Raw genomic sequence first — 62,262 nt, forward strand, 5'->3', positions numbered from 1 at the left:
AGATGTGTCTCTGCGCATTCAAGGTGGGCCTTGATTAGTTTTCTGGAGTCCATTAAAGGGGGAGACAATTTGGAGAAAACACAGTTGCTTCAGAAATGCAGACATTTGGGTATACTTGGAGTGCCTACAGAGAGAGTAGATGCCTTGACAGGGCTGTTTGGAGATGCAGAACCCAGCAGATGCTCCATGTGCCTTCCCATGACACACTAAGCAAGCTAGAATCCAGAGTTATGCCCTAGAGGAGTTAAACAAAGGCCCAAAGTTGCTTAGGGAGGAAAACACTGGCCTTAGAAGTTGAAAGCAACAGAATTGGGAACAAGGACCAGCAGATGCTAGCCACGTGCCTTTCCATGTGACAGACATTGGTCTTTCTTGAGTCAAGGTATCTTTCTCTGAATGCCTTAGTTTGGACATTTTTATGGCCTTATAACTGTAAGCATGTAACTTAATAAATTCCTTTTTAAAAAGCTATTCCATTTCTGGTATATTGCATTCCAGCAGCACTTAGCAAACTAATACAGATTTTGGTGCCAAGGGCAGGGTGCTACAATTTGCGAATACCAAAAATGTTGAAACAGCTTTTTACATGCATAAGGGGAAGATTCTGGAAGAACTGTGAGGAGGTGTATAGAAAAGGCTGGGATTGTTTCAAAAACACTGTTGGTAGAAATGTGGACTCTAAAGATATTTCTGTTGAGGCATTAGACAGAAATAATGAATGTGTCATTACAACCTGGAAGAAAGGCAACCCTTGTTTAAAATGGCAGAGAATTTGGCCAGAATTATGTGCTAGTATTGGATGGAAGGCAGAATTGGAGAGTGATGAACTTCTATACTTAGCAGAAGAGATTTCTAAACAAAATGTGCAGTATGTAGCCTGGCTACTCCTTGCAGCTTATAGTAAAATGTGACAGGAAAGAAATAAGATGAGAACTGAACTCTTGGGTACAAAGAAAGCAGAAATTGATGGTCTGGAAAATTCTGGGCCTCCAGAAAGTGAGACCCCAGTGAATAGGACCCCACATGAGAATTTAACCAAACAGGGACACAATCAGCCATTACAGGACAAGTGAGGATTCAAGATGGAGTTATCCAGATAGGATTTATAGAAAGTCCTGTTGTCTGATGGCTATAGTCCCTGTGTACTGCATGGAAAACCAAAAAATTTCTTGCAAGATCTGTGTGAAAGGAGTCACTGCCAGTCTGGACTAAAAAGGACAGAGAAGAGACAGATTGAAGGCAAAATGAATTCAAAGGCAGATTCGTGGAAGCTAAGGTCTGAAGCCAGGAAAACTCAGGCTAGGAGAACGGACCCACCCATACATATGGAGAGGATAAATTTGCCCTGGGAGCAGAGGACAAGTCTTCCACTTTGTTGCTTAGGAAGTTTTTCTGCCCCAGGCCTTGGAGAGGGTGGAGCACAGAAACTGAGGATCAGAGAGGCTGGTGATTGCCACATTGTTCTGAGGGAGTTGAGCATGTGTCCTGGAGATGGCAGAGAGATCAGGTGCTGCCCTGACACTTGGAGAGGGTGGAGCTGATAAAAAGGTGTTCTCCACAATGCGTAATACTGTAACCTACACCCCAGTGTTTGGAGAAAGAAGAGCTACTGTGTAGGCCCTTGGAAAGGGTGAGACTGCTGCTTTCTATAGTCCTGATAAGAAATTATTCTCAGACTTTGAAATCCAATGGAATTTGCTTGGCAGTTTTTCAGAATTGTTTGGGTCCAGTGACTCCTGTGTTATTTCCAATTTGTTCCTCTGGAAATGGGAACATGTATCCTATGACTGTTTCTCCTTTGTATGTTAACAAGGGATAACTTATTTTGAGTTTCACAGGACCACAACCAGAAGAGAATTTTGCCTTAGGACAGACCATGCCTGTAACTGACTTTGATGACATTTTCATTCTCAGGGAGACAGATTTGAGCCAGGGGATGGAAGGGCTCCTTGTCCAGTCAACCTTTTATCAAAGCTCTTTCTTTTTTCAAAATCTTGATGTCATGGCTTTGACCTCTGTGTGTGTCAGGCAATGAACCCTTGCTTGGAAATCACCAACAAGTGCAAAGCTCTGAGGGAATACTTGGAGTGTTTGAGTAACAGAAGGGAGGCTACTATGCTGAAGCTTGATGTGTGAGGGGAAAGGAATCCCAGGTTGACACTGACAAGGAGACAGAGGCATTGGATCAGGCAACACATGATCAGCCATAATGAGAAGGGTAAACTTACTCCTAGTACAATGGGAGAGCATTGGGAGGCTTTAAGCAGGGAAGTAACCTGATCTGATTCACATTTAAAAAAAAAAATTGCTCAGCCTTGAGAGAAGCTTGTAAGGGGACAAAAATAGCAATGATAGGATTCATTTTACCCCCTCCTCTGAACCTATCACTTGCTCTGTACCTGTCCTCCTCCTGCATTTTCTGACTACAAAGTTGCCATAAAGCAATACTTTAAAGTGATTTGCTGCCATTGTAGCAGACAGATCAGTATAGTGTCTGCCTCAATCCCAACTTGGAGGGAAATTTTCAAGCTCACAGTCTTTGCTTATAGAGCAGCTCAAATAATTCTTTATGTAGATGAATTCCATATTCTGCCTCACCTGCCTTACTTTTCTATTCCAGCTGATTGGACCTGGAGTGACACCTTGGAGGCCAGAATACAGGCTAGCTGGGGATTTATGAATTGGCCCTGAGCAGGGCTTTCCCAGAAAGGTTAATGATGGTGAACAAATTCCAAATGCACTGTTCTTTTCCTACAAGCATTCCTACAAAGCCTGATTGGACCACTCTTCCTGGGTTCTCTCCCTCAATAGGTCTCCTGCTGTTCCTGAAAATACCTCCCCACCCCCATTTCTCAGGGTAACCTGTGCTCTTTTCCAGAAAAGAAACCTGTGGCCACACCCCACTTACAATGTTCTTGTTTACAAGAATTCCTTTACGTCCTTCAGATATACCACTTGGGATAATTCAACACTGATTTATCATAGTTTTGGCCAGAATAAATAACTTCATTTTAGTTAAAACTTTAGTATAGATTTGCCTTTGGAGAAAGAAGAAAATATCTCCAGTACCAAAATATGACATAGCAACCATATGACTATAAATTTCTACTATAGTAGTTTGTTTTTCTGCATATAAAAAAAATCTAAAGTCATATCTAAACTATATTAGCATTTCCTCATGAGTGCAAAAAAAGATGAATGACCTTTCTTTTTAGAAACATAACCTTTAGAGAATAATCTCAAATCCTTAGAAGGGTATACAAGTCCTATCTCTTTTAACTTCTTCTCCTGGCCTGACCTTCTCCTTTTTATCTGCTCTGTATGTTGGAATCAAGGTTCTGTTCTATTTATTTGGAAACTACCTGCAATATCCCACCTGGGTTGTTGTTGTCTCATTCGTATACAATTATGGTGCATACCTGGCTCACTCCTGTTTTGGGAAACTTCCTACTGACTACCCTTCCCCTGTAGTTTGAGCCAGTCCCCTCTTCAGTGCCTTTACATATTATGAGCTCATTTCCTCCACATTGTGTTATATTCCACTGGAATCTTCTGCTTATTTGTCTATTATGGATTAGGCTCTTTGTTCCTAGAGGCCCACAATAAATGTTTATTGAATGAAGGAATGATTCTACAAATTCTTGAGTTACTTTCTCAAATAGAGGTTTGACTTGGGGTTGCCTCAAGAAGACAGATTCCGTACTCTCAATATTTTTAGTTTTGAAAATGCATAAGACACTTTTTCACAGATGATTCCTAAATAAAGTGGTGTGTGGGTGGCAAGCTTCATGAAGTTCCATGATTTCAAACAACCTCTCCTCATGAGTCCTATATAGAAAAGAAAAGTCCTCCATGTGGCATAGATGATGGGACCAAATACATCTTCTGTCTCAGAGAGCACAGTGTATTATTGGTCTCACTGAAGTCTGGCTTTGATCACTTTTTAATCCCTGCTTGGAGTAAAGGGATAGACCCTTCGGATCTATCCACTTGTCACGGCTGACACCCACTTTGCCTGTGAGACCTGAGCCATACATGTCACTTCCTTAGATGTTTTTTTTTTCATCTCTTAGGGCAGCTTGTCATTTCATTCAAAGACACAAGCACAAGCTGTATTTATATATTTATTTCTTTACTGTCTCTCTCTCCAATTGGAAAATGAGCTCCACAAGGGCAGAGACAGGGTCTGTTCTATTTACTGTACATGGCAGCCAATAGGTACCTGATGACCTTTGGTGGCACGTGTTTGGGATGAATTACTCTGAATCAGTGTCATGCTACCAACTGAAATGCTCAACTTTGAAAAAAGAATCACGGAATTTAATTCTCAAGAAACAAGCTGGGAGATAGGAATTACTATTACCATTTTACCAGAAAGGACAAAAGTTCAAAGAGAGATTCATTTGATCAAAATAAGAGTGGGTGATAGGGATAAAAGATGTTAGTCCAGGTTTTCTGACAGGAAGTAAGGTTTCCCTATCTATAATGATCAGGAATGTTGAAATTTGGATCCCTATTCAGGAGGTCACCCCAGTGGAGAGTCTGTCCCCCTGCTCTTATGGGTTCACACAGGAGAAGAGAAAGCTCATCAACAGGACCACACTCAAATGATTGTAGAAATGACTCAACCAGCCTATTGAACATGTTACTTATGTTTTTCTTCAAATGACTGTAGTAGCCTAATTTATTATGACACATTAAGGCAAATATATAGTTCACACAAAAGAAAACATCTCTGTAGTCTTATTATGTGCTGACTTGTCTTCAGGAAGCTTTTTGTTAGCTGGCTTGATAAGGGTCAATACTGAGGCCTTATCTGTAACAAGAATGAAGAAAACTCAAATGCAGAATTCAATTCAGTCAAATAAATGCTAAAGATGAGGAAAGAAAAATAAGAAAAAAGAATTCAATTCAGTCAAGACTTTATTATGGGGTGGGAGCCAATCAAAATGAGGCTCTGAGTTCAATATTCCAGTTTTTAGAGTAACTTGTCACAATATATGACAGAAAATATTTCACTTTCAAAACATAATGTTTTATACATATTAATGTAAAACACCATGACTCAGAAATTGTAGTTACAATATCTAAATATTATGGCAACAACTGCTATAGGAATGCTCGGAGCTACTACAAGTTTCCATGAATTATGATCAGCAAATGGCATTTCTTCTTGTCTCTGTGGATTAAGAACTTGAAAACCTCCACCCCATTCATTTATTTTTTATTGTGGTCACATATCCATACAACATAAAATTTGTCATTTTAACCTTTTTAAGTGTAAAACCAGTGGCATTAATTACATTCATAGTGTTGCGTAAACATCAACACCCTTCATTGCCAAAATTTCTTCATCACCCCAAATAGAAACTCTGTACCATTAAGCAATAACTCTCTATTTCTTCATGTCCCCAGCTCCTGGTAACCTCTAATCCACCTGTCTCTATTTTTTGCCTATTATAGATATTTCATGTAAGTGGAGTCACGCAATATTCGTCATCTTGTGTTTGGCTTATTTCATTCAACTTATTGTTTTCAAGCATTACATTAATCCTTGTTGTAGCATGTATCAGAGCTTCATGTCTTTCTGAGGCTAAACCATATTCCATTGTATGTGTATATCACATTTTGTTTATCCATTCATCTGTTATGGGTCCTTGGGTTGCTTCTACCTTTTGGCTACTATAAATAATGTTGCTATGAACGCTGGCATACATGTATCTGTTTGAATTCCTGTTTTCACTTCTTTTGGCAAAATATCTAGGAGTGGGAATGGTGGATATAAGCTTATCTTTTTGATGAACTGCTAAACTGTTCTCTACAGCTGCTGTATCATTTTCCTTTCCTACCAGCGTTCCTATTCCTCCACATCCCCACCAGCACTTGTTACTTTCTGTTTTTAAACAGCTACCATCCTAGCAAATGTGAAGTGGTATCTCATTGTGATTTTTATCTGGATTTCTCTACTGACTGATGATGCATCTTTTCTTGACCCTATTGATTATTGGCATAACCAATATTTGGAGAAATTTGGTTTCTATTTCTTTGGAGAAATTTCTGTTCAAGTCCTTTTCCTATGTTTTAATTGGATTGTTTGTCTTTTTTGTTTTTGAATTGTAAGAGTTCTATACATTCCAGATATTAAGCCCTTATCAGATATAGGGTTTCCAAATATTTTCTCCCATTCTGTAGGTTGCCTTCTCATTTTCTTAATAGTGTATTTTTATATACAAAAGTTTTTAATTTTGGTGAAGTCCAATTTATTTGTTTTCTTTTGTTGCTTGTGCTTTTGGTGTCATATGTAAGAATCCACTGCCAAATCCAAGATATGAAGATTTTCCCATTTTCCTGTAAGAATTTATAGTTTTAGCTGTTATATTTAAGTTACTTATTGATTTTGAATTGTTTTGTATATGGTGTTAGGTAGGGGTCCAGTTTCATTCTTTTGCATGTGGAAATTCAGTTTTTCCAGCACCATTTGCGCTTGAATGGACTTGGCACCTTTTTCTGAAATCAACTGGCCATTAGATGCATGGATTTATTTCTTCCAATTCCATTCCATTGCTCTCTATGTCTAAACTTATGCCAGAACCTCATTGTATTGATTAGTGTAGCTTTGTACTAAGTTATGGGTCAAGAATTTGGGTTGGTTTCAAGTAGAAAATTCTAATGTTCCATGTGGCATTAACAAGGTAACTTGGTGATTTTTTGCTGGATAATGCCTGCCCTGAGGAACACAAGATGGCGTCATGCATATGCTTGGTACCTTGGTGGAGATGGCTGGCAGGCTTGACTCCAGTGGGACTGTCAATAAGAGAGTATGTAGCTGCTCCAGCATGGCAGCCTTAGGGCAGTTGAACTTCTTACATGAAGGCATAGGGCTCCATCTTTTATAATCTGGTCTCGTAAGTCTCACTGTATTCCAATGTTCAAAGAAGTCACAGAGTCCATTCAGATTTAAGGAAAGAGGACATAGTTCCCAATTCTCAATGGAAGGAATGTCAAAGAGTTTGTAGCATACTTTTAAAACCTTACAAATAATTTCAATTACTGATTTTATGAATTAAGTGCTGGGGAAATATCTGTGGACCAACCCCCTTGATCTAAATTTATAAATGCTAATTTCTATTCTTATAATCAATTCAGATGTTTTAACACAGTATTTTTCAAATAACTTGGCCATAATCCACAGTGAGAAAGATATTTTGCATTGCGATTTATTATATTGTAATCTATGCATTTGGACATTTTGTGTAACAATACTAATACTGTGTACCTTATATTCTGATGGTTTCTCTTTTATTCTATTCTATTTTACAGGAAAACAATGCTGGCTACTTTGCAGTAAATGGATTTCACTCTCAATAAAGAATTGTGACCCAAAGTTTAAAAAGCACAATTTTAGTAGGTAATCTCTTTCTTCGATGTAAGCTCAAATTTTGCTTTCCTAGATATTGAGTTCCTAGAGCTCAGGATGAGTGGTTTATTGTTCTTTGTATCTGCTGCCATCATAGATGTTTAGCAAATGTTTCTTGAACTATTGAATTGAGTGAAGGAAAAAGATAAATGAAGTCTCATCTCTCTCACTCTGTACTCATTTTTACATTTATTTTATATTTCCTTTAAACCTCGTGGCACAATTCCAAGAAAGTAGTACAAAAGTTGTTCATAATAATATACATCAAAACGATTGGTGCCTGGATAGATTTTTTTCTTTTCTTCTATTCTTCCTTCCTTCCATAATCGAACAGGACACTCTAAGATAATGTCTTGACTGATAGAGTTGATATTCTGTCAAATGTGCATAGAGTAAGGAGTTATTACTTGTGCCTGAGGTAGGAATTGGTGAAGGACACTTAGAGGGACAGGCATCTGGACTGGCTCTTGGAGGATGAAGAAGCCTTTGCTGAGTGGATAAGGAGGAGTAACATAGCCTTTGCTCATAAAGACTCGGATGAGATGTGCTTGCAGGATGTGCTGAGAAAGCCTGTGGAATTGCTGTGAGAGTGGAGGACAAAGGGAGAAAAGAGGATGAGAAGGATGGGGAAATAAGACCAGGAAAGTAAGTTAAAGCCAACTCAAGAAGAGCCTTATCCTTATTAAGTCATTTTAGGCTTCCTCCTGAAAACAATAGGGAAGTATTTCATCATGTGAAATAGTGTATAAGAAATTAAACGCCAGGGTCAACATATAAAGATATAAGCCAGTGCGACCCTCACAGGGAAGTTCACAAGTAAGCATACAGCTCTTTATTCTTAGAATTCACATAGGCAGTTAGGAGCAGAGACAGACATTTTTGCATTATTAACATAAGGTAATGGTTTTAGAAGTAAGTCTGTGATCTGCAGCTGTAAGGAAGTTGCTAGGCTGTAAACCAGGAATGCACTGGAGCATGGCTTAAGAACTCAGGATGGGGGGGTCAGGATAACTGAATTCCTTTTAGCCACTCTTAGCAAAGCTACCTCTGTTCTGACATGAGGCTTCCCTGAGCCTTAGTTTCCTCAACTGCAATTAACTCAGTGAGACTAGATCAATGATTTATGCCAACTGTTGGAAATTTTTTCCTATAAACGGCCAAACGATAAATATTTAGGATCTGAAGTTGTACAGTTTCTGTCCTAACTTCTCAACTCTGTAGTTGCAGTGCAAGAACAGCCATAAATTATCCGTAGACAAACGGACACTAAAATTTGAATTTCATATTCTTTTCATGTGTCGTGAATATTACTCTTCTCAGAATTTCTTACCAACCATAAAAGGTAAAACCCATTCTTAGTTTGCAGGCCATACAAAATCCAAGGGCAGGCTGGATTTGGCCTGTGGGCTGTAGTTGGCTGACCCTAGGTCTCAATAGTTTCTTCAAAACGTAAGGCTTCTTCTATGTGCCTTCTTTTCCTTTAGGAAAAATATTGTTTATTTTTAAGTTCAACAATAGTATATTTTTAAAAAGTTTTTTTAACATTTAATAATATTTTAAAACAAGGTCAGCCTCTATTGACAAAACTATGCTGGCTGTGAAGGTGCTTATTTTATGATTATAGAGCTTTATTTAAAATGTCCTCTATAGGACCCAAATAAAATAACTTTCTTAATATTCCCCCCATGATCACAGATTAGTTAAAGAGGAATCACTGCATTAATCCTTATGCTGTCACTCAGATAGATAAGAAGAGACTTAAATATACAGCATTAATGATTTTTTTTTTTTTTTTGCATGGCCAAGCACCAGGAATCGAACCCAGTTCTCCAGCACGGCAGGTGAGAACTCTGCCACCGAGCCACCATCACTCCGCCCAGCGTTAATAACTTTTAAAAACTACTTTTAAAAAATCAGGAAGAGAACATTGAAAAGAATTGTTAATCTAGCATCATACAAGACAAAAGGAAGGGTCAAGCATGGATGGCAGGACTAGGTAGGACCTGAGTGTGGTACAGAACTCTTTGAACACAAAATGACCCTAGCAGCGTTTTTTTCTTTGGGGGGGGGGGGTTGTTTGTTTTTAGCCTTACTAAATGCCTGGCTCTGGCTAAGTACTTTGCACATTAATTCAAGATGCTTCTCAATTCGCATTTTACAGAGGGGGAAACGGAGGCTCAGAGAAGTTAAGCTTGTTAAGGGACGAACAGGTAGAAATGAAAAGCAAAACCTTAACTATGCCTCAAAATTTTAGTGCTAAACCACTGTGTGACACTACCTTCCTGAAAGTCTGAATTTCCTCATTTTAGAGTGTTGAAATCCCCTACTATTGAATACCAGGTTTTCAGTGTAGTTAACGTAGTCATCGCTACCTCTGAAGGAGAGACGTGTCAGACAACGGCATTTCCTGAAGGCTGGCTCCCTGCACACGTCCTGGAAGGATGCTGTTGCTTTACTCCAAGTCCAGACAGCTGCTCACTCATGCTGCTGTGTGTCCAGCTGATTCGTTTCTTCACTGTCGGTAGAATGACCAATAGAGCAATTTAGCTCACGAATTCCCACCTCAAATGTTTACGTGACGCCACTAAATAATAATACGTGCATGTCTTATTTTTCCCACTTGACTGTAAGATATGGGCAGGAGCTAAACCCATTAAATATTTATATCCTCCGTAGGTCACCTTGTGCAATGCTTTGCACCAAGTAGGCACTCAGCAAGTATTTGTTGAATGGATGTATAAATGAATGTTAAGTAATTCCCCCCTAGATTTTCCTTTTGTTTCCAATTTTCACATTTTGTCATACTACTGAAACAGACTGGGCCCCCAAATAGAAACCTCCTTGACAACCTCACAGAGGACTTGCATTCCTGATACCTACGGTAGCAATGCTGACCCTGCTACAGCAGGATGGGGGTTTCAGGACCTGTCACATACTTGACGTTGCCTTATTTTGTTGTTGTTGTTGTTTGGTTTGGATATTTATTGAATGATTAATAATGAAATAACTACAACAACAAAAAGAGTGCTAAACATTTAAAAAATATTATCACACATAAGCTTCAGAACAACCATATGAGTGGAAATGTCACTATCCCCATTTTCAGAGGGGTAAACTGAGGCTGAGAGGTATTAGGAAGCTTCCCAAAGTCACCCAGCTGGGAATGAGTGGTCCCAGGAGTCAAACCCAGAAGTGTCTGGAGCCAAAGCACAGGCTCTTTTTGTACATCACAATTGACTTTTTTTTTCTTTTTGTGAAAAATAAATAACTACAAAGAAATGATTTTGCCTGATTTTTAAATGAAATATAATTTTATCCCATATGATGATCAATACAAAGTGCAATTACCTTTGGATTTGGGAGTTCTGGACAAATAGAGGAATGCCATCAAAGAGAGGAATGTTTGGGTTGGTCTTAAAGATGCTGGACTCTTGGAAAGTATCCTTGTCCCTCTTGTTTCTCCCCCTCTTGATATTAATGGTTATGGCAGAATCAATGACTCATGTCTTTTCAAACTAGTATGTATTGTAAAGACACAAGACAAGAAAATACATAAATACAAACTTAGCCATAATGCTGATTCCTTTGGATTAAACTGAGGAAAACATGCAGCAAGAGGACACTGTCACATCGAGTATGATCTCCTTATTTGTGGTAGTTATGGTCTAAAAAAGTCACCACAGAAACAATGAATTAGTGAATACTGAACCATTGCCCCAGCGGAAATACAGGGTTAAGCTCCTGAGCCTCTGGTCGCCTTTCATGGATGAGCCAGACAATACCTAGTTTTATGAGTATTTCTGTTTAAAACTACCTCATATCTGTTGCTTCCCCCTTAAATCTAATTCCAGAGGAAATTCTTTGTTTCATCAGCCTTTAGAAACTGCCCTCATTTAATCCCTTCTAGAGCATGTTAAAGCAATATTTAAACACTCTTTACAGTGAAGGCTGAAGCAAGAAGGCAGAGTTCTCCTTATTGCACCTCAGCTGGAAATGCATCCACTGGCCAACTCCAATTTTTTGCTGCTCTGCATACTTCCACAGAGGACTGTAAATGATGACTAAAGAGCCACTAATACCAACTCTGTGAATTATAAGGATTGACTGTACAGTGGCACATATCTTCCCAGTGTTGTGCTATGAGGCATTATATAGGAGCTTGGCTCCTTTTCTTAGGAATACTCCACTATGGTAAGTTAGAAGATAGGACAGATACAGAGCTAATAATATGAGGGAACATCTCAGTGTTAAGTCGGTGTTCTAGTTTCGTAGCTGCCAGAATGCAATATACTGGAAACAGAATGGCTTTTAAAATGGGGAATTTAATGAGTTGCTAGTTTATAGTTCTAAGGCCGAGAAAATGTCCCAATTACAACAAGTCTATAGAAATGTCCAATCACAGGCATCAGGGAAAGATACCTTGGTTCAAGAAGGCCAATGAAGTTCAGGGTTTCTCTCTCAAGTGAGAAGGCATGTGGCAAACACATTCAGGGCTTCTCTCTCGGCTGGAAGGGCACATGGCGAACATGGCGTCATCTGCTAGCTTTCTCTCCTGGCTTCTGGTTTCATGAAGCTCCCCGGGAGGTGTTTTTCTTCTTCATCTCCAAAGGTCACTGGCTAGTGGACTCTGCTTGTCATGGCTATGTCCTTCTGCTCTGCTGTCACTGAATCTCTCATTCTCCAAAATGTTTCCTCTTTTATAGGACTCCAGTAAACCAATCAGGACCCACCCAAATGGGTGGAGACATGTCATCACCTAATCCAGTTTAACAACCACTCTTGACTAAATCACATCATCCAGGGAGATGATCTGATCACAGTTTCAAACATACAGTATTGAACAGGGACCATTCTACCCTTATGAAATGGGATTTTGACTAAAACATGGCTTTTTCTAGGGGCATACTTCCTTTCAAACCAGCACAGTTGGTGTCATGGTTGGGGACATGTGTCAACTTGGCCGGGTTGTGGTACCTGTTTATCTGATTGGGCAAGTACTGGCCTGTCTGTTGCAATGAGGACATTTCATAGGATTAGATCATGATCACATCAGCTGCATCCACAGCTGATTCCATTTGTAATAAGCCAAAGTGGAGTGTCTTCTGCAATTAGTGATGCTTAATCTAATCGCAGGAAGCCTTTTAAGGAGGACTCAGAGGAGACAGGCCCCATTCCTGCTTTGGCTGGTGAGCCTCTCCTGTGGAGTTCATCCAGACCATCCATCGGAGTCATTGGCTTCACAGCCTGCCCTGTGGATTTTGGACTCTGTGTTCCCGCGGTCACGTGAGACACTTTCATAAATTTTATATTTGCAAGTGTTCCCTGTTGATTCTGTTTCTCTAGAGAACCCTAACTAATACAGTTGGTAACAATGAAGTCTGAACAGATGCTTTCAAATAGAACAGGTTCCATTTGTGGATGTTTATCATGTGCTAGGCACTATCCTAAGGACTTCAGGTACTTATTTCTTCTCAATTCTAACTCACAACCTCAGGGAACAAGGATGGGGAGGCAGTAGAGTGCAGTGGTTACTGATTGGGCTTTGGCCCCAGACCCCGAAGTCCTGACCCCAGCTGTGGCCTGACTTTTCCCTCCTGCAGAGAGAGAACACTCCTTCCCATGCCGTCCATCAGTGTTCCCCACCTCCAGTACCGGCCATGTGCTCCTGTGAGCATTGCTGCCCCACCCTCTGCTCCCAACTCCTCATCTATAAAAGAAGGATAATAATGAAACTTACCTAACAGAGTTTATATTACATGAGGTAATGTAAGCATCACGCTTGAAACCTTCCCTGTGGAGAGTCAACAGTCTATAAATATTAGGTTTTATGCCCCAGGGCTCAAAGAGGTTAAGTAACTTGCCAGCCAGTGAAAACTCAATAAATTCATATCAGAACAAGAATTCAAACTCAAACCTGACTGATCCCAAGGTCCTAAGATTTTAGCTATTTCACCATTATGATAGTTCAGAGAGTAGTAAATCTATGGATTAGTGTAAAAAGGGGAAGATTTACAGAGAATGTGAGAGGGTTTGAGGGCTGGAGTACAATTTATTGAAGAAATGGGAACTCCAGGCTTCAATGCAGAAAGATTTCCTAGAGTTAACATAATGTCCCCTTTATCCAAATAATACTCTGGGTTCTTTTTTTAAATGCCAACCTGACTCATCCCTCCAGTTAAGATAACAGGCAGCTATCATAGCCATCCTTTAGGATGCTTATGTCAAGTTCTGGAGGTCAAAAAATTCTCCCTGCCCCTCTGTGAATCTCTAAATATGTTACTCTGGCTGCTAAAACAAATCCATCCAATGTGTTGGCCTAATAACAGAATTTATTGACAGAATGTTCCTCCCAAGTTCAGTATCTTCTGTGTGGCTGGCAATCTTTGGGAGTCTTTGGCTTTTCCATCACATGACAATGCTCATTGTGGCATCTTCCTGGTTCTGTTGACTTCCAATTTCTGGCTGCTCACCATGGCTTCTCCTTCCCTGTCTAATTTCTTTGCTTCAGCCATATTGGATTAAGGCCCAATGTCATTCGTTTGAATACTAACTAATAATATCTTCAGATGTTCCATTTATAAATGGGTACATTCCCACAAGACTTGGATTAGGGACCTGAGCATGCCTTTTATGGAGTGCAGGAGTTAATCCCCAATACTGTGGGTCTTGGTTTCTTCTACTCTATTTTAGGTTTGTTTGCTCAACTGTGTTGACTTTAAAAAGAAAAAATCTAATATTTTAGCACTTAATAATGTAAATATTTTATTTAAGTTAAAACAGTATTTTCAAATGTGGCAGGATGGGTGTACTACTCCTACCATTCCTGGGAGAACAAGGATCCTCTCAACATTAAGAAATACGGAACTAGGGGGTGCAGGAGTAGTTCGGTGGTAGAATTCTTGCCTGCCATGCAAGAGACCTTGATTCCTGGCCCATGCCAACAAACAAACAAACAAGTGAAACAATTCCCAACAAACAAACAAACAAAAAATTCAGCAAACGGTGCTGCAATAATGGGATACTCACATGGAAAAAGAATGAAATGTGACCTCTGCTATATAGCATACAAAAAAAATATGGAACTATACCTCTACCCATACCTATACCCACCTATTTCTCTATCTCTATTCTATATCTATCTCTCTGTCTCTATCTCTATCATATTTCTGTATCTACTTCTATCTCTTTATCTCTGTGTATCATCTCTATATCTCTGTCTCTGTATCTAGTAATGTAACAGAAGTTTGGGAAGCAAACAACTACTCTTTTAGAAGCTACAAGCTACAGAAGACTATGTAGCAGGAATTGAACCTTTGTAGTTCACATGGTGTCAAGTGTCTTTTATATTTTCTAACCTCATTGTGGGCCACAATGATGTTCTCTCCCTCTTTTTCCCTTCTCTCCCTCTAGGAGTCTTTAATAAACTGTGTAAAGAGAGGATGACCAGTAATCTGCAGAGGAGGTGTGACATTTGAGGGTCAGGGACCTTGGGGAAGGGGAGGAGAGGGAGGCAGGCACTAACAGAACCAAGGCTTGTGGGAGTGGGAGCAGAAGTGTGGGAGAGGGTCCTTGGCTACAAGTAGCCATTTAAAGCGGCCTGAGCAGGGACAAGGAAGGGTTCGGCTTTGTAGACACAAGAATGCCTTAAATAGACAGAGAGGTTACTATGCAAAGCACATCACCCTATGATTCTGTGTAGAGAACTTTACTTGTCTCCAAGGCAGAAAACTGACTTCCTGGGATTCCAAGTGTCTTTCAACCCCAACCTGTATTATCACATGTCAGTTGGAGTCCACGAATGGGGAAGACAGGGATGAGAAGACAGCCTTAAATGGATCGATTTAACCAGCTGACAGTGAGGCCATTTTTGTTACTAACCATATCACCACTCCTCCTATGGTAAGGGACTTGGAGTCTAAGTAAAACAAACAAGTAGTTTTACGTACTATTCACTTTTCTGTCTCCACCCAGCACAATCATATATCTCTAGAACATTTTCCTATCTTATAAAACTCCTTGAAGTGTATGTAGTATAACAATAGATAAGTATATTTAAAAATTTTATTATGGTTGCATTTTGTTTCTAATGACCTATGCCATGCCTTCATTCAAGTTTCCATCTCTTGGCTGAACCAGTACAATAAACTCCTTATTGGCCTCCATGCCTTCTACTCTACCTTCTAACTGCTGCTGGAGTTATCCTTCTAAATCACAAAACTGCAATTGTCACTTTCCTGCTTTTCATGGTGTTCTAGTTTGCTAGCTGCCGGAATGCAATATACCAGAAACGGAATGGCTTTTAAAAGGGGTGATTTAATGAGTTGCTAGTTTACAGATCTAAGGCCGAGAAAATGTCCCAATTAAAACAAGTCTATAGAAATGTCCAATCAAAGGCATCCGGGGAAAGATACCTTGGTTCAAGAAGGCCGATGAAGTTCAGGGTTTCTCTCTCATCTGGAAAGGCACATGGTGAACACGGTCAGGGCTCCTCTCTCAGCTGGAAGGGCACATGGCAAATACAGCATCATCTGCTAACTTTCTCTCCTGGCTTCCTATTTCATGAAGCTCCCCGGGAGGCACTTTCCTTCTTCAACTCCAAAGGTTGCTGGCTCGTGGACTCTGCATCGTGGTGCTGCAGCATTCTCTGCTCTGAGTCTCTCATTCTCCAAAATGTTTCCTCTTTTATAGGTTCAGAAACTAATCAAGACCCACTCAGATGGGTGGAGACATGTCATCCCCTAATCCAGTTTAACAACCGTTCTTAACTAAATCTCATCAACCAGGGAGATGATCCCATCACAGTCCCAAATACACAGCACTGAACAGAGACTATTCTACCTTTAAGAAATGGGATCCATATTAAAACATGGCTTTTCTTAGGGGGCATACTTCCCTTCAAACCAGCACACATGGTCACCCTGCATTTTTTTAAGCTTTTGCTTTCTTTTGTTGCCAAATGAAATATAATATGGAATCCCAATAGGTGAAACATATGAAGCAGCCCCATTCTATGGAAGTGGGGCTAGGGAAGGAAGAGTCCCAGCTCACTCAGCCTGTGTCACCACATCTTTTATGCTCCCAATGGCTTCCATAGGATCCCTTAGAACCTGTTTGAGAATGAGCACATAGCCCAGCTTCCCAGTCTCATCTTCAACACTGCATCCGTGAAGGTTAAAACGCCAGACTACTATTGTCCCCCTTCCATTCCACATTCTATCTCCTCTCCCTGGAATGCTTTTCTCTACCTGGTGATCTTCTACTCATCCTCTGAGAAGGAGCTCAGAAGTTGCCTCCTCTGCACAGCTGTCCTTTGTGCCCAAGGCTCTCCCTGCCTGACTCTAGCATGCAATTTACTGCACTGGCTTGTAATCATCTATCAGCATCTGTAGCATGCCTCCCAGGGCAACCAGCTCCTTGTGGGCAGAAAGACCATGTCTTAATCATCTTTGTGTTCTGTATTGTCCATATCTATCCCTTAGCCCACTGCTTGTCACTTTGTAGGTAGCAATTGACCATCACTCACTAAATGGAGGAAAATAATGTACTGAGTTCAAGTCAGAATCAAAGAATATCTTGAATCCATTCATAGTTTAGCAAATTTAGTGAAAATGAAGTCATTTTCTTCATTCATTGGGGAGTAAATGAACACCATGGCTCTGTCCTTTAAAGCACATCTTCAAGACAAAATGGGCTTTTTAGGCCATGTTTTTAGTCAAGATGTTTAAAGTCAAATGTCACTGAAGAAAACTGTCCCTTAGCATTCCTGGAAAATGATCCTACTGCTTTTTCAAGGGCCAGCTCACACGCGTCCCCCCAATCGGATCCCATGGCTCTTTGTACTCTTTCTCCTCAGTTAAGAAGCAAAGGACTTCAATTTCTTTGGGCTCTTTTTTTTTTTTCTCAAAGCTTTAGCCATAGAGGGGGAAAAAGAAAAAAAGGAAAAGAAAATTCAGGGTAAAGGCTTTGCTTAAACATATTCCTTTTGTCATTTTGACCCACGTGGATCTTATATGGGAGTGTTTTAGGAAGGGGATGATTACCATCCAAAAAAGAGAAGAAGAAAGAAAAGAAAAAGATGGGAAAAAGGAAGGAAAGAAAGTTACTTAAAATATGGGCCCTTTCCCACATTTTAAGGGCCAGGGGAAAAGAAGTCTTTGCTTGAAGAGTCCAATTCTGGATATCATCAGGTATGCAAAGAAGAGTAGTAGGTAAGCTGAGCTAAATATCAGAAGGTTGGAACAGAAATTTTTTCCTTTTTCTCTGGTAAGCAAGGGGTTCTGGGAGGTGGGAGGAAAGGGTATTTGGAAGAGGAGAACCTTGAGAGGGACAGTGTGTCCCAACAATATGGTGGCATGCCAAGACACAGGGCAAGGACATGCTAGTAAAATATTTTCCACAAGGGGATGACTGAAGAACTATAAATAGTGTCCCCTTGTATTCAATTTTCGGTTGTGTATTATTCCGTGAGTTGTTAGCCTCTTCTCATTATTTCCAAACCTTCAGAAAAGTCTGTAGTGCACAATCGCTTTTTGTTGGTGGTGAATTTCGGAAGAAATAAAGTGAAACAGTGGTGAACAAGAGTGGAAAGGGGAGACCAGCCACAGGAAGTGAGAGAGCAAGAGGAAATCAAGACTTGAGGGGAAGCAGGAAGTTTGGGCAAGAGGTAATCAAGATAAGATAGGCCTCCTGGGGGTAACACAGGAGATCTGGAGAAGCCTGCTGTACACCTCTCAGGATGCGGGTTAGGGACCGCGATGGTGAAGTTCACGTTTCAGCTTGGCTAGTTCATGGTGCCCAATTGTTTATTCAAGCAAGTTCTGGCTTAATTGTTACTCTGTGTGTGTTTCATGAATTTAAATCATTAATCAGTTGACTGCATCTATGGCTGATTACATCTACAACAAAGGAAATTGTCTTCAACAATGAGAGAAGTCTCATCCAGTCAGTTGAAGACCTTAAAGGTGGAACTGATGATTTCAGCAGTCAGAAAGAGCAATTTCCATCTCTACTTTCTTTCTCCTAAGAATTCTTTCTCCTAAGGAATTCATCGAAACCTTCATCAGAGTTCCTAATCTGTCGCCTTCTTTATGAAATTCAATTTACTAATCCCCGTGGATGCATGAGCCAATTCCTGTAATAAATCTCAAAAATTCACATATATAGCCTGTCCGTTCTGTTCCTCTGGGGAATCCTGACTAATAGAGGGACTCAAACCATTTTATTTGGGCATTAAAGGAAAGTGTGACCCTGGAAAGCACTGGTGGTGGGAGGCTTAGGGACATTTGTGCTGCAAAAGAATGTATAGAAGACTGTGTGTGCTCTCTCAGAAGGACACTTCTTCACACTAGCAGGGCTGTTTTAGGACCTCTGGAGTATCTGGGTATCTTAATTTTAGAGGGCCTATTAAATATAATACAGTATTTTGGTGTAAAAAAATGCAAAAATACTTTTGTAACTCTGTTTTCGATACTATTATATATTCTTGGTATTATTATTACTTTCCAGTTTAAAGTTTAGTGTTTTATTTTAAACTCAATATAGTTTTAAAAATAAGATCTAAATTGCTTTCATATACGTTTGCAAAAATTATGGGTCTTAAGCCCTGTGCACAATACGCCTAACGGATAAAATATTCATACGTAAAAGCTCTTTCATTCAGATTTCAAGTCAATTCCCAAAGAGACCTTATTTGGCTTCCCTCAACAAACACAGATATTTAACTCACTCTCACAAATGCTTGATTTAGACCCTCATTTTTCAAATGGAATTTCCATAGATTAATTAAAATAGCGTAGAAATAATACTTAGTGTATGCCTTTATCTATAAGCCTTTTGGTTACCATTTAGGGTCTTGTTTCTAATTTATTTATTTTAAAGCAACAGTGTGTCCAGTAATTAGTAAATTAAAACCTTTAAACTAAACTGCAAGGCCTGATAAGACCTTAATTTTTTTTTAAAGTGTTCTTATGTCAAGAGACTATTTAAAACAAAGGTTTGATGGATACTTTGTTTTTAAATAAAATTTAGTTAGCTAATCAGATGCCAAGTGACACTGCTGAGCTGCGTTGCCTTTAATTTTATCTGGCCAAGCTTCCTTCCATCTGTTTTCCCATAGTGCTCTCATTCTCTCCTCCAGATGTTTGGCACAGCATCTCAACGCAAGGTCTATTTCTTCTTGTTCTCCTTCACCTCGCATGAACCTTCCAAGTCATAATTCTTTGGAAATAGACACAAGGAGCTTTATTTCAAATTACTGTCCTTTACTTAGGGAGTTCCATCTCTAAGGTCAGTATAAGTCAAGGAAAGGCTTTGCTTGTAGAATTTCTTGGCCGTGTATATTTTTTAAAAAAGGAAACAAGAAATAAAAGCTAGTTAAGTAACATCCTCATGTTCACAAAAGCCAGAGATTAAATAAGAGGAATTAGATATCAAGAATTCCACTTTTGATTCATTTTTAGCATTTTGATTTACTGAAAACTGAAGCTATTCTATCAGTTATTCGACAGCTTGACTTTGATCAATGCCTCTATTCAATTGGGGGTCAAATACCTGAAGAGAAATAAAAGAACTCTCTCAAACACATGGCAGGAAAGGATCATCTGTGTGTACCTGCTGAAAAGACAAATGATTCACATTTTGTGCCCTCTCACTAAGTCAGTGATCTCTATCGCTCAGCTATCAGAGACAAGCTTTAGCTGTAGCTAATCTGCTGCTCTTCAAAGCAAACTAAATGGAAACAATGGTTGAAGTGCCTGAAAACTAAATCATGACTTTAAAAAAAAACCTAATGGCATGAAAAAATTTCCCTGGTAAAGGTGTAGTGCATGGTAGGAAAATTCTTTTCCAAGACCACCTACTGATACTCTATTTTATAACTGAAGGATGTTGCCTTCTCTCCAAAGCTTAGATAGAACTAACACTTTTTGACCAGGAAGAAAACTGAAACACCATAAACCTCATTGACAGCTTAGATAGTTTACATGGGTGCAAAGGAATCTGCGAATAGAAAAGCTGTTCTTATTATTCAAAAAATAGTTTATCCTTCCTGGTGTCTTATGCTCACTCTTTACTTTTCCATCCTTCCTGTCAACATGTTGAGTAAAGTCCCTATTGGCTCATGCTTACTTTAGGGCAATGGCCTCCGCCACCAATCCCCCTGCTTCCACGCACTCTCTCATCTAACCTATCTATCCTAGATCTCCTTCCAAGAAGATCCCTGCATTTGTTTAGAAAATAGAACTCAGGAAACTGGTTGGGAGAGGTCAAGCTTCAAAGATCCACCCACTAACAGCATGAACTTCTTGCCTGTACCAGAAGGGAAGAGAGTAGAAATTCTAAACGTTGGGGGAAAAGGGGATGAACGCAGATGATGGCAGAGGACATCTCAGTCCCTGACATATTCTTTCCCCATGACCCCCATTCATCTTCAGAAAAGTTACCAAACTCATAAAACATTTGAAGCTGGTGAATTTTTATGGAAACCTGGAATGGAGCTGTGCATTATACCTATTTAGATGTGCACAGCACAGGAGCTTGAAGCTGTTGGAAAATGAGAGGAAATAAATGTGAGAACGAATAGAAAATGTGGAAAGGGCTTTTAACAGTTACAGGGGTCCAGTTGAAGCTATCAGGGACAGGGGTACCCTAACTGACTTATGGGTTAGACTGTTGTGCTGGTTTGAAAGGATGTATGTCCCCTAGAAAAGCCAAGTTTTAATCCTAATCCCATTTTGTAAAGGCAGCTGTTCTTGTAAACCTTATTCAATACTGTATGTTTGAAACTTTAATTAGATTATCTCCCTGGAGATGTGACTCAATCAAGAGTGGTTGTTAAACTGGATTACGTGGAGATGTGTCTCCACCCATTCTAGGTGGGTCTTGATTACTTTGCTGGAATCCTATAAAAGGGAGATTCAGAGAGCACAGAGAAGAACAACACAACCACGAGAAGCAGAGTCCACCGGCAAGCGACCTTTGGAGATGAAGAAGGAAAACACCTCCCAGGAGCTTCATAAAACAGGAAGCCAGGAAAGAAACCTAGCAGGTGACACCGTGTTTGCCATGTGGCTTTCCAACCGAGAGAGAAACCCAGCTGTGTTCATCATGTGCCTTCTCATTTGAGAGAGAAACCCTGAACTTCATCGCCTTCTTGAACCAAGGTATCTTCCCCTGGATGCCTTTGATTGGACATTTCTATAGACTTGCTTTAATTGGGACATTATCTCGGCCTTAGAACTATAAACTAGTAATTCATTAAATTCCTTTTCTTAAAAGCTATTCCATTTCTGGTATATTGCATTCCTGCAGGTAGCAAGCTACAACTGTCAATGAGTCCCATGACCTGTGGAGCTGCATTTGAGCTCATCAGCCTGGCATTCCAGCCTTGCATCATCTTGCCTTGATGGACAACGTCCTAATCTTCTTTCCTGGACCTTACCATTTAGTGAAGCTATGATTGTCACTTCTCCGTGAACGTGAATATTAAATTCCTGTCTCCCTAGTTATTGCCTGTATGGCCTTAGAGAAATTACTTAGCATCTCTGAATTTCAGTCTCTTCATCTGTCAATTGGGAATCATCACACAAAGGTTTTTCAAGAGTTAAATGTGATAATATCTATAGAACAAGCTGTATCCTGCCTCTTAAACCGTGGCTTCTCAGTGAGTCTCACTTCGTATCTCCACTCTTCCCCATTGTTACTTATGAATTTTTACTTCTCCTGGCTCTTTCACCTAAATTACTCTCCCCTGCTAAGTTCAAAATCTGCCTCCTCTGACCTCTTTTCATACCTGATCACCTATTGCCTAGCATTCTGGTTATTAATGTTTTCATCATCTCCTCTAGTAGAGCATAATACCCCAAACATTCATCTTTATGTCCCTTATAGTGCCTCCCAAAAGAGTTTGCATAAAGTATATGTTTCATAAATATTTACAGAATAAATTCTCCATTTATTGTTTACTAAAACACCCCACATGATTTTCAATTACAAACATTTCAATTTAAAGTCACAAAATAAGGTAGACTTTCTATACCAAATATTTCACATTCAGTTTCCTAGGACCACATTTTAAATATCAAGCCACATTCCCTGGAAGATGTTTATCACTGCCTAGGTAATAACCAGTACAATGTTTTGACATAAATCAAGTCAATAATATGAAATTGAAGAAGAACTTATTTTGGGCTTCACACTAAGAAAGGAAGGAAAATAAAGTCATTTGAAAGAGAGCTGCCAAACATTGAACAGCCTGCTAATGTGAAACAAATGTGATGTATCTCTTCACCCTCTCTAAATTATTGGGATAGTATGGGTGCTTGTTTCTAGGTTGCTGCTTATGTTTTCAATTGAGGAGTAAACTTTGCTTGTAGCCAGTTAATCATCTGAGCCTTTTGGAAAACTCAACGGAGAGGTCGGTGTTTACTTTTCTTCCTTCTCCCCCCACATCTCCACAGTGTAGCAGCAGTCACACTGCAGCATACTCTACTGGTAACTCATACGGTGCATTCCAAGCCAAAGAGCATGTCTGTTAGTCCAGCCAGATGCTCCTAGTCTCTAACTGCAGTTAGGCTTTGATAACAACATTTAAAAGCGATCAAGAAACTGCAATTCTAGTTAAGAATATCAATAAATTTGCCCCTTGGAAAGCCAAAAATCCCATAATGTGTCAAAGTGGACAAAATCTTTTCCTTTAAGAATGAGGGGAAAAAATGCAATTTTAAAGAAGTCACCAGGTGTGCACTATGGAATGGTCTGAAGTTGAAATAAGAGGTAAGAGATTGAATGAACTATTTGTACTCCCAGCCAAATCTGTTTTAATGAGAATTTAAAGGGCTAAGCCAGGGGTTCCTAACATTATCATCTGATGATCTTAAAAATGAAAATCACTCTTGCCTGGGCCCGACCCTCAGGGCTAGTCTAGATCAAAATAAAGAAACAATATTGTTATTGGCATCCCCATATCCATACCTAAGGAGGTACCGCTGGACAGTTGCCATGGCAACCATGAGAGTGTTCTTCAGAGATTAAAAATGAGAACTCAAAGCGTCTTTGGTTGGCCTAGAAACAGGTGCCATGTGTGGTATGTTCCGAATAGGCTCAACCAACCAAATTAGGCAGGGCAAAGGGTTTCTGCTCTGCCTGCTCTAGGTTACCAGAAGTTCAGAAATCACGTGTTCAGAAAAAATACAGGAAATGGGCTTCATTGTGATGCTTGCCTAAAATGGTAGGTTCTCTCTTGGCGAACCCTTTTCTGAGTCCATTTTGATCTCTAGAGTTAGAACGCTAGACAAGTTGTGCATCACAGGATTATGAGTTGAGACCAGGTTTTGCTTATGTCTTTAGCTATGAGACTTGGGGCAAGTCACTAAACCTTTCTTGATAGCAATTTATTTAATGAAGGAAAGTTTTCAGGAGATAATTTTAGACATAATGAGGTAAGAGATATGTTTAACCGCATAGTAAACATTTGTTATTTCAGGGCTTCCAAAATCTATTTCCCTCTATTCTGTAACTAACTCTTAATTTCCCTTTGGAGCTCAGTCTTCCCTCACTCTTCTTCTCTGTTCTGATTCCATCTCGGGCTGCAGAGGAGGATGTATAACCTAGGTGTGATTAATCAAAATACTGCTTTCCCCACTCGTGCAATGTATGGTTTAGGGATGCGACCTGAGTCTGCCAAATCTAATGAAACTCAGTTCTGGGTCATTGCTGCATTATACAGTCAGGACCTCAATTTCTGATAAAAGGCAGGAGAAATGGAGATCTTAAAAAGGAAGAGAGTGACAATAGAGCTTAATACTTAACTAAACGATCAAATTTTTCTTTTTATGTAATTTGCGTTGGCTGTTTTCAATTGGGCCCTATGAACTAGCTTTCTCAATTAGCTAGTGAATTAAGAGCTATATTCAAATTTGTTCTAAATCTGCAAATGCAATTTAAGACCTTCGTTCTGCATAATCTGTGTTCTCCCATGATCCCTTGCCCATTCTCTAATACAGTTCTTATACTGAATAGGAGTTTCTCTTTGCATGTTTGTCTTTCCCATTAGACCTTGAGGCTTTCCCAGTCAGGGACTTTGTTTTAATCATCTCTGAGTCTTGTGAACACTCAAATCATTTTGCACTCTGTAGATAGATGAAGTAGATGTTAGAACACAAGGCTAGTCCCAATTTCTTACTTAAAGCATTGAAGCAAAATGCTTCCTTTTACTATCTCCATGGAATGGTTTCAGGTTTATTTGTTATTGGTATGTGTGAGAAGAGTTTTGAATACATTCAAACTAATTTAAGATTTTGAAGGTTTCCACGTAGACCATTTTTAATCAAGCAGAATCCCATGGGATTTTCGATCTTGAAGTGCCATATCTAGTTGTTCTATTTTCGTATTCATGTCTTCAGTAGTCATCTAGAAGTGATATGATGGACTGGCACTCAGAGGCAGTGTGAACTGTGAGAATCTGCATCCTAAAATCTGCTCAGATTTTTATGTGCTTCCCCTCCCATTTGTGTCACATCATCTGGGGTATGGAACATGTGAAACACTGAAGTGTTTCACTTGAAGAATTGAAACCAAACAGAGAGAGAATAGAGTAAGTAACATTATGGGAGTTCTGTATGTAAATGTGTAACATTCTACCCTGTTCGGAATAGAGAAGTAGTGAGCTCTTTTTAATCTAGAGAAGGCATGATATTAAATTTATCTGTACAGGACTAGTTTTTCTAAACAAAGAAAATCAGAGCAATGTTCATTTAAAAACTGAGAGAAGACATCCCAGCAGTTTTCACTGGCAATTTCAATTTTCCACTTGAAATGGAATGTTAATAAAAATTTGCATATTAATGGACAAGGAGGGCGAGGTCAGCCCTACATGTAATATCTTATTTACTCCTCACAACATCTCTAATCAAGTGTTTTTATCCATACTTTATAAACGAGAAGACTAGCTTTATGGGAGAGTTAAATGGAGTGCCCAGGGCCATTCAGATAGTAAACAACTGAACTGGACTGGAAGGAAGTGGGCCTGGCTCACAGTTTTTGTGCTGACTACTGTATGAAGAGCCTCTACTCTTACCCTGGGGCTGTAAGAAATCACTGGCTTCCTTTCCAATCTCCTGCCCCAAGCCCACACGTATCTCTCCTACTAGCATTCTGATGTCTACTCACCTGCCCACCCTCATTTTGTTTGTCTCCTTCTTCCTCCACCAGAACCCTCCAGTACAGGGTATATCCCATATGACTCCATTTCTACACTGTCCAGTTCTTCTTTAAGCTCCTGTAATTTGCCGTGACCCACACTCCAAAGACTGAAAGTTCATTGGTCACCAATGACCTCCGAGTTAGTAATACAATTATCTTTTCTTAGTTTCTTCCACCAATTTCCAATTACAGGATCAGTTTGAAGCCCTTTAGACTGATCTTTGCCTATTCTCTACAATCCGGCTTGGACTGAAGTTCTGTTCTCCTCCCCCATGACTGTTTGATGCAACCAGCCATGTTTCCCGAAGGTGTCTTTACACATGTTTGTGTGAGGTGGGCATAGCAGTTTACTTGTTAGGTAGATGAAGTATGGCTTAGAGTATCAGTAGAGGCCCCAAAGGTAGAGAAAAGTAAAGGATAAGTTAAATTATTCAAAATGTTTCTATTAGAAAATCTAGAAGGAAGTTGTTTTATTTTCAGCATACATGGATGTGTTGAATTGAGTGTGTGTGTGTGTGTGTGTGTGTGTGTGTATTTTTAATTACATGTGGGATGACGTTCAGGGCGAACTGTGATTTTTTTTCAGTATTTAGGGCTCCTAATGGTCTTAATCTGGCATGGGACCACAAAGGGACTGAATTTTTACACAATCTCGCAAACATTTATACATCTAACAATCCAAACACAAAGTATGCAACAACTCTTTTTAAAATCCCCTGTTCTCTTCTAGCCTCTAGTCTCTGCTGAAACTTTCTGAGATCATTAAACCTCATTTCATTGACCCCAAAGAATGGTCTCATTCGCGGTGTCCCACTGTGGTGAATGCACACTATCCTCTACTTTACCTTCTTCCCCCCAGAAGAGCTGGGGAGGCATAGAGTCTCTGTTGGGAGGTAGAAGGATGTGGGCATCTTGAAGGACTTGGAATTGATAGACACCATTTGGCAGGACCAGCTGGCTTTTACTTCTTGCCTCTTTACAGTGTCCACCAATCATGGTAATGCATTCATTCTCTCTGATGATAGATACAGAGTATCTTGAAATCAGATGTTTGGCAAACAGCCCACCTGGGTCCAGTCAAAATAAGATGAATAATTCCTCAACTGCTATGAGATTAAAAAGACAGTCTGTTTGTGTGCACAAATCCATTTTCTTTTGTAGAATCTCAGAGATCACAAAATATGCACCACAGCAGCTCCTGCACTTTTTATGGCAAAGGAGAAAATTCAAAATAAAGACCCACTACTGAACAGATTGCTCAGTCAAAGGAGAGCCATGGCATATTAAATTCAATAAACCACTCGAGCTTCTGATCGAATATTATGGGAGCACTATGGGCTACAATTTAAAAGACTCATCCAGGAAGAAACAATATACTAGTGTATTGGTTTTCTTCCAGGCAGTCTCAGCTTCAGGCAGAAGACGATGCTACCTGATAGTTGCCATGGTGACCAGGCAAGTGTTCGGCCAGAGCATTTTCCAACAGAAAAACAGTATAAGAAACATGAGTTTCTGTCTAAAGAGAATGAAGTTGGGCAGCAACTTGGAAAGCGGTGGAGTTGGACTCTGCCAGCACAAATTCTGAAGTCTGAGAGCTGTGAGTCTTCTGGTTTGTGTGAGCCTACTTGAGGCTGTGGTGCCACACCTACTTATGGGTGTCCTAAATGGGTAACAGCTTGAGTAAATTTCAGGGGAAATATGAGTCACAGCTGCATCTGCATCACTGTGGAGGTTGCAGAGGACGCTATCATGCTGAGACTTCCTTTGGCTGGCTGCTTTCCCTGGCTGTAGTTTTCTAATGACTTGCTGAGTGCACAGGTCCTAGTATTTATGGTGAACTATACATTCGCCGGCCTCAATGCACTTTGCCCTCATGCCCTGCACGCCAATTCCTTTTCGGTTGTAGGTTTTCAAAGATTGAGGGATTCATTAAGTTTTTGATGATCCTCTCAGCCAACCTGAATATGTCCTAGACTGCGAGTGCCTCCCCCACATTGACTACTCTCTCCCCAGGGTCTCTTGCTCTGTGCCATCTGTGCCCCTCATTTAGCAGGTTGGCTGCTTTATTTTCTATGAGCTGTCACCTTCCCAGGCTGAGGTTGCAAATGACTCACACAGGCCAGACCTCACCTTTTGTTTGACCTGCCCAGCATTGAAAAAACGGAATCAACCTTCAATTAGGAGTGTTCACATACCATGCAGATTCTGGCTATTCGAGACCCACGTTCCTGGCATGGAAGCAATTGGTTAGAACTGAGGAGTGACCATCTCTTTGGATCAGGGCTGTCCTCCCTTACCTGGCCACATCACCACTCATCTACCTGGCTCCTGTAGCATCCAAAAGGGCTGAAAGGTTTTCTGTCCTTGAGGACAGGGACAGCATCATATACTGTTCCCCACACTGTGCTCTGGAACTATTTGTTCCCTCTGCAGCCTAATTCCTTTCCTTGGAGAAACATATATATATCTGTTTATTTACTGATTGAAATCAAAGGTAAGGTCATCTATTTGATGAACATTTCCAGCTTACTCAGGCTCCTCTCTTCTAACTCTTTATCTGTGAATCTGAGTTGCCTGTATGCTTGGTGATATGTGTGACCTTATAACAAAAACTCTCATGATGGGAAAGAGTTTCTGGTAGTGAGATATCCATGAGAAGTGTGGCCACAGGTGAGGTATCCCTTTAAATAGAATGAAGGGAAGGCTGTGGGTAAATCTGGGGTGCTAAGCCAGTTCAGTTCCTGCAGGGCTGCTCTAGGAAACCATTTTTATGGTCCCTGTTCTAGTTTGCTAGCTGCCGGAATGCAATATACCAGAAATGGAATGGCTTTTGACAAAGGGAATTTAATGAGTTGCTAGTTTACAGTTCTAAGGACAAGAAAATGTCCCAATTAAAACAAGTCTATAGACATGTCCAATTTAAGGCATCCGGGGAAAGATACCTTGGATCAAGAAGGCCAACGATGTTCAACGTTTCTCTCTCAGCTGGAAGGGCACATGGTGAACATGGTGGTGTCTGCTGGCTTCACGTGGCTCTACCAAAAAAGGACTCTCTCCAAAATGTTTCCTTTTTTAAAGGATTCCAGCAAGCAACTCCACCTTCAATGGGTGGAGACACACCTCCATGGAAATCATCTAATCAAAAGTTACCACCCACAATTGGGTGAGTCATATCTTCATGGAAACAATCAAAATGCTCCCACCCAGCAATATTGAATGATCAAAGGGCATGGCTTTTCTGGGGTCCGCCACAGATTCAGACTAGCACAGTTCCCCACAGCTGACCCATCATTCATTCATTCATCAGTCATTAGACCAATGTTTACTGGGTTGAAATCACAGCCAGGCACTGTGGAGGGAGATAATCACAAAGAAAGCAAAGTCCCTGTCTTCTTGGTGATGATAGTCTAAAGGACTATTTTATTTTCTTGACCTAGAGGGATAAAGCAGCTGCTAACTGGACTTCGTTACCAGTTTCAGAGATGTGCAATTGTGCTTGATATAAGTCACACACATAAAAGAAAATTAAAAAGACCCATAGACAGCCAGAACATTAATTAGAACTGCTTAACTTCTCCAACACTCAAAGAAATACAAGTAAAACCAGTGACATATCTTTCCAGCCACTCAAATTGGCAACAATTGGAATGTGAGCTAATGCCCACTCTTGTTTCTTTGGAGAAAAAAGCAAGTGGCACCATCTTTTAGGATGGCGGCTTATTGGCGATAGCTGAAAATCATAAACATTTTTTGAGTTCGTAATACAATTTCTAAGACTTTCTTCTAAGGAAATAATTAGTGTTGTGCATGAGAATTTAGGTATAAAGACTTTTTTATGAAGAGTTATTAATAATGATATAAAACAGCATCAACAGCAACTAACATGTGTTGCGCCCTTGCTCGATGCCAGGCTCTGATTACTGTGTTCCTCCCTAAAAAGACACAAAAGGACCCCTGTGTGTCAGGGAGGCCAGAGGGCTGAGCAAGGAAATGGCCTGGGGAGATTCAGCAATTTGCTGAGGCTACACAGGTCTTAAGAGACACACCTGGAATGGGGGTTGAGCCCGTGCATTTGGCTGCCAAGCCATGTTGCTGTTGCTTATAGTAGGAAAAAATGTAAACCAATGTAGAAGACACACAATGGGGAACCAGCTTAATAAATTATGAACCATTCCCGTCATGGCATGCTAATCAGCTGCAGAAAAATACCCTGGATGAAGATATGTTTGCTTGGCAAGATGTTTGCTAAGTGACAAATGCTGGTTATAAAGCAGTGTTTATAGTGTGGTCCCATGTGAGACTCAATTAATAAAAATAGGAAAGCATGGAAACATCCAGAGGTGTGGACATGAAGGTTCAATCAGTGACTCTCTGGAGGTGGTAAGATGATTTTTTCTTTTCATTCATTCATTGTGCTTCTTAACTCTATTTTAAATTTCTTCGAAGATCAATCTGCGTCATTTATGCAATGACCTTTACACTTAATTTTTAAAAATATTATGGCATTATTCAAATCATTACATTACACTCTGACTCTTGCCTTCCTGAATTAACATTGCTTCCCCTGGGATGTTATAAAAATCGCCCCGGATTGAGAGCAGGCAGACCTGGGTTTGAGGCTGAGCTCATCCATTAACGTGTCTAGGATGTGACCCGAGGCAAGTCACTGCAGCTTTCCTGGCCTCAGCACGATGAGGTGGCTGGGCAAGCTGGTCTCCAAGGCCCCTTCCAGCTCTAACACGCTGTGCACTCTTGTGCATTCATTTTCTCTTGTGGAGATAGCCTGTAACCATTTCCAGTCTACAGGAGGATTCTAGAATGCAAAATCATTTTCACCTATAAAAAAGCATGTGTAAACACTTGCCTAACCCATTTTAAGAAATAATAACATGACATTTATAAACCACTTTGCACAGGGTTTATGAATTCCTTCCCTGGAGGCTCTGAATTTGATTCTAGTTACTCTAGTTATTTACATGCCTACATTTTGGTAAAGGATTCACAACTGTGAGAGAGGGGGAAAGCTGTCTCCTGAGATTATTGTGGATTCAGTGTCTCCTATTATGTTGCTGTCGCAAAATGTGTTAAGACCCATTTCTGTGACACGGAAACCAATCCAGAAAATAAGTATGACTTCATTTCAGGCCCATCTCTTTTCTGAGGATTATCTGTGGACAATACAGTCTTTCCGGAAGGCAGCTGAACTGGGCTGGAATTGCCCATCAAAGTTATAGCTTAGCTCTATTGGGACAGCTTAGAGCAGCAGGACCCTCTATTAAGAGGGATCTTTTCCTCTGCGAATGAAAAACTCTGCTGGCTTTTGATATTTCCTGTCCCCTGAAAAACATTTATATGCCTGCAGAGCTTAAGTTCCACATTTCAGTGTTTCATCTCTAAGTATGCAACAGAATACCTGTTTTGGTTTGTTGTACTTGACACATGTCTTAGTTTCCCAGGACTGCTGCAACAAAGTATCACAAACTGGAGGGCTTAAAACAACAGAATTGAAAGTCTCACAGTCTGCAGGCCAGCAGTCTGAAATCAAGGTATCGGCAGGGCCATGCTCCCTCTTCCAGCAGGGAAGAATCTGTCCCCTGCCTCCTCCTGGGTTCTGGCGATTACTTGCCGGTAATCTCTGACGTTTTGTGCCTCAATTGTATCTGTCTGTGCCCAAATTGCCTTTTCATATGAGGACACCATCATATTGGATGAAGGACCTACAATTTTCCAGTCTGATCTCATTTTAACTTGTCTGAATCCATCTGTAGTGACTGTTTCCAAATAAGGGCATGTTCACGGAACTAGGGGTTCATCTCCTAATAATGCATAAGCTGATATAATGGTAAGCTTTCTAATGCACACATAGGGGTTGTTTAGTTACTTCTAGAATTTGTGAATCGTGAGGTGGTCTTTCCATAGCACATGGGAAGGCAAGAATATAAGATAATATGTGTTACATCGATTTTGAGTGTTTCTGCCAAAAGATGCCTTTTGCGTCATTCAATCTAATGAACAGACACAAAGGATTGTCTGGACAATACCCAAAATATAACGGATGTGGGCCGGACTAAATATCACAGCCCATTGACGCTGAATTCTATATTCTAACGTCACCAGTGAGCCTTGTTCCTACCTTAATTCACATTTTCACTCTGCCTCCTATTACTACGGAGTTTGGGGCAGATTAGTTACCCTAGATCCCTGGAATCAAATCTATAAAATATGCATACTGAAAACCCACTTCATTAGGATTATTGTGAGTATTAAACGAGAGAGATTCTGCCTGACTTCTATTAGGGTGCCTGACCCATAGTACATACTCAATAAGCGAAAGCTGTTGACATTGCTATGAATTAAGAAAGGTGTTTACTCTTCTTTGTGAATCATTTTTAATATACAGTATCATAGGATGTGAAGCAGGATGATAGGAGATGAGTTGTTGGGAATGAATTGGGGATAAAAATAATTGTCTTGGTCTCTTCTGAAAAATTTGCAAACAGAGTTAACCCTGTTTACCTTGCCTGTGGCTTACTGTTGTAGAACACTGTGCAGAGTTTATGGAGTCTACAGGATCCTGAGATAGCTTTCTTTTCATCTGAAAAGATAATGTTTTATGAGTGCTTCTCTTTGATGTTTTAACTTTTTTTTTTGTTTTTGTGTTTTGCATAGGCAGGCAATGGGAATTGTACCTGGGTCTCCGGCATGGCATGCAAGAACTCTGCCTGCTGAGCCACCGTGGCCCATCCTTAAAACTTATTTTTAACATTCTTTTTATGTCAGCTGCAAGCCCCATTTGAAAATATCTTAGTTTAATTGGCCCTTAGTTCAACCAGTCTTGTTTCTTACTCAGTTAATATATTTCTCTCAACCATGAGAGTTCGTTACTTAATTAACTTGTTTATTCATTTAAAAATTCATTCTACAAGCATCCTTGAACCCTTACCATGCTTCAAGCACACTGCTAGGTCCTGGGTACAATGCATTTCCAATCCTCAAGTTGCTGACAGCCCAAATATAGGAAGAAAGATAACAGTTAACTCTGCAAATTTTTGTCTCCTCCAGTCTTTTAAAGAGGAGCAACTGCTGCATTCCTTTTGTTTAAAAAGCTGCAAGGTAGAGCCTATAGGAGTTATGGTAGAAGATGTCCCTGTTACAGTGAGAACCTAGAGTGGGGAAAAGTCAATTCTGAGAAGGGAGGAGCAGAAGAGATTTAATAGGGAGAAAAAGTATTACAGAGTCCTAAGCCATGCCTCACTATATTTGCATTTCATTTCTCAAGTCTCTGCTCTCTCCTTACATTCATCCTAATGTCTGTGGACTTAATTGAGTTCTCTCAGGTTCAGAGAGGAATCTTTTCTTTCAACTGAGCGTTACTCCCCTCTGGAAGGTCTATCTAATCAGATGAGACCAGGAGGAGCGGCCCCCAAATGGAAAACAAAAACGAAAAGTCAACCATCAAGATAATTCTTAAGGGATAACTACTAAAAAGTGAAATGGAAGTGAATTCAAGCACGATTTCTGGATTTGCCACTTAACAGTCGTGTGAACTTGAATGAATGACTTGATTCTCGGTTTATGTGCCTTTAAAATGAAGGCAGTGAAACCTAGGTCATAATAAGAGAAACAAAATCAGTTGGCAAAGTTTATGGCATTTAGAAGCTCATTAAATTTAGTTTCCTTCTATTCCTTCCAACAGACACCCCATAATACTTTTACCAAGCTCCCTCCTTCACCACTACTCCCCTCCGCCGGTGGACTAGCTGAAAAGGATCAGTTTGAAACGCTATCATTTAGAAATACAGATATTTAAGGCTTGACTAAGTTCTGTCTTAAAGCAGCAATGGCTTGACATTAATACGTTAATGATTGCTACTTATCAACTGGGATTTGATTTGGTTTAATTTCAGATCCAATGACAACTTTTAGGGTTGCTTTCAGCAAAATCTACCATCTGATTATCTATGAGTGACAAACCTTTTTCCAAGTAAGATGAGTAGTCAGTTTAAGACTAGGATACAGAGTCACTAAAAGTCACAGAAACTTTTAAATTTATACCAGCAATTAATTATCTGTGGCCATGTCGGACCTATTGGTGGATATACCAGATAAGGGAGAAGAGCAGTGACATGGTGACCCAGCATTCTCCAGGAATGAGCTGAGATGAGGCAAAGTGCACTCTGAAGGTGACAAGGGTGCAGAGGGAAAGGGGTTCTCCAGAAGTAACTGATCAAGCCTTCCTGAGAATCAATGAGAAAACTTTGAGTATATAAACTCACTTGGCTTCTTTCCAACGAGTTATTGTGATAGCTTTAATGCTATATACACCTTGAAATTATTATTTGTTCTATGTCAAAAATGGGAAATTGAAGTTTGACAAAGTCATTTGGACTAGCCCAGGATCTTGTGCAAAGCAATTGTTTCAGAGCTATTAGCACAGCAGATTTCTCGGTCCATTAGGAGTTTGATAAAGTAGGTGGACTCTCCTTGTAATTCTTTCTATCTAAAGCTCCAGATAAGCTGCCCTTTCTGTGTCTTTAGCCTGTTTCTCTTATTACTTTTTAAGTGTCTTATAGGGAAGTTTTTTTCTCAATTTGGTGCTCACTGGTCCAAGCCCTTTACTTCCATCCCTCGCTCCTTGCTCCCTGACGTATTATTTTTTTTTATTCACCACCTTTCAAAAACCTCCTCATATGGAGAACTCCTAAATTTACTGTTCTCCTCACTCTTTTTTTGGCTGTCTACTCAAATTCCTCTTTTATGTTCTTGCAGTAATATTTCATGTATTCGCTTTTTCCTCTAAATGGTTGCCAGAATATGCAGCTGCTTCCTCCTCAATATAATGTAGATCCAGCCTTCTTATCTATCAAAAGAAAAAAAAACAAACACTTTACTGCTTCCAAATCCCAAATTCCAGTTAACCATATAGGAAGTGGATGGAGTCCCTAGACATCTCTTATTTGGTCAAGCGGATTGTTTCCTCTTCATTTTTCTTTCTTTTTTTAAAAGAAAAATTTATTTATTTTTATTAGAAAAGTTATATAGAAAAATCATGCAGAAAAAACAGAGTTCCCATATACCCCTTCACACACTCAGTTTCCCCTATTAATAATACTTATCATTAGTATGGTACCTTTGTTACAATTCATGAAACAATATAATTATACTTTTATTATTATCTATAGCTCATAGTTTTTATTAGGGTTTACTGTTTGGGTTGCACAGACCAATAATTAAGGGCCTTTGGCTGAGAAAAGTTCATCAGGGACCTCAAGGAAACTCCCCTACATGAAGAAAATATGAGGTATAGCGAAGGCCCTGAACATTGAAGGAGATTCATGTTTCTGTGCATGTTTTGAAGGCTGGCATGAGAGGTCATTTGGACCAAGCCACTCTTAGCACAAGGTGTCTTTCCTGGGAGAAAATGGCCATATTGGAATGGGCAACGCTTCATCACTGTGCTATAATGCTCTGAGAGTCAACGCAGCCTATCAGTGGGACCTCCTCTTCTTTCACTAATTAAAAACAAAAGTAATGTGCTCTTTTTCAGTTCTTAAAATCAATAATGTGGATCCCTGACCTTAAAGAGAGGTGGCATTACTCCACTGAGTTCTTACTCCACTGACGTCCAGGCATGGCAGAGCTCCAGCTCCAGGAACGCTGCCGCACAGCAGTGATGGCCTCAGCAGCAGGGTCATAGCTCAGAGCAGAACACTGGAAAATGGTTGGGGCCTGAGCCCTTAGTCAGCCACAGCAATACCAACAGTTAGGATTGATTGATGAATGCATGTAAGCATCCTTGGACATTCTAGAAGCTTCTTGAAGAAGGGGATCGGCTTTTCTGTGGTCAAGAAAAAATGTAAGAGTTAATGTTGTTTAGAGAATCTCCCTCAGCTCCTTTCTTGCCCTTCCTTTGTTCAGCTCTTTATGACATGTGGTCTCCTGTAAACTACATTTCATCAGGCTTCTATATCCACTGGTTTCTGGCTGGTTTTGCCAGTGAGAGGCTCTGGCAGGAGATCAAAAGGTGGAAGGAAGGGGGAAACCAGGCTTCTTCTTCTCTTACTGTGCCTAGGGTGGGGACCCTGGCAGTGCCTGTGCATCTTTTCTGGTTTTAGCTTGCACCAGACAGGGCTGCCAAGATTCCACTTTCCACTGAGTGATCCCCACCTGCCGCCTTTGCCCCTCCAACCTTTTTGGAGAGGCAGTTTCATAATGTTATCTATCAGTCTCTGGGCTGTCCCAATGTCTTCTGGTTGACTTCTTAACCTTTTCTATCACCTGGGTAACCAATTCTCTGTATTACATTTCCCTTTCATTAAATAATCAGTGTTTTCTGTTTCTTAATTAGATTTACTGATAGATCAGTGAAGTCTAAGAAAATTAATGTATTAGTAAGCCATTGCCACAATATGTTGTACACCAAACTCCAAAACTCAAACATTTAATATAACAACTGTCATTTCTTCTTACATGTATAGATCCGTGGTTGAATCTAACTTGGTTGGGTTAGTCTGGACTCCAGGCTTCAACCTGAGTTCAGATTTGCTTGATGTATCTTTCATCTTCCTCGAACCAATGGTTAACCAGGTCATGTGAGATGATCCGTGAGTCTCATTCTGGGGCCAAGGCTGAAGGGGCAGCAACCACACTGAGACGTGTTATTCTCATGGAAGATCACTAGGGCTCAAAGACCAAGTCCAATCTTGTAAATTTATTTCTGCTCATGTAGCACCCCCTAATGCCTCAGTGACAAAAGCAAGTCACCTGTCCAAGCACAAAATCAACAGCTAGAAAAGTACATTCTGCCTTATCATGAACCCTTGGTAAGGGTATGGCTGCATAATTATACTGCAAGGGAGGAAATAATGGAGACTAGTAATTAAATCTACCTTATGTGGCTCAAAGCAAGCTTCACCATTTCTAATAAAATTGATCCATATTATCATTGATTGTGTCTCAAGCAAGTCATAGCTAATTCTTATAAAATCTGTTGTAGTGGATAAATTTTTTCTGTTTTCATACATTGATGTTGGTTTGAAATTCACAAGTTATAGCTCATTTCTACTAAAGGCCTCATTCTCTCAAAACAGGCTTGAGGGACAGAAGGGTTTCAGCTCTTCGCTCCTAATTTTAAAACCATACTTTTATATGTTCCTTTTTGATTCTGGCCTGGGACTCTGCAGAACACATTTTCCCTCTGTCAGCTGATGCTAGGTTCAGCTCTGCCAATAGAGAGTGCTAGAGGAGACTCAAGGCTGGAGCAAGCAAAATAGACTTTCTCCTTGCTTTTTGCTACCTGTGGGTTTCCTTTCTGCAGCCTGTTCCTGCGTGTCACCCCAGCAATGCTTCCTCGCCTCCACAATAGCAATTCATTCAAGTAATAGGTGGTTGAATCTAATTTGCAATATTTCCAACCCTCAGATCCAACCTCATTGTTCCCCTCAGACACACCAGCACTGGCCACCTATAACCCCATCCTCAGAGGTCTGAGTCCCAGCTGAGCTTAGAATCCAGCTCTAGCTAAGTAGCACCCCACCTCAGAAAAACCCCTCCTCCAAGCTTGTACATTTTAAAAATTCCAATGTCCTCTTTGTTCCTTGCCTTTGTTTGTAAGTGTGGTAGCTGCTTCTTGTCCTTATTACTTCATGTTATTTTAGAATTCTCTTTTTGTCGTTGTTGTTCTTTATATCTAATTAGCAATTGTTAACATTAAATTCCCTCCTTTAAAATAACTGATTAAGCAACCCTCATTTCATACAAGAGTATACACTTAGGTGAGATGTATACAGGACTGTGGGTGAGGCTTTTGCAGTAACTTAGCACTCACCAAACATCCAACGACACACTTGAGGAAGAAGTGTCATGGGTTCAGGGAGTGTTCGCCAGGCATTAGCCAAAGAACAAATGTGGTCAGATACAGACGGCTCACTCAGGGAGATGCTTTTGGTTTGCAGGGAGTGTTAGGCAAGGCTTTTGTGATAAAGCAGCCTTCTTCACACATCATGGAGAGACTCCTAATGTGGGGATGCTGTGGAGTTCTGACCGGACAACCTCTTCAGGGCCACCACCTCCGCTTCTGGAGATAACTGCTGAAGGCTTGCAGTCACCTCCACCCTAGCAATTGCTCTCAGCACTGTGCACTTTTGCAAGGACTGGCTCCTGGCCAATGACTGCTTGATATGGGGAGACAAAACCCTAACCCATGACTCAACTGGGAAAACGCCAACGGGAATTCCGAGGTTCAGAGCTCCCTATAGGACTGAAGGGTCTCTCAGAATTGCAGGCCAGCGTCTTCCTCCAACCGGTCCTGCCCTTACTCCCCAATAAACTATTCAACTATTCTATTCAAAACTAAACTACTCCCCAATAAACTATTCAATTTAGCCAGCAACTGGCTAAATTGCTGTCTAACTGGATGGCAACGGATACCAGGAAAAAGTTTCTTTTGTGGACTCTGCTTTTACCTAACAGAATGCTGGAAATGAGATGAAATGTAAGCAGGGAGAAACAGTCCATGGTTGAGGACAGGCTGATGGAACTTAGCTGGTTTTTATTGGAGTTCTCTTTAACTACAGATTAGCTTCCTTTTGAACAGCTGAAGACCTTTTAGAGACCCAGGGAGCTCGGAAAACAGTGTGGGTTAGGGAGCAAAGAGGTAACAGCTTCCGTTCACTAATTTCTTCTTTCAGATCTCAAAATTATAAGTAGATTTTTTTGAAAAATGGTTCTTCAAGTTCTAAATATCTCTCTGCACATATAGTAGCTATAATACGATTGAAGCATGGCCGATTCTTACCTAGATGTGTATACCTGTTGTTCCCTCTGCCTCAAACGAATATTCCCACTCTTCATCATAACCCTTTATAATCCTATTTGTCTTCCCTGACAGCCTTCCCTAGATTAGGTTAGGCGCCTAGCCTGTGTCCTCATATAGAGGCATTCTTGTTTGTTTTTTTTTAATAGATTCATTACAGAATATTGAAATTACTCTGTCCATGTCTGTCTCCAACACTGAACTATAAACTCTGGGGAGGGATGTGTGTGTGTGTGTGTGTGTGTGTGTGTGTGCTTAGAAACATTTAGTAATCAGTATATTAAGAAGACATTCATACAAGAATTCATTTCAAGAATCATGCATATTCTGATATCCAGATTTAAGCATGTGAACATAGGATGACTTTCAAACATATGATTAAAGCTATTCATAATTTGCTATACTACCAACATTAAATTACAGTTACTTTGGAGCATAAATTAAATGGTTTAAAATAAGCCTAAGCAACACCTTCCTATCTCATATAGCAAATTTCTCCTTCTTCATGTAAAGATGTCTTCACCTTAACTTCTAAGTTACTCAGAGCCTGCAATCCCTGCTCTGGGGCTTATCATGGTCCAAAGAGAAAAGGGAAAAATGTAACCAGGACTAATCAACATATTTATATATATTTTTTAAAGGCATAAAAGGGAATTCGATTGTAGAAGTACATGCCCTCAAGAATCAGCATATTATGATAAACCGCTTCTTTAGAAAGCTACCTTTTCTATTACTGATACCACACCCTAAAGAATTACTGTGCCATCTTCAAATAATGGTTAAGGCAAGAGAATAAATGCAGAAGCACACAACAAATCTCACTTTCTAAAATTGAGATATATATTCACATACCACATAATCATCCAAAGTGTACAAGGGTTCACAGTAAAATCATCACAATCAATTTTTGAATATTTTCATAACTCAAAAAAAGTAAAAATAAAAATAAAAACGAACACCCCAATCATCCCATACACCTTAACCCCCCCCCCTTTTGTTTAGTTTTTGTCTTTTTTTTCTTACTCTACTCGTCTGTGTATACACTGGATAAAGGAAGTGTCAGTCACAATATTTTCACTGTCAATGATCTTCAAGAATCAAGGCTATTAGATTTCAGTTGAACAGTTTCAGGTATTTCCCTCTAGCTACTCCAATACACCAAAAACAGAAAAGGGATAACTATATACTGCATAAGAATATCTTCCAGGATGACCTCTCAACTCTATTTGAAATATCTCAGCCACTGAAGCTTAATTTTGTTTCATTCCTCTCTTCCCCCTTTTGGTCAAGAAGGCTTTCTCAATCCTATGTTGTGGGGCAGGCTGGTCCCTAGGAGTCATATCCCATGTAAGGAGGAAACAACAAATCCGGCTTAGTACAAACAACTATACAGACCAACACTTTTTCTACAAGTTAAGGTTTGCTTTTTTTTCTGAATGCCAGTTAAATACAGTTCTAGTTTCATAGCTTAACAATGAAGGGTCATACATTGAAGTCAATACACATACCTATACTCAGGCATTCACTCAAAGCTAGTCGATGTATGCAGTGGACATCAATGACAAGGTATGACCTAACAAATATTAAAATGACTTTTCTTTTTCAGAACAAATCATTTTTTACAAATATTACACTTCATCTTGCACACTGAAGTCATCATACAGGGTGAAGAAGTGATAGCTTTTATATTTGAGTTTGTCATTTAACTTTTAAAACACTACTATAGTTGAATATTTAAACAAAAGCATATAGCATATTATGCTTACAGTCATTTATTCACTATTTATTCCCTATTCCATATAAAATGCCAATTGTGAGTGTTATTCGCTGACCCCAACCAAGAGGCTTTGACATTGAACCGACCTCTGGGGTGATGTTCCTCACCCTCCTATGCTCCTCTACTGTAATGGCGTCATCTTTCTTGATTGGGATCAAAGTCCACCAGTTCTACCTGATCCGTTTCATCAGTTTCTTCCACTTGTTTCCTCTCAGGTAGGAGTTTTCCCAGCAAAGACAGTTTATCAAGAAAGAGAAAGCCATTCTCAGGAAAGTTTACCTTAAATTCAACCATTAGGCAACCCTTTGGCCCATGATGAAGTGGCATGCCTTTCTGTAGCACACACTTGGTATCTCCATACTTGACACTTTGACCTGGATGAGAGGTGATGACCATGGTTCACTCGTGAAGAGTGGATATTGACTTTTTGGAGCCATGCAATACTTCAACCAGTTGTATGTTCATATGCACAAAAAGGTGTTTTTCTCATTGTGTGAAAATATCATTCTCCTTCCAATATAAAACAGTGATAATATCTCCTGGCTCCAGTCCTAGGTCTTGGTCTCCTTCACCATGGAATGCTATTTTTTGGCCATCTTTCATGCTTTTGTCGATGTGAACTTCTAGAATCTTCTTCTCTTGAACTCTCTTCCTTCCATTGCAACTTTTATATTTATCTTTGGGACTGATCCACTCTCCATGGCCCTGACACTCCATGCATACATAATGAATTTGTTGAACCATTCCAGGTCCAAATAAGAATGATGAATTCTTATTTGCATTCCAGTACCTCGGCAATTGGGACAGCACTCTACTGCTCCTTTCTTATCACCTCAGCCGTCATGTTTGTCACAAATCACATTCTTTTGCAGAACTGGTTTTCTTGTTGCACCATTATTTAAATCTTCTAAGGTTACTGAGAGCTGTTGTACAACATTTTTACCTCTCCTTTCTCTCTGCATCCTTCCACTACCTCAGAAAAACATATCAAAGATGTCTATCAGGGAGTCAAAACCCTCACATGCTCCACCCTCTTTGCTGACCTATTCTCTCTTTGATGACCTGTTCTCCTCTTTTTCTTTGCATCAGAGAGCACTTTCTAAGCTTGAGAAATATATTTAAACTCCTCATTTTTATTTGAATTCTTATCAGGGTAGTATTTAGGTTTCTGTAAGCCATTTTCTTCCTGGGTAGCATTGGATTTGACCCCTAATATGTAATAGGAAGTGGTTTCTGTCACCATTTCCTATAGCCTGTGAATGGGCCAAGACTTGTGTGTTTTATTCAGTACAGATCTTTAGTTCCTGGGATAGTGACCAGCACCCAATAGATATTCAATAAATATTTAATATAAGAGCCAACAAGTTTCTAAGTTTTATTGGGGTAGCAGTTAATCACACTTGATTTTCTTCTTATCTTACATATTTTTAACAGCTTTTTATAGATATAATTCACATACCATAAAGCAGCCACTTAAGGTGGGTGTATGGTTTTTAGTATATTCACAGATATGTGAAACCACCACAGTCAATTTTAGAACATTTTCATCATCTCAGAAAGAAGCCCCACCCTTTAGCTATCATCAACTCCCAAGTCCTAAGCAACCACTAATCTGCTTTCTGTCTCTATAGATTTCCCTATTCCAAACTTTCATGTGAATGAAATCATATAATATATCATCTTTTTTACCTGGCTTCTTTCACTTAGCACAATATTTTCAAAGTTCATCATGTTATGGCATGTAATAGTACTTCTTTCCTTTTCATGGGCAATTAATATTTTATTGTAAGGTGTAGTAGTTAGGGTTCTCTAGAGAAACAGAACCCACAGGAGTATCTGTAAATATGTGTCTCTATAAAGGTGTTCATGCAGCTATGGTATGCACAAGTCCAAACTCCACAAGGAAAGCTCTCCACTGAAGGCCTTCAATAAATTCCCCAGGATATGCTGCCAGCCAAAACAGAGAAAGAGATTCTCTCTTTCAGCCCCTCCTTTTAAGCTTCCAGCTGATTAAATTAGAACTTCACTCATCTCAGAAGACACTTCCCTTTGCTGACCCAGATGTAATCAAGCCATAGATGAAATCCACAAGCTGATGATTTAAGTCCACAGCAGTAGAACAAGTAGGCACCAACACTTGACCAAGTTGATACTTAAACCTGGCTATCACAAGTCCACCCCTTATCAACTTGGCAGCTATATACATAACTTTAAATCATACTTAATTTCTAAATAGAAAACAATAAGACATATTTTTCACCTAACAATTCTCATCTGTCCTGCATATAAATCTTTCCAGAATAGGATGCAAGTCCTGGGGTAATATTCACTCTTAAGCCTGACATCCTATAACTTAAATAATATAACATGAACAATACAACTTATGTCATATGATAAAGGAGACAAGATAGAGTGGAAAGCAAAGATAGTTGCTTTATGTACAAGTACAAACATACTCATAACAAAACAAGAAGAAATATGCATACCATTACAGTCTTCATTTCTGTAATTTGTCTTGTGATCATAGTTTGTATTTATCACTACCTTCTTCTACTACCCATTCCATGTTCCCTTTGCACTCAGCAAGCATATCAGCTGGCCTGGAGAGGTGATCCAAACTTTCATTCCTGAAGTTTCTGGGCCATTTATGGTCCTGCCTGGATTGAGTTGTTGTAATTTTCCATTGACTTTAATCACAGGGCATGGTAGTACTAAGAGACACCCTAGGGAATCTCCTCTCTTCCAGGAAAACTCTTTATTTACATTGTGTAGTTGCAGTCCTATTTCCCCCTGATAGTCAGGATTAATTACACCAGACAGAACAGTAATCCCCTTCTTTGCCTGTTGGTTCAGAGACATCAGAAGCCCAAAGTGGCTAAGTGGCAGTCTTAACTTCCAGTTCAATGGAATCATTATCGTTTCTCCTGGTGAAAGCTCTTTTTCTTCTGGAACTATGACTTATGAACCAATAGAGCTCAAAGTTGCAAGGACAGGAAGCAAAAATTTTCCTAGTGGATTGCTAGGGTAATAGTCAGTGGCGCCACTCCCATTTCCACCCCCTGATCCTGGACCCATGAATTTGACAGTGGCATCATAGAGTGGATGCTGATTCACAGTATACATAACCTCTTGAAGAACATTACCCCAACCCTGAAAGATATTGCCATCTAGTTGGTACTGTAATTAAGTCTTCAAAAGGCCATTCCACTGTTCTATCAATCTAGCTGCTTCAGGATGATGGGGAATATGGTAAGATGAAAAAATTCAATGAGCATATGCCCATTTCTGCACTTCATTTGCTGAGAAGTGGGTTCCTTGATCAGAAACAATGCTGTGTGAAATACCATGATGATACATTCTGTAAGTCCACAGGTGGTAGTTTTGGTAGAGGCATTGCATGCAAGGAGGACAAACCCATATCCAGAGTATGTGCCTAATCCAGTTAGAACAAAAAACTGCCCCTTTCATGATGGAAGTGGCCCAATGTAATCAACCTGCCACGAGGTAGCAGGCTGATCACCTCAGGGAATGGTGCTATATTGGGGTCTAAGTGTGGGTCTCTGCTGTTGGCAGATTGGACACTCAGCAGTGGCTGTAGCCAGTTCAGCCTTGGTGAGTGGAAGTCCATGTGGCTGAGCTGATGTATAACCTCCATCCCTACCCCAAGACCACTTTAGTTCATGATCCCTTTGGACAATGAAAAGAGTGGCTGAAGAAATAGGCTGACTGGTGCCCACAGAACGGGTCATCTTCTCCACTTAATTATTGAAATCTTCCTCTGCCAAATTCACCTTCTGATGAACTTTCATATGGGACACAAATATCTTCATGGTTTCTTTTTGCCCACACAGAAAGTGTTCTATCCACATACTTCTTCCACGAACCACTTTGTCACCAAATCTTCCAATTATACTCCTTCCAAGTCCCTGACCATCAGCCCATGAATTAACCATTAACATTAGCCCATGAATCAGTATACAAACACACCTCCTGAAAGTTCTGAACAACCAGGTGCACAGCTCAAATTCTGTCCACTGAGAGGATTTCTCCCTCACCACTCTCCTCCAGGGATATCTCAAAGAGGGGCTGCAGCACTGTAGCTGTCAATTTTCAGGTGGTACCTGCATATTGTACAGAACCATTTGTAAACCAGGTCTGAGTTTTCTCTTCCTCAGTCAATTGACTATAAGGAACTCCCAAAGAAGCCATAGCTCTGGGCAGGAGCAGGGGTCATGGGCATTTGTGCTACTTCCTCATGTAATTTACTTGTGCCTTCAGCACCTGCTGGAGCCCTATCTCATATATAGCATTTCCATTTTATGATGAAGTGCTGCTGTGTATATCCAACTTTATGACTTGGTGGGTCAGAAAACACCTAGCTCATGATAGGCAACTCAGATCTCATGGTAACTTGGTGGCCAATTCACTTGGTGTGAATTTCTGTGCCCAATTCCTTGCATTATCCAAATTATAAAGAAAGATTGAATCATTTTGAAATCAAGATATTTAAAGTTTGTGACTTGTTGGAAGTTTTCTTGAAGCTATTGGTGCTTCCAGAGATGGAAGTCTGTAAGGCACTGTAGAGAGGCTCTGCGTTGTGGAGTGTAAGTGCTGTATAGTCTTAGAGAGCAGAAAGCCCAATGGGCTTAAGCATTTATTCCATTAAGGAGGGCACCTTCATCCCTTGTGGATATCCTTCTGAGCCTCCAAGCAATGTTGATAGATTGGTAAGTTTCACACGTTGACCCCAATACTCCATCAACGTTAAATACACTTTACTTTTCTGCCTTTTTAGTGATTTTGTATTTACTTCACTCTCTCCTGTCTTTTACACATGCTTCTATGTGACATTATTGATATCACTGATTCTGAGTTTGGGCATGTTTCCAGAGAAGCTCAGATTTGTTCCTACTTTTCCATCCAATCAATTCATCTGTTAAGCATTGGGAGAAGAGTTCTGGAAACTCCATCACTAGCTGGCAACCATCACATTTCTTAAGAGAAGAAAAATCTTCAATCTAGTCAGAACATATTTTATGTGCTGGAATAGGTTTCATACAAAAAATATATTGCACATTTGGGCAAGGTCTTTGATTTTTCAGCATGCACCTTTCATGTCTTAGGAACTATGACACACATTTTTCCCCTGGGTAGGGGGGCCTTTCTTTTCTTAAGGCATTAAATTGTTTGCTCAAATGTATAAAATATCTACCACCTTGAATGAATGTGCTAATTAGCAATGACAAAATTTATGTAGGCCACCTTGGAAAGGAAGGGAAAATTAAACTCCTGTTTCATTTAGATATTTTCTGTCTACAAAAAGGGAAAAAATTAAGTTAAAGTGACTTCCTTTGTCTGGCTGACAATTTAGAAATGGAAAGCATGTATGCGTTATGCAGGAAGACAAGAAAAGAAGCCTGTTTTTGTTGTTGTTTTCAGTGGCTCTCTCTGTCAGACATTCCACACCAATAGTTAAATTTGCTATCCCCTGACAATGTCCATCGTTAGCCTTTGTCCTTGCCCAGGTGTCTTAACATTATTCCTCTATCCAACTAGAGTCCAGTTCATCTTGTAGGTTACCACCATCAGATAGTTCTTTAAACCTGGATAATTCTAATTACAGTTTTCTCTTGCAACATTTGCATTTTCTAACTCAGTGGTTCTTGAAGTGTGTCTCTGCACCACCGCCAGTAGCATCACCTGGGAACTTGTGGGAACTGCACTTTCTTGGGTGCAACCCCACATCTACTGAATCAGAAATTCTGGGGTGGTGCCTAGCAATCCGTGTTTGAACAGGCGCTCTAGATGATTCTGGTCTGATGCTTACTTTTTCTGGAAAGATCTTGCCTGCTAATTTAAAAATCAGGATCAAAAGTTGTTCTTTGGCTGTAATCCAATGTAGTGAACAAGTAACTACAAGACATGTATTAAACTATCCTAATCAATTAGTGACAGCCCCATACTTCTGAAGATCAACAATTAGCAACAGCATCACTTTAGGAATTGCTTCTGAAAGTCAGCGAATCCTGAAACTCCACAGCTGAAAGGCAGCCAATCCATAAAGACTACTGCTTCAGAAAGTTGGCCAACCCCTGAACTTCCTGGGTCCTGAAACTTTATGAGATCAAGTCTTGCTTTGTTTAGATAAACTGAACTTTATAAGAATAGTTTTCCAATGTTAAACTTAAATTAATATTCTTTGTTTCTCTTTTTTGTGATTGAGAATCTCTTCCTTAAATGAAATGATCATTGTAGACTTTAAGGAAGTCAAAATTTGTATTGGGAGAGGATTTACTAACATTGTTAAAACTTTGGTATTGGGGATTTTTGAGGAACATAACATGCCTTGTCCAAGGGCAAACTATGAACCAAATAGAATATTTATTTGATAATCAAAAAATTAAAAGGAAAAATAGGGAGGGAGATATAATTATCCATTAGGACAATTACATAGTTTTTATAAAGTAAACAATGAACATGTACTTTATAAAAGTTGTAGCATAATATCAGGCGAATGGGGAGAGAATAAATGGAGGTATGGGGATGGTGTTGGCGCTAAATCATAATTTTCTATAACCAGAAACCAAGCTAGAGATACAAGGCAGAGTTGGAAGTAGATAAAAATAAATGCTGTCAAAATAGACATCAATAACATTTTAATGCAATCAAAAAATATCTCTTGAGCATGTACCATGTGCTGTTAGATGTAGAATATATAAAGATGAAACTTTGTCAGAAGAGACAGGCTGTGAGTAATTTCAGTACAATTCAAAGAAACTATTAATTAATTCTGAGAGTAATGATGGTGGTGAGAAAAAGTTGTAAAGAGGAGGTATTGTGAGCTAAGCCTCAGAAGAATCAATTAGCGCTTCCTGGGAAGACTGAAATGAGAAGAGCCTTCCAGGCAGAGGAAATAACCTGGGCAAAGACAAAGAGGTAGGAAAGTGAGAATAGAATTTAGGGAGATGGCCAGAAGAGAAGGTGGAAAATAGTTTGGACCTAGAAACAAAGGGCCTTGAATACTATGAGCAGGAGTTTAAACTTTATCCTGAAGGCATCATTCTAATTTAACAATAAAGAAGTAAGTTAGTTTCAATGTCTTAGAATAAGCCTAAACTGAAAGAGATGCCTGTTCTCAACAGGGGTGCTACTGGAATTTTGGTTGGAGCAATCCTATACTATGCAGGATTATTCCATACATTGCAGGACATTTAGTAGTTCTGGTCCCCAACTATGAAATATTAGTAGTGCAGCTCTATTGCTAGGGCAACGAAAAAAAAAATGCTCCTACACATCTCCAAATGTCCCTTTAGGGGAAACAGTAATGTGCCTGCTAGAAAACCACTGAATAGCAGCCTTTAGGCAACGACCACAATGAAAATACAATGCATTTTACTTCTTCCTAATCTCTTCATTTAGTGACTGTAGAGGAAGACTTTTACTTATCAGGAATAAGGCTGTGAGGTACAACAAATCACAAACTTAATATTCTTCCTAAGAATCCATGGGGTTTGGAAGGTGTCTCCAGTTTTGAGAAAGCAAAAGCGATCCCTTGTCTTTCTACCGCATGACTAATGCATCATGTATCACAGTGAAAATAAATACTTTGCATAATGAGATAAAAATAAAGCAAGAGCAAAATAAAAGAAAAAAAAAGGAATACTCTAGCACTAGTCTTCAAAATACATGAAGCCTTAGTCCTTTCTATTAAGCTGCTAACTTTTTAGGAAAAAATTATCTCTGATTTTTGAAATACTGATATGTGATGCTCCTCAAAAATGAATGAAGAAATTGCTGTTTATCTAACCCTTACTTGCTGTGTCCTTTTTTGGAGAGCCCAGTTTTTCTGAAGTTAGGACCCTCCTAGAAAACTCTGCTAGGAAATATGTTAGAACATTTTAATCACAATCAAAATTTCATCAAGCCCCATTTACAATCATCTAGAGACAATTATTTTCTGATTCCCATCACCTTACATTTATTTTTCTCTTTTTTGAATTCATACAAATGGAATTAAATACTGCTTATTTTATATCTGGCTTTCTCGTTCAATATGTTTTAGAGAGCTGCCCATATTCGTATGTGTATTAGCAGTTTATTTTTTATTGCTGAGTAGTATTCCAATGAATGGACAAACACAATGTGTGTATTCTTCTATAAATGGATACGTGGATTGTTTCCAATTTGGGGCTGTTATGAATAAGACTGCTAAGAACATTATGGTACAAGTCTTTTGTAGATAAATGCATTCATTTCTTACCTTTTCGTGAAATTTTTGGGTCACAGGGCAGACGTGTATAACTTTATAATAAACTCCAAAACAGTTTTCCAAAGTCTGTGTAGCATTTTACACTCTACTGGCAATGTATGAGAGTTTCAGTTGTTCCACATTCTTGTCAAACATTTCTATTGTCAGTCTTTTAAATTGTAGTCATTCTAATTGGTTGTGAAACAGTGTCTTACTGTGGTTTTAATTTGCATTTTCCTAATGACTCATAATGTTAAATATTGTTTTATGTGCTCATTGGTCTTTCATAAATCTATTTGTGAAATTTTCATCCATTTAAAAAAAGATTATTTTAAAAAAACGAGATCATTTGCCTTTATAATGTTGATTTGCAAGAAGTTTTTTTTTTATTTCTGGATATAAGTTCTTTTTTCAGATATATGTCTTGCGGGTATTTTTTCCTAGTTTGTGGCTTGCCTTTAATTTTCTTGAAATTCTTTTGATGAGCAGACATATAACTTCGGTGAAATCCAATTTATTAATTTTTTCTTTCTATGGTTTTGTGTTATAAGAAATCTTTGCTTAGTTGAAGGTGATGAAGATATTTTACAATGTGTTCTGCTAGTCTTAGATTTTACATTTAGATTCATAATCCATCTCAATTTATTTATTTTGGTATGGAGTAGTGTAAGGGTTAAATATGTCATAGATTGAATCTTCTATGAAACAAATTTACATTTGTTACATTTTTCCTACAGGAAAAATACTCATGAGGGGTAAAGGAAGTAGGTTTGTGCACAGGGATAAGTTAAACTGGGAATTAACAGAGGCCTTAGTCAATCCGCTGAGGATCTTGGTATATGAAGGGCTCTTCAGCATTGTCCCAAAGGATACGAGAGAGCTGGACCTTTATTCTTCTGCGTTGACCAGTTATTGGATTTGCACTGCCAGCAGAGAGGGTTTATAATATTGATTGACTCAAACAATTCCTGGAAAGGAGGGGATCAGCTCTGAGCCATCAGTAGCCAATACTCCAATGGTCAAGAAAGTGAGTCTAAAGTGGGGATATGAGTGGTATACCAGAACAGTCCAAGGTTGTTTTTGTTTTGTTTTTCCATACAGATATACAGTTTTCCTCCCATCATTTGCAGAAAAGAGTTTTCTTTCCCCCACTGAACAGACTTTGTGCCTTGGTCAAAAATCAGTTGGGTGTGTCCTTGCCTCTATTCTATATTCTGTTTCATTGTTCTGTTTATCTATCCTATGACAATATCGAACTGTCTTGATGACTGTAGTTTTGTCATTATTATTGATATTGGGCTGAGTAAGTATTCCAAATTGTCAAATTTATTCATTTTCAAATTTATTTTGGCTCTTCCAGATCATTGTCATTTTCAGAAAAAAATTAGGAGTAGCTTGACTTTCTTGAAAAAAAAATGTGGGTGAATTTTGGGGTCATTATTTTGAATCTGTAGATCAGTTAGAGTGGACATCATAACAATAATGAATGTTTCAATTAATGAATCATCTATTTATATTTTCTTTAGCGTCTTTCAGCAATTTTTTTTTGTAGTTTGCATTATGTAGGTTTTGTATGTCTTTCATTGGATTAATTTCTCAGCATTTGATTTTTTTAGGTGCTATTAATAATAGTATTTTAAAATTAATTTATTTTCCAATTGTTTGTTGCTTGCTTATAGAAATGCAATGGGTTTGTATATTGACTGCATATCATGCTATCTTTCTAAGTTCACATGTTAGTTCTAGTGATTCCATAGGGTTTTTTACACATACAATCATGATATAACAATGTTGCCTACAAATAGTGAGAATTTCACTTTTTTTCTCTCCAATCTTTATGATTTTTTTTCTGTTTTCTTTTCACATTGCATTTGCTAGACTTCAGTATTTTCTTGTCTCATTGTCAAGAATTTAGTACAATGTTTAATAGAAGTGGTGGATATGTACATCTTTGCTTTATTCTGGATCTTATGATTTATTACACATAGATTTTTCATATACATATATATCAAGTTCAAAAAATCCTTTCTATTCCTTGGTTGTTGGGAATTTTTCTCATAAATAGGCACTGAATTTTGTCAAAGGGTTTTCTTTGCATTTATTCATATAACCATATATTTTATATCCTTTATTCAGAAGGTGTTAATCATTGATTTATTGATTTTTTTCAATAAAATCAACAAATAAAGTAAAAAATAATAAACTAGCTTTATATTCCTGGGATAAAATCCACTTGGTCATGCTTTTATGCATTCCTGGGTACAATTTGCTAATATTCTGTTAAATTTATTTGTATATGGCACATTGGTCTATAACTTTTAAAATATGTTTGTTGAGTATTATTTTTTAGGTTATGCTGGCTAACATCATTAGAAAATGGATATTCTGAAAGAATTTTCTTAAAATGTTTGGCAGAATAAACTAGTGAAATCTAGCATTTCTTTGTGGGAATGTTTTTATTGAAAATTCAATTCATTTACTAGCTCTAGAGCTATTTAATTTTCTATGTCTCTTCTGCGTCAGGTTTTGTAAGTAATCATTTCCAAGAAATTTTTCCAATTGCCTTTATTAGTATTGGCAGACAGCTCCCCATGGATCTATTGCATTTCCGCATGTCTTTTGAACAGAAGCACTGACACCTTTTGTTCAGACCATCTTTTGAAGATCGTTTGAACAGTGATTAGTCTTGGAAGATGGAGACAGTTTCTCTCTCTGGAGCAAAGGGCAGATTTGTGTGCTGAACAGTATAATAAAGATAATGCCTTCTTCTGAAGGAAAGTTCAGGCAGGTTACTTGTAGTTCCTTGTCAAAATTGGGGTTTTCTAACCGTGGGACTCCTTAGTCATGATACAAAGCAACTGAGTCTACAGCATCCAACTGAACTAGGATTTGGTCAAAGGGAATGAGCATGAAACTCAAGCTGTTTGTTCTTTCATGAATATGAAGTCCTTTGTCTTTGATCCAGGAATTTCATGCCTTCTTCCAGTGTACATGAAACATGCAGGCTAATTTACTAGCTTGCAAATACACTAAAATCTCAGACCCTTCACAATTCTTGACGATTGGCATATTATTTATAATATTCCGTAGTAGCTTTTGAATGTCTGTAGATCTGAAATGCAACTGCCTCTTTCCTGCTATTATGATTTGTTCCCTCTCTCTCTTTTTCACCCTCTCCCATCTGTTTTGTATTTAATAAATATCTCTGAGAGGTTTATACAGGAAGCCAGTTTCTTCTGGGGGGGGGGGGGGGAGGGATATTTGGTAGCCAGGATAGTTTTTTATACTTCTGAATTTTAAACCAAGTGAATGTATAACAATATTTTAAAAGAAGATAAAATTAAATTGAATAAATTAGTGGAAAGTGAGAAAATGAAGATTATCGCTGATTCTTTCAAGGAGTTTGGCTGTGCATAGAAGAAGGGGGTGGGGCAGGAGCTAGGGCTAGATGCAGAATTGAGGAATGAGATTTTATTTTTTATTTGCAGTCGAGCCATGGCTGTTCCATGATTTGCATAAGACTATTATATGAGTTCAGACATTCTTCTCCCATCCAGGTATCTGTTGACACCCATAGATTTACAGGAGGTTAAAGATCTTCCTGAGGAAACCTTGAACAGTGTCCACAATAGGGGTTCAGACGTATATAAACATGTGTACCAGATGAGGTTGCTGGAGGTGGGTGAGCAGAGACTAGATCATTAGACAAGACATAGAAGCCAAAGAGAAATCTCACCTTAAAGGCAGCTGTTCTAGTTTGCTAGCTGCTGGAATGCAACACACCAGAGACGGATTGGCTTTTAATAAAAGGGGATTTATTTTGTTGGTTCTTCAGAGGAAAGGCAGCTAACTTTCCACTGAGGTTCTTTCTTATGTGGAAGGCACAGGATGGTCTCTGCTGGTCTTCTCTCCAGGCCCTTGGGTTCCAACAACTTTCCCCGGGGTGATTTCTTTCTCCATCTCCAAAGGCCTGGGCTGAGCTGCAAGTGCTGAGATGAGGAATGCTGAGCTGCTAGGCTGTGCTGCATTGCATTCTCTCATTTAAGCACCAGCCGATTAAGTCAAACATCACTCACTGCAGCAGACATGCCTCCTAGCTGACTACAGATGTAATTGGCAACAGATGAGGTTCACGTACGGTTGGCTTACGTCCGCAGCAACAAGACTAGGTATGCTCACCTGGCCAAGTTGACAACTGAATCTAACTAACACAGCAGCTTTCTGGTTTTGAGCTCCCTGGAGAATATAAGGCCTAAGGTCAGAGAAAGATAGTAGTTTTGCTACAGTTTGGTTCAGGTACTCAAACTCTTCCAAGCCCAGCTGCACCATCAGACTTTGTGCATCCTGGGGGAACTATGTGCTAACTTAGAGAGTACTTTCACTAACCTTACCTTAACACTTTGGGACCCAAGAAACAGGGCATATCAGTTCCAGAGGGTCGTGTTCACTTTGTAGTCTAAGGAGCTATGTTCTGTGTGTGCCAATCACAAAGAAAGTAACATGAATAGCGTCCCCTGGAGATAGATGAAGCGAGAGTACTGTTGGGATCACTCTTACTATTGGGTTTTTTACCAGGTTAAGACAGAGGGATAGGAGACATTACTTTCCCTCTGTCTGCATATTGCCGTTGTCCACACACCATGAAGTTGAGATTAGTGGAGGCTAGTATCATTAGGTTGAGAATACTGGTGGCCAGAGCCATCAGCAAAACTCTGCACCCCAGTATGGAATCCTAGCCCAGCTGAGGTGAGGCTAGCAATTACACATATTGCTGACTCTGTTAGAAACTTCAGTAGCTGTTGGGTTAGAGGCAGTAATGCTGGCAGGTCGAGGTGTTGATACCTGAATATACAGGGGTCGGGGTAGGCTGAGAGAGGTAGGTCTCTAGCAAAACAGCAGCAGCAACCACTGAACACAGTTTTTTGTTTTTTGTTTTTGTTTTTCTCAAATAAGGCATCCTTTCCTTTGGGAACCCCAGATATACCTGGAGGCAGATACACGTAAGACATCCTTTCTTTTGGGAATCCCAGATATACCTGGAGGTAGGGATGGTGGGAGGTTAGGGTTAAAATATTCTGTAAGATGCTGGAGAACATTTATAAGCAGATGTATTTTTTTTTCGCCTATTACAGTTCAGATTTAACCTGGAGGCGAGTTGTTAAAACTATCAAATTTTTGTGTGCTGCCTCAGCATCCATCGAACTTTGGCTAAGCCACTTGTCTCAACACTGATGTTTGGCCTACTTAATAAGCAGCTTTCCAGACCTGGTGCATCAACTCCCCCAGAGCCCAAACCCACATATGCAACCACCACCCAAACCATTCACATACCTCACCCAAAACTCACAGCTGGTCCCAAATGATAAGCTCTCCATCACCACTGCTCTCTGATTCCTAATCCCTTTCCTTTTAGCACGTACTTGCTTTCAACTAAACAGTCCTTGACACCTGTGGGAAATCTACTAACTTTCAGCCCTAGACCACAACAAAGGCACAAGCCCTTGGTCCCCTCTTGCTCTGCCTGTGTGCTCCCCACCTGCTGGTTGAACCCTTCAAGGTGATCTTTCTTCCCTCATGGCACCCCCTCTCTCTTTGGGACCTATGAGTAACACACTATCTTTTCTCATGCATTATGACCTCCATTTTCCATTGTGTCATACCTGACTTCCATTCACACCCAAATTTAAAATCCAAATTAACTGATTCGGAACACTGATGAAGCCTGAGAACATTTGGGTTGCTTTACTTACCTACTTACTTTGTGAGTAAGAGAGGCTTGCATATATCTCTTAGCTCAAGGACAAGGTAGTTAACTGGAAGAGGTGACTATAAGAATATATAAGCAAGGGAGGAAATACACCAATTTTTTTAAGGACTCAGTCCCAAATAAAATGGGGGTTGACGGTGTAGAGAATAGGAACCAGAGAAAGGCACCTTCTTTTCTGAGTCAGGAGAGGAGTTGCAGAGGGAGATGGATTTGTAAATGTGGGCTGGCCTTTCTCAGTGCAGCCAGAAGCTGTAACAGCTGGTGAGAGATGAGTAAGGTAAGAGTGGGGTGGGGGTCTTAAAGAGGGTGATGGAGGTTTGACCAATTGTTTGGAGGACTTGGAAGAGGTTGACTATGAAAGGATTTCTGAATGGTGCCGAGAGTCCCACTGAAGTTTAAGACAATGAATTTGGAATGCATAGACGTTGCTGATACCCAAATTTTCTGGGTTAGGTGCCCTTCTTTGGCCTTTCATGACACTCTTTATTTTCTTGATAATGTCAATAATACTATGGTGTAATTGTTGAATCCCCTCATCAGATATTAAGGTCTGAGAAGGAAGAAATCCTTTATCTTATTTACTGTTGTATTTATTCCTCTGAGACTAGCACTGTTTTTTTCTACTATATGAAGTACATAGTAGGTGTTCAATAAATATTGGCTGAATAAACATCAGCAGTATAGCAGTTGTGAAAGTTCTCCCATAGCTCTCAGAAGCCGGGGTAGAGAAGCAAAGCATGTAGATGGTGTGAATCATCCAAAGTGATCAGAAGGTTTGCAGGGTGGGTGTAGGAAGGGGTGAAAGTGTTCAAGATGCTGGCAAGAGCCTTGTTAACAAGATGTTCCATGAGAGTTGGGTGGATAGGATTGGCAAGGTGGTGCAGATCCGGGGTGAGGCCACGGAAGTGGAATGCTTATGAGAAGCATTAGGTTTGAAGCAGGGCAGGGATGTGACCTTGGCAGCCTAAATGCCGCTCCTGGTCTTTAAACTGTATTTCTCAGTGCATTCTTGACGATTCAGTGGAAACCTCCCATCATCAAGGATAGGGAGAGGGAAAAAGTTAAAACAACAAATAGATTCTACTTGAAAAAAATAGATTTGTGAGTGGAAGAAGGGAATAGATGTTAAAAGTTGATTTTCAAATGACAATATTGACATTAAATTTTTACGGATAGCTTTTCTTCAAAGCTGCTGAAATGAGATTGGCACAATAATGTGGTTAAACTCTGCAGCTCTCGTAGCTTTTGAGTGTTATGATTATCCTGGTTTTGAAAGCCGGGACCATATCCAAGTCATCTTTAGAGGCCAGGGTCTAGCACATGGGAAGTGCTAGAACTCCAGCAAGCCTTAGTTCCTTTATTTTTACTAATGATTAGAACCTATTTCCACTGACATGTCAATCAGTTAAATTTACACGTCTTTTTTACTTGTCTTTTTGAGTTACCCAAGACTTCTTCGTTCCATTTTGTGGATATTCTGTTTAGATAATTGTAAGCAGGGCAACAAGAGAAGGTTTGTACAGTTTTGAGAACTTTCTGAGCTCAGAAAGATTACATTAAGGAATATTTTGTGCCTGGGTAATTAAACTTCACATCACTCTAACAAATAAGTAATGAGTATCTATTCTGTGGATGACACTGAACAATGAGAAAATATATACTCTTTCTGCTCTCAAGAAGTTTACAGCCAGGTAGAGAATGATAAGAGTTATGCAAATAAATATGGTAGGAAACAGAATTTTGGAAGAGCCAGAAGGGAGATATTAAAAAGCCAATGGAGAATTAGCAGAAGAGAAAGAAACTGCTCTTTGGTGAGATATAAAGGTTCTTTATAGGTTACACTATTACAAGTAAACAACCTTTTAAAATTGCATATTACTGATGTATTTTAAATTAATGATATAATAAACATAAAGACTTTAATTATAAAAAGAAAAGCTAACTCCTAGAATGCCATAGCAATTCCAAAGAATATAACTACTACATTATAAGAAATAAATACCTGGAAAACGAGAAGCAATATGTCAATTGAGAAAGGAATTATTGGATGGTAAAGCTTGTCACAATTGAATATTAATTTGGTGATAAATAATTCAAACCCATGCCTCACTCCTAAAACTTCATTAAATTCCAAATGAAGCAGTGGGTTAAGTGGTGTTAAAATTAGAGAAAAGAGTATATCTATCCCACCTATGAATAAGAGTTAAATGTCTGTTAAATTATAAATTGTACATCATGAAATAGATAGAATAAATCTAAGAAATATGACACATTTCTCCCATTGCTTTCAAAAAACCTCAGTGTATAATAAAACTTTCTAGGAATCCTATATTTTATGCATGATTGTTCTCTAAACCCACAACATCTCTAATAAAGAAGAAAAAATTTTGAATACATATATATGTGAAGTCAGTACCCAAAGTGTAGTGACTTGAACAATCACACCGTATTTAGCATTTGATTCCATAGGTTCTGTATTAGTTAGGGTTCTCTAGAGAAACAGAACCAACAGGGAACACTTGCAAATATAAAATTTATGAAAGCGTCTCACGTGACCGTAGGAACGCAGAATCCAAAATCACAGGGCAGGCTGCGAAGCCAATGACTCCAATGGATGGCCTGGACGAACTCCACAGGAGAGGCTCACCAGCCAAAGCAGGAATGCAAACTGTCTCCTCTGAGTCCTCCTTAAAAGGCTTCCCATGATTGGATTTAGCATCACTAATTGCAGAAGGCACTCCCCTTTGGCTGATTACAAATGGAATCAGCTGTGGATGTAGCTGACGTGATTATGACCTAATCCTATGAAATGTCCTCATTGCAACAGACAGGCCAGCGCTTGCCCAATCAGATGAACAGGTACCACAACTTGGCCAAGTTGACACCTGTCCCTAACCATGACAGTCCACCCCTTGTCAACTTGGCACATATATATATATATATATATATATATATACATCACCTTAGACCATACTTAATTTCCAAATGAAAACAAATAAGCACACATTTTTTCTTTTACCTGACAATACTCAACTGTCCTGCATATAACTGGAAACACATTAAATCTCTCCAGAATAGCATGCAAATCCTTGGGCAACATTCATTCTTAAACTTGATATCTTACAACTTAAATAGTATAACACAAACAAAACAGCATTACAGTCCTCGTTTCTGTAACTGATCACGTGGTCGAAGTTCATATTTATCACTACCTTCTTCCACTACCCATTCCATGTTCCCTTTCCCCTCAGCAAGCACTTCAGCTGGCCGTGGTTCTTTGCCTGGTGGGGTGACCCAAACCTTCATTCCTGAAGTCTCAGAGCCATTAGTGGTCCTGCCTGGATTGTGTTGTTGCAGTTTTCCATTGATTTTGATCACAGGGCATGGTAGTACTAATAGACGCCCCAGGGGATCTCCTATATTCCAAGAAAACTCTTCCTTACCTCCATTATGTAGTTGCAGTCCTACTTCCTTCTGATAGTCAGGGTCAATTACCCCAGACAATAATGTAATCCCCTTCTTGGTGTGTTGATCCAGAGGCATAAGTAGCCCAAAGTGGCCAGGTGGCAATCTTAACTTCCAGTTCAGAGGTATCACTGTTGTTTCTCCTGGAGGAAGCACACCCTGTTTTGGAACTAAAACCTGTAGACCAGCAGAACTCAGGGTAGCAGGGACAGGAAGCAAAAATTTTCCTAGTGGATCACTAGGAGTAATAGTGAGTGGCACCACACCCATTTCCACCCCTTGGTTCCTGGACCCATGGATCCTGGCTATGGGAGAAACAGCACCATACAGTGGACGCTGATTCAGAGCATACACAGCTTCCTGGAGAACATTACCCCAGCCTTTCAAGTTTTTGCCACCTAGTTGGCATCGTAATTGAGTTTTCAAAAGGCCATTCCACCGTTCTATCAATCCAGCAGCTTCTGGATGATGGGGAACATGGTAAGACCAGAGAATTCCATGAGCATGTGCCCATTCCCGCACTTCATTTGCTGTGAAGTGTGTTCCTTGATCCGAAGCAATGCTATGTGGAATACCATGACGATGGATAAGGCATTATGTAAGCCCACGGATAGTAGTTTTGGCAGAAGCATTGCGTGCAGGGAAAGCAAACCCATATCCAGAGTATGTGTCTATTCCAGTTAGAACAAATCGCTGCCCCTTCCATGAAGGGAGTGGTCCAATGTAATCAACCTGCCACCATGTAGCTGGCTGGTCACCTCGGGGAATGGTGCCATATCGGGGGCTGAGTGTGGGTCTCTGCTGCTGGCAGATTGGGCACTCAGCAGTGGCTGTAGCCAGGTCAGCCTTGGTGAGTGGAAGTCCATGTTGCTGAGCCCATGCATAACCTCCATCCCTACCACCATGACCACTTTGTTCATGAGCCCATTGGGCAATGACAGGAGTTGCTGGGGAAAGAGGCTGACTGGTATCCATAGAATGGGTCATCTTATCCACTTGATTATTAAAATCTTCCTCTGCTGAAGTCACCCTCTGGTGTGCATTCACATGGGACACAAATATCTTCATGTTTTTAGCCCACTCAGAAAGGTCTATCCACATACTTCTTCCCCAGACCTCTTTGTCACCAATTTTCCAATTATGGTCTTTCCAAGTCCCTGACCATCCAGCCAAACCATTAGCAATAGCCCATAAGTCAGTATACAAACGCACCTCTGGCCAGTTTTCCTTCCAAGCAAAATGAACAACCAGGTGCACTGCTCGAAGTTCTGCCCACTGGGAGGATTTCCCCTCACCACTGTCCTTCAAGGACACCCCAGAAAGGGGTTGTAATGCTACAGCTGTCCACTTTCGGGTGGTACCTGCATACCGTGCTGAACCATCTGTAAACCAGGCCCGAGTTTTCTCTTCCTCAGTCAATTTACTGAAAGGAACTCCCTAAGAGGCCATAGCTCTGGTCTGGGAAAGAGAAGGTAATGTGGCAGCAGGAGTGGAAACCATGGACATTTGTACCACTTCTTCATGTAACTTACTTGTGCCTTCAGGACCTTCTCTGGCTCTATCTCATATATACCATTTCCATTTTACAATAGAGTGCTGCTGTGCACACCCAACTTTATGGCTTGGTGGGTCAGACAACACCCAACTCATGATAGGCAACTCAGGTCTCATGGTAACTTGGTGGCCCATGGTTAAGCGTTCAGTCTCTACTAAGGCCCAGTAGCAGGCCAAAAGCTGTTTCTCAAAAGGAGAGTAGTTATCTGCAGCATTTAGTAAGGCTTTGCTCCAAAATCCTAAGGGTCTGCGTTGTGATTCTCCTATAGGGGCCTGCCAAAGGCTCCAGACAGCATCTCTATTTGCCACTGACACTTCCAGCACCATTGGATCTGCTGGATCATATGGCCCAAGTGGCAGAGATGCTTGCACAGCAGCCTGGACCTGTCGCAAAGCCTCCTCTTGTTCAGGTCCCCACTCAAAATTAGCAGCTTTTCTGGTCACTCGATAAATGGGCCAGAGTAGCACACCCAAATGAGGAGTATGTTGTCGCCAAAATCCAAAAAGACCAACTAGGCGTTGTGCCTCTTTTTTGGTTGTGGGAGGGGCCAGATGCAGCAATTTATCCTTCACCTTAGTAGGGATATCTCGACATGCCCCACACCACTGGACACCTAGAAATTTTACTGAGGTGGAAGGCCCCTGTATTTTTGTTGGATTTATCTCCCATCCTCTGACACGCAAATGCCTTACCAGTAAATCTAGAGTAGTTGCTACTTCTTGCTCACTAGGTCCAATCAACATGATATCATCAATATAATGGACCAGTGTGATGTCTTGTGGGAGGGAGAAACGATCAAGGTCTCTGTGAACAAGATTATGACATAGGGCTGGAGAGTTGATATACCCCTGAGGTAGGACAGTGAAAGTATATTGCTGACCTTGCCAGCTGAAAGCAAACTGTTTCTGGTGGTCCTTACTAATAGCTATTGAGAAAAAAGCATTTGCCAGATCAATAGCTGCATACCAGGTACCAGGGGATGTATTGATTTGCTCAAGCAATGATACTACATCTGGAACAGCAGCTGCAATTGGAGTTACCACCTGGTTGAGTTTACGATAATCCACTGTCATTCTCCAAGACCCATCTGTTTTCTGCACAGGCCAAATAGGAGAGTTGAATGGGGATGTGGTGGGAATCACCACCCCTGCATCTTTCAAGTCCTTAAGAGTGGCAGTAATCTCTGCAATCCCTCCAGGAATACGGTATTGCTTTTGATTTACTATTTTGCTTGGTAGGGGCAGTTCTAGTGGCTTCCACTTGGCCTTTCCCACCATAATAGCCCTCACTGCACGAGTTAGAGAACCAATGTGGGGATTCTGCCAGTTGCTCAGTATGTCTATGCCAATTATACATTCCGGAACTGGGGAAATAACTACAGGATGGGTCCGGGGGCCCACTGGACCCACTGTGAGACGGACCTGAGCTAAAACTCCATTGATCACCTGGCCTCCATAAGCCCCCACTCTGACTGGTGGTCCAGAGTGACGTTTTGGGTCCCCTGGAATTAATGTCACTTCTGAACCAGTGTCTAATAATCCCTGAAATATCTGATCATTTCCTTTTCCCCAATGCACAGTTACCCTGGTAAAAGGCCGTCGGTCTCCTTGGGGAAGACTTAGAGGAAGGTTAACAGTATAAATTTGTGGCAGTGTAACAGGTTTCTTCCCCATAGGGACCTGGCCTCCCCTTCATTCAAGGGGCTCAGGGTCTGTAAACTGTTTCAAGTCTGGAAATTGGTTAAGGGGCCGTGACTCTATGTTTTTGTAATTCAGGTTAGACTTCTGTTCCCTTGACCTAGAACACTTTTGTTTATACAGCTCCAACAAGAATTTAGTAGGCTGCCCTTCTATTGTATTTCTAGGCACCCCATGATTTACTAGCCAATGCCACAAATCTCTGCGTGTCATATAATTTTGATGCCTCCTTTGAGTTTGTTGTCTATTATAATACCCACGTCTACCCTGTCTTTGGTGATTAAGTGCTGCCACCTGGCTTCTGCCAACTCGGGATCCTGTCATCCCCATTGTGTTTAAGGATTCCAGCTCAGTGACAGCAGTTCCTACAGTAATACCTGACCTACAGAGAAGTGCAACCACAGAGCTCTTGAGGGATGATGGTGCTAGTCTCACAAACTTATTTCTCACTGTTCTGGTAAAAGGTGCATCCTCTGGACATTCCTGGAGTGTAAGAGCAGGCTTTGCATGATAAATCCACTCTAACATCCCAATCTCTCTAAGCCTCTGGATCCCCTCATCTACATTATACCAGGGCAGTTCTGGCATTTCAACTTCCGGTAATGTTGGCCACCTTTTAATCCATGTTTCAACCAACCACCCAAACAAGCTGTTAACACCTTTTCTGACCGCTCGAGCTGTAACATTGAATGCAGAATCTCTGCTTAATGGGCCCATATCAATAAATTCAGCCTGATCCAGCCTTATATTCCTCCCACCATTATCTCACACTCTTAAAATCCATTGCCACACATATTCCCCTGATTTCTGTCTATATAAATTGGAAAACTCACACAGTTCTTTTGGAGTATAACGTACTTCCTCATGTGTGATACTTTGTACCTCACCTTTAGGGGCCTATTGGGACTTTAGTCTAGTTATAGGTCTAGAAGAAATGAGGGGTGGTGGGGGTGGGTCATGAAAAGAATTAGAAATATCTTCCAAGCCATTTGCTTCAGGGCTTTCATTTGCAGTTTCATCTGGTGAAACAGGATTAATAACTCTAGGGCTAATCCCTTCAGGAGGAGGTTGGGTGGCCAATTCCTCAAGGCAGGCTGGAGGTGGGGCAGCTATGTCCTCAGGGCAGACTATTACAGGGTTATCTAAAGAAGGCTCAGCATGGTCTAGGGTTTCAACCTCACCCCCAACATCATTATCAATCCATATGTCACCATCCCATTTTTCAGGGTCCCACTCCTTTCCAATCAATGCCCTCACTTTAACGGCAGACACCATGCAAGACTGAGATTTCAGTTTACGTTGTAAAGTTGCTACTCTAACAATA

The 62,262-nt window shown here is 40.0% G+C and overlaps 1 pseudogene; it reads right to left on the minus strand.

The window, feature by feature from the left end:
- Nucleotides 1–30,278: 30,278 nt before the first annotated feature.
- Nucleotides 30,279–41,449, minus strand: LOC143675849 (dnaJ homolog subfamily A member 1 pseudogene; annotated as a pseudogene).
- Between the last annotated feature and the right edge of the window lie 20,813 nt (nt 41,450–62,262).

Source organism: Tamandua tetradactyla, chromosome 3 (assembly GCF_023851605.1).
Source record: "Tamandua tetradactyla isolate mTamTet1 chromosome 3, mTamTet1.pri, whole genome shotgun sequence".
Classification (NCBI taxonomy): Eukaryota; Metazoa; Chordata; class Mammalia; order Pilosa; family Myrmecophagidae; genus Tamandua; species Tamandua tetradactyla.